The 72,089-nt window shown below is 45.7% G+C and overlaps 1 protein-coding gene across 6 annotated transcripts; it reads right to left on the reverse strand.

Annotated features, from left to right (window-relative positions):
- Positions 1-3,810: 3,810 nt before the first annotated feature.
- Positions 3,811-43,687, reverse strand: WDR4 (WD repeat domain 4). 6 transcript variants are annotated; one of them, XR_008998599.1, is made up of 12 exons: positions 43,523-43,687; positions 40,109-40,174; positions 39,283-39,426; positions 30,825-30,981; positions 30,144-30,256; positions 27,842-27,902; positions 9,403-9,501; positions 8,532-8,596; positions 7,663-7,846; positions 6,708-6,875; positions 5,568-6,119; positions 4,662-4,798 (listed from the first exon to the last, which is right to left on the reverse strand). XR_008998599.1 is itself a non-coding variant. In XM_036876863.2 (11 exons), exons 1-11 carry the CDS (start codon positions 43,609-43,611, stop codon positions 4,614-4,616), a joined length of 1,233 nt encoding a protein of 410 aa, XP_036732758.2. In that variant the 5' UTR covers positions 43,612-43,687; the 3' UTR covers positions 3,811-4,613. The 6 variants fall into 6 exon arrangements, 5 of the variants coding, with proteins under 5 accessions (XP_036732758.2, XP_036732759.2, XP_036732761.2 ...); XM_036876863.2 differs by lacking the exon at positions 5,568-6,119 and having other exon boundaries at positions 3,811-4,798; positions 6,806-6,875; XM_036876864.2 differs by lacking the exon at positions 5,568-6,119 and having other exon boundaries at positions 3,811-4,798.
- Positions 43,688-72,089: the final 28,402 nt, after the last annotated feature.

A 72,089-nucleotide genomic window follows, 5' to 3' on the forward strand; every position in this document is an offset into this window, starting at 1 on the left:
GCCACCTCCGTGCGGTGGCATTTCTGTCGGTCTAGGCAGCTGCCTGCCAGTTCAGCTGCCAAATGGGCCACTCCAGCCAGCAGGCCCTTCCAAGGCTGGCAGCCTCAGGCTCCCCTCCCACCAGCACAACTCCAACAGCATGAACAAAGGAACAGGAGGGCACAAAGGAGGGGGATGGAGGGCGGGTCGGCTCATGTGTGGTACGGGAGGCGCTGTGACATCAAAGGCAGCGATGAGTTAAAGTCGTGAAATCAAAAAAAAGAAAGAAAAAGACACTACTGAATAAGTAGAATATTAAAAACCTATCAATTCACCCAAAGCAAGTTGGGAAAGAGGGGAGAAGGATTAAGTATCATGGGACAAAGTGAGAAACGGATTACAAGGTGACAGCCGAGCCACAGGACGGAGGGCGACACTACACGCAAGCGACCCTGACACACCAGTGTGAGTACCATTTGTCTCGTGTGGCTGCGGAGCACAAAACGCGGGGAATCGAATCAGAGAAGTGCGAGGGTCTAACTTACACGCCAGATTCCTAAAGTCAGGATTAAAAACAGAATGCAGAATGGTTCAAGAATAACTTTTATATGGACTTTCTGCTGAAATACTCTTTGCAGTATTGGGTTAAATGAACTACATTCTCAAAATTAATTCCACGTTTTAAAAACGTCAAACTGACTACTGGAAATTGTTGAATTACATTATGTGGCTCAGGTTCTATTTCTATTGAAATCCAAAATCTGGGGGATAAAAAAGAAGCCTTGTCTACAACAACCCATTTTAAATATAAATATAGATTTAAATATTTAAATAAATATTTAAATATAAATATAAATATAGTTAAAGGGATGAAAAAAATGCCATGCTGGCACTAATCAAAAGGAAGTTGGAGGGGCTAATTAACATCAGATAATCTATTTCAAAACAAAGGAAAAAGAGACAGTTCATGATGAAGAGGTCAGTCACGAAGACCGCACTTCCAAATCCACAAATCAAAGAAAGCCCAAGAGAAATAAATTAGAAAGAAAAGCTCATGTCAACACATCTGGGATTCAGGTCACGGTGATGCAGGGCTGTGCACGGCGCTGTTTGCTCCGGAAAGCAGCTCTTCCAAGACAGCTCCCCCTGGCGGGGAGTCGAGCTGGGGAGTCAAGGCTGGCTGTTGGCAGGAGGCCTCAGTTCCTTGCCACACTGACCTCTTTGCAGGCTGGCTGAGGGCCCTCATGACCTTATGGCTGGCAGACCCCAGAGTCGGTGACCCAAGTTTTTTTAAAGCTGACTTTGCCAAGAACAAGTTTAACTCTGAACACTAGGTGGGCAGCTTCACTGTCTCCCACACAGAGGCTGGAAACTCCAAGTTTGTGCCTTTGCAGTTAAACACTAACAACCTAAATGCTGAGTGTTGAGAATGCACAGAATTTTTGGTTCTGCTGAATTAACAAGGATAGGCAGTATGTTGTAAACACAAGACAACGAGCAAGTCCAGTGGACCCAACAGGAACCTTTACATTGTTCCAAACGGGGCCAGAATGTTCATCACAGCTGAAATTTGTAAACTATTCATATGCCCATAGACAGAATGGATACACTGGTATTTTCACAGGGGACCACTGTGTAGCAATGGGAATGAACAATCTATAATCACAGGCAACAATGTAGATGAATCCCACCAAAGAGGTTGAAGGAAAGGAACCACAAACAAAGAGAACAAATGAACAAATGTGCTAGGGGCTCGGCCCTTGGGGGTCAGTCGGCTTGGCCTTGGGGGGACAGGGTGTATGACCACAAGGAGCCCTCAACTGCTGACAGTGTCCTGCTTCTGGGGGATGCTCCCACCTTCAGTTGGTGAACCTCCCATCGGGGCAGTCCCAGCTGTACACCACACTGGAACCAGAACGAACAAGGAAGTGCTCAGTCAAGAAATACGATGACCAGTTTTAAGACAATAAATGAGCTGGAACTAAGCCCAAGGACCTCCCCCAAAGTAAATCATATAGAACTAAACAAGAATGAAAAATAAGAGATAAATAACACTGAAGAGCTGTGTGGCGAGGCTCCAGCAGTGGGTCAGCAGACAGAACTGGACGGAGAAGGTGGGGAGTAGGGATGGCAGGGGGCCGGGCTTCTCACCGGGGCAGTGTCGGAAGGCAACAGGGCGTGCTGCCATTTCAGCTGAGGCGTAACGCCCTTTAAACACAGCAGGTGGGGTGCCACCGGTCTGAGGCCCAATCAACCAACTGTGAAAGAAGGTCCCGCCAGAATATGGCTCACATTGACCTGGGATTGCTAAGGGCCTTTAATGGAGGAACTAATTCTAGAAACCTGGACAAGGTCTTGGGACCGAAGAGGAAGCCATTCTGCCCTGGGGAGCAGGGAGGGGTGCAGCCGCTCAGGAAGGACGCTGGGGAAGAAAGGGGTGCTGTACACCCTCACCTCCCCCACACCTGCTGCTGGGACTCCCACCGGCCAAAGCCAAGGTCAGTGTTTCCTCAGGCGTTAGGGGAGCAGACACACCAGCGGAGCACGAGCCCTCCCACCACACCCGCACAGCCATGGTCACAGGAGGGTTAGACACAGGGAGGTGAATCCAAGGGAGGAGGGACCAGCACAGCCCCGGGAGGAGGAACGGGGAACGCCAGCCACCATCAGCCCCTCAGTGCACTCGGTCTGTTGTGCGCGCCGGAGGCCTCGGGAAGAGTGAAAAGCAACCACTCACAAGACAGGCAGTCGGTCACCATGGTCCCTCCCGAGGCTGCTCTGCCCCAACAGCTGGCTCAGCACCACTGTACTCGGGCAGGTCTGAGTCTCCCGCCCCGGGGCAGGAGGACCCACCCGCCTTACAAACGCTCAGCTCCTGCCGGGGCTCCTCGTTCCCACCCTGGGCCATGGAGGACCCTGACCAACACCCACCCCAGGAGCACAATGAATGTGCGGTGACAAAGGTCAATTGAACACAGAGAACAGGGTTTTGTTCTGTTTTCCAAAGAAATGTATAGCCAGTTCATTTTAAAACCACATGGGACAGGTCACCTTTCCTAGATGCACCAGAAAATGACTACTTTAGTCCTGCAGGCCCTGCGGCCCAGTGGGAGCCACCCCACTGTCTGTAGCAGAGAGCAGACACCAGGCCTCAATGAACAGGCGTGGCCTGTGTCCACTACTCTAGGATTGAAATTGCATGTGGTTTTCACATGCAGTACTATTTTTTTCCAACCATTTAAAAATATGAAAACCATTCTTAGCCCATAAGCCAGAGGGGCAGTGGGCAGGACCTGATCTGCAGGCGAGTCTGCTGACCCTTCTTAAGCCAAGACACCAACAAGCTTCTCCAAAATCTGAGAATTTCACAGCAGATTATTGGCAACACTCCCTGTGCCCAGTGCAACGCTAATGAGGTCAGGCTCCTCACGCGCTGAACGCACAAGCACGAGGACTCCGGCCAGGCACTGTTTCCATCCCAGGCACACCCCCTCTGCTCTTGAACTATGTATGCCCAGCCCCATGCCTGGCCCGGGCTGTGGTCCTGAGCAGCCTGCAAACAGCACTGTCTTCAGATCAATGTTCAGGCAGTTGGGGAAAATCTGAAGCATTTTGGCTTTTTATACACAAATCATCTGGTTTCTAAGCACCCCATGAAATCCATCAAGGTCAACACGGACACACTCGGTTTTCCTGATCTGAGAGCAATCATGGGAAGTGGGAAGGGCAGGACTGAGCAACCAGCAGACATCCCTCAGAGCCTAACCATCAAAACGTTTCTTAAACCAAGAAGTAAATAAATCGTCCAGGCATAAACTACAACTCATCAAAAACAGTTTTGCTCAATATATTTTGTAGTTAGCTCCACATGTTGCTGAACATTTCCAGAAGCTGCCGAAGTTCTTTATTGATCAGTGATTAGAATTCATCTGGTACCCCTGCACTCTGCAGCATGTGCAAGGAGTTCATATCAAAATAATACATGTACACAATGTCTTCAGTCATTTCTGTGAGCAAGGCCCAGGCTCCTACATTCCCAAGCACCCTGAACAAGTCCACTGCTCGGCCAGCGCCATCCAACCGAGCACTCTGCTGCCGCTGCGCTTCCAACAGGCGCCACCTGCCACGCGGGGACGGAGCTCAGGGCAGCAACTCTGCTCTTCAATTAGGGATGCCTAGCGTTCCACTTAGGTTTCCGTAGCCCACGTGGTGAGTGGCCACCATGTTGGGGAGCGCGGTGTACCATCCAGGGGATGACAGACAAAATGAACACATGTTCTTGCTGCTGTGATAACGTCTCTTCATAGATTTCCCCTCGAGGAAGACGCAGCTGGCACGGGTGGCCCAGAGGAGCGGTACCTACACAATCCACGGCTGAAACAGCACTGCCCAAAGTACAAAGATGAGGCCTTCAGGCACCGAGCTGCACACCTGAGCAGCTCTAGCCAAGCCAGCGCTGCCCGGCGTCCCTCAGCAAGGGTGCTCAAACACCAGGCAGGACAGACTCTGCCCAGCGACAGGAAGTTCCAGAGCCCAAGATACCAACATAATCTGGCCGCCTGGCTGGCCGCTGGGCTGGTGGGGACCTAACAGGGGGAGCCAGGGACGAGCGGGCTGGGAGAGCCACCATCGCGCTAGGACGAGCCCCTCAAGGGCGCCCCCTCCTTCTTCATCCTCTTGGTCCGTGTGTTGGGCCCGGGCGGCGGGCTCTTCCGGCGCTGCTGTGTCAGCCGCTGCTCCTTCCTCTGCAGGTAGGGGGTCACGTTGTCAAAGCTGGCCTTGTACAGACCACTGAAGCCATCGTCTGTGCCAGCACAGCCTGTACGGGAGAGACAAAAACAGGTGCCAGTGGGCAAGTGACTGGGACCCTGCCTCCAATGGTGGGACGCAGTGGGCCTGCAATGCAAGGCCCTCCGACAGCAGGGAACTAACTCGGTGGCCACCTGGTGTGTGCAGTGGACCTGTGGTGCCTTCTCCAAGATGGCCCCTGCTGGGCCCGCCTCCTGGCAGCCACGCTGACTGGACCTGGGACTCACTTCCAACCAACACACACATCAGCTGTCATGGGGAGATGAGGTCCCGAGGCCACAGCCTGTTCCCTGTGGGCACTTGCTCCCTTGTGCACTTGAGCTGGTGAAGCCCCGGCCACACTGTGCACTTCCCAACGGAGAGGCCCTTGTGCAAGGCACAGGACAGCATCCAGCATCAGCCAGTCAGGCAGCAAGGTCCTGTCACCAGTCTGTGGGGACCTGCGTCCTGCCAACAACTTCTGTGTGGGAAGCAGACCCTGCCTTGCTGACCCTGAGAGAACTGCAGCCTGGGAGAAGCTGAGCTGCAGGACCTGCAGAAGCAGTGGGTGTCGTTTTAAGCCACCAAGGCCGAGACAGCATGCTAGGCAGCAAGGTAACTGGTACAGGCCACTGCAAGCATCACAGGCTGGAGGGCACGATGAGCCACAGACCAGCCCTACCGAGACCACGTCACCCTGGCAGTCAAGTGCATGCCGTGGCCCCTGCACGACCCCACCTGCCCTGCACCCCGTGTGACCTCCTAGCTCCTCTGTGACTTTCACCCTTCTGTCAGCTCACCTTCCTCCCCTGTGCTCCCTGCTGCAGCGCTTCCCCCACATCCACACTGTGAAAGGCTGCTTTACCACAGGACCTCATAGGAGAACCAAGCACGGCTTGGGCCTGGCCCAGCATGAGGTGATCTGCAGCAGGATATGCTGACCCCGGGGGCTGGCTGAGGATAGCAGGCGCCAGGCCCAGGCCAGACGCACCAGTGCTGCTTCCCCTGAACCCCGCAGGGAGCCCTGCTGCCCATCCACTTAGACAGTGCTGCTGGGGCAAACGCAAGCAGTGCCGAGAGCACATGGCCCTGCCGCTGCCCCGCCTCCAGCCCCAGAGGGAGGAGGCCACTCCGGGACACAGGCCCCACAAGTCACCAGGAGCAGTTCCCGCTGCTGCCAGCGAGAACGGAACTGATTCACATCTGACTAGAGCTCCACAGAACCGACTTCCACTGGAGGGAAGTTTGTCCTTACAAGATGTCTTGTGGGCAACAACTTCTTGATTCCAACGAAGGCACCTGAATTCCAATGCTGTTCATAAATTGCCCTCAGACACTGTCACTTCAAGTCTCTGCCCAAGAGAAGCGTGACGTAAGGACCAGAAGCTGTGTAAGTAAGGGCTGCCGCCTTCTACCGATCCCAATGGGGCGGCCCCTCGTTCGAACACCCCGACGGGACTGTCACAGAGGCTGCACTCGGCACTCACCGCCGCCACCCACTAGGCAGGACTGTGCCTCGCCGCCCTCTTCGCTGAATGCATCCCCACAAGGACAGCCCCCCTGCTTACCACTGGCCCCAACCCCTCCCCCAGCCGGGTGCTCCCACCAGGACCTGCCCTGAAGACCCTCGGCCTCTGCTGACTGCCCTCAAGTCTGACCTCAGAACTGCTCACACCTGTGGAGTCAACACCAACAGCCGGGGACTGTGAGCCAGGCCAGCACTCCGGCTGCAAGCACCACCAGGTACCACCCTCCCCCACCCCAGGGACTTGCTACGACAGCCTGGAGGTGGGCGGCGGGACACTGCTGCACTGTCCCCCACTCACAGGCAACTCATCCCTAGCTTCCCTGCCTGGGTGGGGGTTACCTCCTGGCCCCCAAGCAGCTGCCTGACTTCTAGATGGGGACACGTGCCCCGCCCAGCCCGGATCTTCACTCACAAAACGCCTCCCGACTGTGGATGGCATTCCGTGCCCTGCTCCTGTCCATAGCCAGCCTGGACACCCTCTGGGAAAGCCAGCCACGCGCGCGCTCTCACCCTCCAGCATGGCCCAGTGCCCACGGAGCTCGGTGGAGACTCTCTTCACAGCGGCGCTTTCCCCGACACGCTGAGAAGACAGGGGGCCTTTATCAGAGAGGCGGGACTGCATCGCGGGCAGAGCGGCCAGGTGTGGGCAGGGCCGCCGGCTGGGGGAGAGGCCTGCTGCCCACCTAGCACATGGAGAGGCCAGGGAAGCTGGCAGTCACGACATCTCATCATGGAAAAGCCCGTGATGCCAGGGCTGCCAGCATTTTACGAGCTGGCTCCCCACAACTAACCTCACCTACAGAGCTGGCAGACCTCATGGGCATCCTGTTCACTGCTACCTGGTAATAATACCTGAAGGGTTCAGGGCATCGCTAAGGCGCTCAGGCACATGAGCGTCTCTGAGCCATGGTAAAGGGCTTGGTGTGCTTCGCCGAGCCTCCCCACAGCAGTCCTGTGGGACGCGGGGCAGCCCTTTGCAGATGGGAAGTCAACCCACAGGAGGCCCACGGCACAAAGCCTCCCCCTCACCGGGTGCTCTCAAGTCCAGTGGGACCACGGCCCCAAGCGCAGACCGTGCCTGCAGACTAGGGACACACCAAGCCACACCAATGGCGGCTTCTCTGCTGAAAAGATGTGACCAACATGCTGACAGGGAGCACCTGGTGATGGTAATTGTGTCCCCACCAAAAACCACTGCAAGCAGGACACCAACAAGTTGGCCAGGCCCCCAGCCCCTTCATGTCTCCCTCCAGCCACTGCCCCCCAGGACACAGCCCCTGGCACCAGGACCTGGTCAAGCTGGAAGGGTCACGGCTGTCACCCACCCCACCCAGGTGCAGGGGCAGCAAGGGCCCAGCTGGTCTCACCTGCCACTGGCCGTCCACAGGTCTGCAGAGCACCAGGGGGGCTTCCCGGCAGTCTTGCAGGACCCATAGCCCCTGGCCCTCCTCGAAAGCAACATCCCACACTCTGTGCTGGAAAGACAGCTGCTGTGTGTACACCAGCTGCCGTCTAGGGGCATCAAGCCGGAAGATGCAGACCACAGGAACACTTCCCAAGAAGAGAGAGAGGAAAATCACCACGACCCCTACGCTGGGCACAAAGCAGCTCAGCACCCAGCCCCGGGCCTGCCCTGCAGACACAGCCTCGCCAACAGCTTGGCTGCAGCCCCACAAGACAGCCTGAAGCACCTCCCTGAGCCACTTCTGAGTCCAAGAGCCACAGAACCCATGAGCTAATTCAAGTTTAAGTCACTAACATCTGGGGGAAACTTGTTATACAGCAATAGAGAACACAGGACAAAAGGGAACAGCAGAGAGAACAGAGCCATTCCACGACATGACGTTTCTAAGAGCATGTGATCTAATACCAGAATTTTAACTATACGGAGCAAAAACCAGCTCCCAGTGGGCTCTCAGAGGGTGCTGTTGTGACCAGCTCCCCTGTGGGGCTGACTGAGGGGGGTTCTCCCACTTTCATCTCTTACGCGCGAGGCTACCACGCACAGAAGACCAGTCAGAGGCCCTGCCACCCTCTGTGCTAGTGGATGAAAAGTAAATGCCATGGTAACGAGGAACCCACACCCTCACATGGCAGCAACCCCCACAGAGAGACTCGGGAGCTGTACCAATCAACCGCGGGCTAAGGAGGCAGCCCGTGGGGCCAGGGGCCAGGCGTTCATTCCCTCGCTTACGCGCCTGTAGGACCAGAAGCAGCAGTCACCGCATGAGCTCACCAGTCACACAGAAGCGCCACGCAGTTCTCCTGGCTCCAGTAAGCGATCCTGGACGCAGCAAACCTCTGAAAGGAAGGCAGCAACTTATGCACATGAGCTTGTCAGGAACCCAACGGGGCTATTCTGTCCTGACCGAGAGCTCACATGCAGTCAGGGAAGGATAGAGGCAGCACTGGGGGCTTCTGGAGATCAGTGAGGAGGAAGGAAGATGATGACTGACTCCATTTCACACATAGCTCCAACACGCCAGGGCAGAGGGCAGAAGGGCATCCTGGTCATCGAGCAACCCACCTGCAGGCCACTCTGCAGGCCTACACAGTTGTAACAGACCGCCCCTCCTCACCAGGCCCGGGCCGGCCTCTGGGAAGCTGGTGGGGCCATCCACATGTGACTGACCAGGACCCAAGCCACACAGGGCACCAGCCCGGGCACATCGGAGCCAGGTGCCCATTAGCAGAGAAGCCCAGGCACCCCAAAGGCAGCCCACACCTTCACACCTGTCAATCTCCTCCACAACTCAAGGCCCAGGTGACCTGGCCTGGGGACACAGTGTGTCACTGGGGGCGGGGGTCTAGGACGGACAAAGGGAGAGAAGGCTGGCTGGGCACTTGGCCCCCACCCTGCTGAGAAACCCTAGGTGAGGAACTTGCTCAAGCACCGCTACTTTTTCTGTTTCCAAGTAGGCATAGAGGCCATTCTGGAAATTGCTGTTCAAAGGCAAACATGGAAAGATAAAATTATTTCCCACTTACATGATTAGGCACCTTCCGAATTTGAAGCATGATTTCTCCCAAGCTAAAATAAGTCCCCACTGAGAGCAAAGATGATTCCCACAGGGTCCCAGCAAACCTGAGACAAAGTGAGACATTACCTGGTTGCCCCACGGCTCCACAGGCCCCTGCAGGCTGGTCAGGTGACAGCAGTGCAACTCCCGGCCATGTGGGAACTCCCAGAGCCTGAGGGTGCGGTCCTGCAGGGACAGGAAGGGACAGGGCAGTGAGCATGCCAGGGCCACACACCCAGGGGAGCTGGGCTCTGACGCGTGCTTTGCCCAGCTGGGGGTTGCGGTTAAGGACTGGATGGAGTCATACAAATCCTTAAGAAAACATGGGCAGTCCCGTCACGGCCAAAGGGGCAGAAGACACAAGACGACCTGTTACCTGCAGGAAGTCAAAGGCCACACGTGCTGTACACAAGCACACACGAACACACAAGTGATCACACGCACACAAGGGACACACGTGGACTACAAGCTTGCGACCCCCCCACTTCCCTCTTAGAAAATGGATGAAAAGGGGACGTTTGTTTGTTGCCGGTGAGGGTGGCAACTGGTCAGCCTTTTAGGAAACTGACAGGTGTACCAACAGCCTTAGTGCTCCAAGATAAACAAAGGCAAAAGGGGGGCCTATCAACAAGTACTCCCTAGAGTGCTCATTAAAACAGGAAAACAGAAATGAGCACACATCTCAGGGGCATGACTAGCCAGCACGTGTCGGAGCCTCGGGTGCCCCAGCACCACCCCAGAAGCCCTCGGTGCAGTACAGCCCCATGGCTGAGGACCGGAGGCCCGCACCCTCGTGACCCTGCAGGCCACAAGCTAATGAGAGCACCCAGGTGGGACCTATGGGGATTTTGAAATGACCAGAAGAAAACAGTGGAGAGTAAATTCCCTCAGTCAGTTCTAGCAAGTACCTCGGGGTGCTGGTATGTGGATATAAACATCTTGCCGTCAGGATGGCAGATAAACATGGAGAGAAACACATCCACAGGTGTCCCCCTTGAATCCCCTCGTGGCAGGAGAACTTGTAAAAGCACAACCCTCAAAGATAAAGACAAGCTACAAGGAGAAGACGACAATCAGGAGAGGCTGTCCAGGAACAGATGATGGGAAGGGCCAGCTGCAGGGGGAAGCCAGTGATGCACCAGCCGTACCAGCGAGTGCAGTGGGTTCAGCAGGGCAGCAACAAGGGGCATATGTCGGAGCAATGTGAGTCCCCGGCCCTACCCACACTCAGAGCAGGGGGCTCCTTCTGCCAGCCTCCAAACCCAAGGCCAGCAGAAGCCAGAAGTTCACTGTCTGGGGACAGAGGAGAAGAATGGTCTCTGGGACTCCAGATACCTGCTGGGGAGCGACACTGGGCCCTCCCCCCAGGAAACAGTGAAGACTGGGGAGAATCAGCACCCAGGACAGAGTGGGGTCCCACAAAAACAGATGGGGAGCCCAAACCCAATGCCAGACTCACAGACCACCCTCCAAGGTGCTGCCGGCACCCTGTCCCCATTAGTGCGCAGATGGGGACAGACATCCCAGGGGAACCTCCAAGATGGAAAGCAAAAACACAAACAGGGCAGAAAAGAGCCTAAGGGCCCATGCCCAGCACGTGGTGGGACCAGGACCCTCAAACAGGGGCCACAGAGAGGACGAGAGAGCACTGAACACTAAACAGCAGAAACCGAAGCTCACGCAAAAGGTTGATAAGTGAAGTCCCAGGGAATCTCCACAAAGGAGAACAAGAGCAGGAAGAAGACAAACAGAAAGGAATCAGAGTCAAACAACATGGGCCAATGTCCAGGAACATGAGCACCAGGAAGGGGGCGCAGGCAATTGCCGGAAGCTCCCGGGACCAATGGTCTGAAAGTCCGGGAAGGAAGGAGCCACCAGTCCGCAGCTTCTCAGAGCCCCCACCTGTCTCCCTCCATCTGCACAGCACAGACATGAGAAGGCCCCCAAACACCCAGAGAGAAGGGGGAGAGACCCCCCTACAAGGGACCCAAACTCAGAATGGCCCAGACTGCTCAAGTGAAAAAATGAGGAGAGATAGAGAGCTGGGGATCAAGGATGGTGGCAAGTGAGGTGAGACAGAGACTTCCTCCTAAAACCACATATAATACGAAAATATGATTAATACAACGAATCCTGAAAGAGCAACAGAAAAGAGGACTGCGCCAGACTGTATACACCTGGAGAAAAGAGCAGACCTCACGGAACAGGGTAACATACCAAAGCTGTGCCCGGTGGGACTCAAGCCCCTCCCCCACCCCTGCTCACCAGCTGGAGGAAGAGAAACGGAGCAGGGAGGGAGTGGAGGCCTGGGACTGCTGAATACCTAGCTCCAGAGCTCTGCTCTGGGAGCACAAACCTACATTTCATGGTGCTTCCACGATACTCTCGAGATTAGGGGCTTGGAAAGCTAAGACAGGCAGAATTCCTGGAGAGACTGAGATTCCAGCTACTTCTGGAAAGCAGGGATCCATATCCAGCTGCTCTGGGACAAAAGAAAGGAGGGCAGTCTGAGAGACTTCCTAACAAGGAAGCCCTTAGCAAGAGGGCTGCTAAAGGGCCAAGGATTGCAGAGCCTACTGCTCAGGAGAAAGGACAGGCAGACAAAATTGTCTGGGTGCACTCTGCCCAGCAGGTTGGGAGCTTTCACGATCTTCAGGTGCTCCAGCTCCCTGGCTGGCTACACAGCTCCAAGGACCCCCTCCATGATACACAGCCTACTATACCTTTCTCCCAGCCAGCCCCACCTGGCTCACAAACCGGCAAACCCTACCCTGGTGTTAGGACAGCCAGAGGGAAGATCTGTCTACAGCAAGTACAAACGCAAAGCATAGAGGCTTCTACCTGTGTGCTCGGCCCACTGGCTCAGGCAATGGAGACAGGCACAGCAGCCAGGAAGCAGGAAACAGCTCTTTCCTCCCCCCAGGCACCAAAACGACTCCCCTACGACCCCCAACATTGCTTCAGGGGCTGAGCAGCTCCAGAGAAGAGCTTCTGGGCACTAGAGGGCGCCATATACAAATATGAAACACCAAAGAAAATTGGTTCACAGTAAAATTATTAATACAAGTTCTGAGAAAGATTTAAGTGACATCAACCTCATGAATCTTCCTGAAAGGGAGTTCAAAATAAAAGTCACTAACATGCTCGTGGAGATACAGAAAGATATTCAAGAACTCAGGAATGACTTCCAGTTGGAGATCCAATCATTAAAGATCACAATGGAGGGTATTAAAAGCAGATTGGATACAGTGGAAGAGAGATAAACGAAAGAGAAACTAGAGAAGAGGAATACAAAGAAGTTGAGGCACAGAGAGAAAGAAGAATCTCTAAGAATTAAAGAATATTGAGAGAACTGTATGACCAATCGAAACGGAACACTATTCGCATTATAGGGGTACAAGAAGAAGAAGAGAGAAAGGGATAGAAAGTGTCTTTGAGGTAGTTGCTGAAAACTTCCCCCAAGGGACCCAAGGAAGATAACACCAAGACATATAGTAATTAAAATGGCAAAGATCAAGGATACATATGTGAAACAAATACTAACAGAATTAAAGGAGGAAACAGACTTTTAAAAGCAGCCAGAGAGAGAAATAAGATCATATACAAAGGAAAGCCCATCAGGCTAACACCAGACTTCTCAGCAGAAACCTTACAGGCCAGAACGGAGCAGTATGATGTATTTAATGCCATGAAGCAGAAGGGCCTGGAACCAAGATTACTTTATCCAGCAAGATTATCATTTAAATTTTAAGGACGGATTAAACAATTTCCAGATAAGCAAAAGCACAGAGAATTTACCTCCCACAAACCATCTCTACAGTGTATTTTGGAGGGACTGCTATAGAAGGAAGTGTTCCTAAGGTTTAATAGCTGTCACCAGAGGTACTGAAACAACAGTAATGAAAGTAGAACAGCTAATTACTAAGCAAACGGAAAATTTAATTAACTATTCCCAAGTCAATCAACGGATACACAAAGAGTACAGAATATGATACCTAATATATAAAGAATGGAGGAGGAAGAAAAAGGAGGAGAAAAAGAAAAGAACTTTTAGATTGTGTTTGTAATAGCATATTAAGTGAGTTAAGTTAGACTTAGATAATATGGAAGTTGACTTTGAACCTTTGAAAACCACGAATCTAAAGCCTGCAATGGCAATAAGTACATACCTATCGATAATCACCCTAAATGTAAATGGACAGAATGCACCAATCAAAAGACACAGAGTCACTGAATGGATAAAAAAACAAGACCCAACTATATGCTGCCTACAAGAGACTCACTTTAAACCCATATACATACACAGACTAAAAGTGAAGGGATAGAAAAAGGTATTTCATGCAACTAAGAGAGAAAAAAGCAGGTATTGCAGTACTAGTATCAGACAAAATAGACTTCAAAACAAAGTAAGTCACAAGAGACAAAGAAGGACATTACATAATGATAAAGCGGTCAATCCAACAAGAAGATATAACCATTATAAATATCTGCGTCCACCACAGGAGCACCTTATATGTGAAACAAATACTAACAGAATTAAAGGAGGAAATAGAATGCAATGCATTCATTCTAGGAGACGTCAACACTCCACTCACTCTGAAGGACAGATCAACCAGACAGAAAATAAGGAGACAGACGCACTGAACAACACACTAGAACAGATGGACCTAACAGACATCTACAGAACTCTACACACAAACGCAGCAGAATACACATTCTTCTCAAGGGCACATGGAACATTTTCAAGAATAGATCATATACTAGGCCACAAAAAGAGCCTCAGTAAATTCAAAAAGACTGAAATTGAACCAACCAGTTGTTCAGACCACAGAGGAATGAAACTAGAAATAAACTATGTAAAGAAAATGAAGGGAAGGGCGGAAGATGGCAGCGTGAGCAGAGCAGCGGAAATCTCCTCCCAAAACAACATATATCTGTGAAAATATAACAAAGACAACCCTTCCTAGAATAAAGACCAGAGGACACAGGACAATATCCAGACCACATCCGCACCTGAGAGAACCCAGCGCCTCGCGAAGGGGGTAAGATACAAATCCCGGCCCGGCGGGAGCCGAGCGCCCCTCCCCCCAGCTCCCGGCGGGAGAAGAGTAGGCAGAGCGGGAGGGAGACGGAGCACAGGGCTGCCGAACACCCAGCCCCAGCCATCCGGGCCAGAGTGCAGACACAGTACGTGCCCAGGGGGCCCTGGATACTAGGGAAACAGGGCAGCAAGAACAGTGAGCGGGCACTGGAGACCGGGTGCCGGAGGACATAAGAAAAGCGCGCGACCATTTTTTTTTTTCTTTTTTGCTGTTTTGTTTTGGCGAGCGCTTTTTGGAAGACTTAAAGGGATAGGGACCCCAATACTAGGGAAACAGGGCAGCAAGACCGGTGAGCAGAGGCCTGAGGCTGGCACCGGAGAATAAAGAAAAACGAGCGACCACCTTTTTTTTTAATTAAAAAAAATTTCTTTTTTTTTTACTTAAAAAAAAATTTTTTTTTTTTTGTGGTCGTTGTTTTGTTTTGGCGAGTGCTTTTTGGAAGTCTTAAAGGGGCAGGGCGGGACACTTAATCCAGAGGTAGGGAATCCGGGATCTCTGGGCACCCTAACCCCTGGGCTGCAGGGAGCAGGGAGGCCCCTTATGGAGATATACAGCCTCCCAGCAGCTCCTGCTCCAACGCGACTCCACCACTTTGGAGTAGCTGCCCGAGCCAGGCCACGCCCACAGCAACAGCGGAGATAAACTCCCTAGCAGCCGGGCAGGAAGCAGAAACCCTGTCTGCGCGCAGCTGCCCAGCACAAGCCACTAGAGGTCGCTGTTCTCCCAGGAGAGGAGGGCCACAAACCAACAAGAAAGGAAGTCCTTCCAGCCGTCACTCGTCCCAGCTCTGCAAACTATTCCTATCACCATGAAAAGGCAAAGCTACAGGCAGACAAAGATCACAGAGACAACACCAGAGAAGGAGACAGACCTAACCAGTCTTCCTGACAAAGAATTCAAAATAAGAATCATAAACATGCTGACAGAGATGCAGAGAAATACGCAAGAGAAATGGGATGCAGTCCGGAGGGAGATCACAGATGCCAGAAAGGAGATCGCAGAAATGAAACAAACTCTGGAAGGGTTTATAAGCAGAATGGATAGAATGCAAGAGGCCATTGATGGAATTGAAATCAGAGAACAGGAACGCATAGAAGCTGACATAGAGAGAGAGACAAAAGGATCTACAGGAATGAAACAATATTAAGAGAACTGTGTGACCAATCCAAAAGGAACAATATACGTATTATAGGGGTCCCAGAAGAAGAGAGAGGAAAAGAGATGGAAAGTATCTTAGAAGAAATAATTGCTGAAAACTTCCCCAAACTGGGGGAGGAAATAATCAAACAGACCACGGAAATACACAGAACCCCCAACAGAAAGGATCCAAGAACGACAACACCAAGACACAAAATAATTAAAATGGCAAAGATCAAGGACAAGGAAAGAGGGTTAAAGGCAGCTAGAGAGAAAAAGGTCACCTATAAAGGGAAACCCATCAGGCTAACGTCAGATTTCTCAACAGAAACCCTACAGGCCAGAAGAGAATGGCATGATATATTTAATACAATGAAACAGAAGGGCCTTGAACCAAGGATACTGTATCCAGCACGACTATCATTCAAATATGACGGTGGGATTAAACAATTCCCAGACAAACAAAAGCTGAGGGAATTTGCTTTCCACAAACCACCTCTACAGAACATCTTACAGGGACTGCTCTAGATATGAGCACTCCTAGAAAGAGCACACCACAAAACACCCAACATATGAAGAATCGAGGAGGAGGAACAAGAAGGGAGAGAAGAAAAGAATCTCCAGACAGTGTATATAACAGCTCAATAAGCGAGCTAAGTTAGGCAGTAAGATACTAAAGAGGCTAACCTTGAACCTTTGGTAACCACGAATTTAAAGCCTGCAATGGCAATAAGTACATATCTTTCAAAAGTCACCCTAAATGTTAATGGACTGAATGCACCAATCAAAAGACACAGAGTAACAGAATGGATAAAAAAGCAAGACCCATCTATATGCTGCTTACAAGAAACTCACCTCAAACCCAAAGACATGTACAGACTAAAAGTCAAGGGATGGAAAAATATATTTCAAGCAAACAACAGCGAGAAGAAAGCAGGGGTTGCAGTACTAATATCAGACAAAACAGACTTCAAAACAAAGAAAATAACAAGAGATAAAGAAGGACACTACATAATGATAAAGGGCTCAGTCAAACAAGAGGATATAACCATTCTAAATATATATGCACCCAACACAGCAGCACCAGCATATGGGAAACAAATACTAACAGAACTAAAGGGGGATATAGACTGCAATGCATTCATTCTAGGAGACTTCAACACACCACTCACCCCAAAGGATAGATCCACCGGGCAGAAAATAAGTAAGGACACGGAAGCACTGAACAACACAGTAGAGCAGATGGACCTAATAGACATCTATAGAACTCTACATCCAACAGCAACAGGGTATACATTCTTCTCAAGTGCACATGGAACATTCTCCAGAATAGACCACATACTAGGCCACAAAAAGAGCCTCAGAAAATTCGAAAAGACTGAAATCCTACCAAACAACTTTTCAGACCACAAAGGCATAAAACTAGAAATAAACTGTACAAAGAAAGCAAAGAGGCTCACAAACACATGGAGGCTTAACAACACGCTCCTAAATAATCAATGGATCAATGACCAAATCAAAATGGAGATCCAGCAATATATGGAAAACAAATGACAACAACAACACTAAGCCCCAACTTCTGTGGGACGCAGCAAAAGCAGTCTTAAGAGGAAAGTATATAGCAATCCAAGCATATTTAAAAAAGGAAGAGCAATCCCAAATGAATGGTCTAATGTCACAATTATCAAAATTGGAAAAAGAAGAACAGATGAGGCCTAAGGTCAGCAGAAGGAGGGACATAATAAAGATCAGAGAAGAAATAAAATTGAGAAGAATAAAACAATAGAAAATATCAATGAAACCAAGAGCTGGTTCTTCGAGAAAATAAACAAAATAGATAAGCCTCTAGCCAGACTTATTAAGAAGAAAAGAGAGTCAACACAAATCAACAGTATCAGAAACGAGAAAGGAAAAAGCACGACGGACCCCACAGAAATACAAAGAATTATTAGAGAATACTATGAAAACCTATACGCTAACAAGCTGGGAAACCTAGGAGAAATGGACAACTTCCTAGAAAAATACAACCTTCCAAGATTGACCCAGAAAGAAACAGAAAATCTAAACAGACCAATTACCAGCAACGAAATTGAAGTGGTAATCAAAAACCTACCAAAGAACAAAACCCCCGGGCCAGATGGATTTACCTCGGAATTTTATCAGACATACAGGGAAGACATAATACCCATTCTCCTTAAAGTTTTCCAAAAAATAGAGGAGGAGGGGATACTCCCAAACTCATTCTATGAAGCTAACATCACCCTAATACCAAAACCAGGCAAAGACACCACCAAAAAAGAAAACTACAGACCAATATCCCTGATGAACGTAGATGCAAAAATACTCAACAAAATATTAGCAAACGGAATTCAAAAATATATCAAAAGGATCATACACCATGACCAAGTGGGATTCATCCCAGGGATGCAAGGATGGTACAACATTCGAAAGTCCATCAACATCATCCACCACATCAACAAAAAGAAAGACAAAAACCACATGATCATCTCCACAGATGCTGAAAACATTTGACAAAGTTCAACATCCATTCATGATAAAAACTCTCAGCAAAATGGGAATAGAGGGCAAGTACCTCAACATAATAAAGGCCATCTATGATAAACCCACAGCCAGCATTATATTGAACAGCGAGAAGCTGAAAGCATTTCCTCTGAGATCGGGAACTAGACAGGGATGCCCACTCTCCCCACTGTTATTTAACATAGTACTGGAGGTCCTAGCCACGGCAATCAGACAAAACAAAAACATACAAGGAATCCAGATTGGTAAAGAAGAAGTTAAACTGTCACTATTTGCAGATGACATGATACTGTACATAAAAAACCCTAAAGACTCCACCCCAAAACTACTAGAACTGATACCGGAATACAGCAAAGTTGCAGGACACAAAATCAACACACAGAAATCTGTGGCTTTCCTATATACTAACAATGAACCAACAGAAAGAGAAATCAGGAAAACAACTCCATTCACAATTGCATCAAAAAAAATAAAATACCTAGGAATAAACCTAACCAAAGAAGTGAAAGACTTATACTCTGAAAACTACAACTCACTCTTAAGAGAAATTAAAGAGGACACTAACAGATGGAAACTCATCCCATGCTCGTGGCTAGGAAGAATTAATATCCTCAAATGGCCATCCTGCCGAAAGCAATATACAGATTTGATGCAATCCCTATGAAACTACCAGCAACATTCTTCAATGAACTGGAACAAATAATTCAAAAATTCATATGGAAACACCAAAGACCCCGAATAGCCAAAGCAATCCTGAGAAAGAAGAATAAAGTAGGGGGGATCTCACTCCCCAACTTCAAGCTCTACTATAAAGCCATAGTAATGAAGACAATTTGGTACTGGCACAAGAGCAGAGCCACAGACCAATGGAACAGACTAGAGAATCCAGACATTAACCCGGACATATATGGTCAATTAATATTTGATAAAGGAGCCATGGACATACAATGGCGAAATGACAGTCTCTTCAACAGATGGTGCTGGAAAAACTGGACAGCTACATGTAGGAGAATGAAACTGGACCATTGTCTAACCCTATATACAAAAGTAAATTCAAAATGGATCAAAGACCTAAATGTAAGTCATGAAACCATTAAACTCTTGGAAAAAAACATAGGGAAAAACCTCTTAGACATAAACATGAGTGACCTCTTCTTGAACATATCTCCCTGGGCAAGGAAAACAATAGCAAAAATGAACAAGTGGGACTATATTAAGCTGAAAAGCTTCTGTACAGCAAAAGACACCATCAATAGAACAAAAAGGAACCCTATAGTATGGGAGAATATATTTGTAAATGACAGATCCAATAAAGGCTTGACGTCCAAAATATATAAAGAGCTCACATGCCTCAACAAACAAACAACAAATAATCCAATTAAAAAATGGGCAGAGGAACTAAACAGACAGTTCTGAAAAAAAGAAATACAGATGGCCAACAGACACATGAAAAGTTGCTCCACATCACTAATTATCAGAGAAATGCAAATTAAAACTACAATGAGGTATCACCTCACACCAGTAAGGATGGCTGCCATCCAAAAGACAAACAACAACAAATGTTGGCGAGGCTGTGGAGAAAAGGGAACCCTCCTACACTACTGGTGGGAATGTAACTTAGTTCAACCATTGTGGAAAGCAGTATGGAGGTACATCAAAATGCTCAAAACAGACTTACCATTTGTCCCAGGAATTGCACTCCTAGGAATTTACCCTAAGAATGCAGCAATCAAGTATGAGAAAGATCAGTGCACCCCTATGTTTATCGCAGCACTATTTACAATAGCCAAGAATTGGAAGCAACCTAAATGTCCATCAATAGATGAATGGATAAAGAAGATGTGGTACATATACACAATGGAATACTACTCAGCCACAAGAAAAGGGCAAATCCAACCATTTGCAGAAACATGGATGGAGCTGGAGGGTATTATGCTCAGTGAAACAAGCCAAGCGGAGAAAGAGAAATACCAAATGATTTCATTTATCTGTGGAATATAAGAACAAAGGAAAAACTGAAGGAACAAAACAGCAGCAGAATCACAGAACTCAAGAATGGACTAATAGGTACCAAAGGGAAAGGGACTGGGGAGGATGGGTGGGTAGGGAGGGATAAGTGGGGGGAGAAGTGAGGGGGTATTAAGATTAGCATGCATGGGGGGGTAGGAGAAAAGGGAGGGCTGTACAACACAGAGAAGGCAAGTAGTGATTCTACAACATTTTGCTATGTTGATGGACAGTGACTGTAAGGGGGTTTATAGGGGAGACCTGGTATAGGGGAGAGCCTAGTAAACATAATATTCGTCATGTAAGTGTAGATTAGTGATACCAAAAACAAAACAAAACAAAACAAAAAAAAAAAAAAAAAGGGCAGTTCCTGTGTGGTAACCTCCAATGAGTTCTACACAAGGGCATAAAGGGCATATAAAAGTGTAGGCAAAGGGTCTGTTTGTGTTTATACAGAAGATCAAAGCCTAATTGGGCTACCCCGAAAATGAACTAAGATACGATATGAAAATGAACTTCCAGCATCAGCACTCTCTGGAAGACTCATGCCAGAAGATGATCATCAAAAAACCCCAACAAAGATCCACGCACTGCTACAGCTGTAGATGCACTCATCCCACCAGTTCCTGGACTTGCCATGGGAATGAAGGAGATATCTAAGCTGGCCTGTGCATACAGTAAAACAACAAATTTGACTGGATCTATACTGTTGGAACTCAACCAAGAATTAGGAGAAGTGCAAATTGTAGCGCTCCAAAATCTTACAACTACAGACTATTTACTGTTAAAAGAACATAAGGGATGTGAACATTCCCCAGGAATGGGTTGTTTTAATTTGTCTGATTTCTCTCAGACTGTTCAAGTTCAGTTGGACAATATCCACCATATCATAGATAAGTTTTCACAAATGCCTAAGGTGCCTAACTGGTTTTCTTGGTTTCACTGGAGATGGCTGGTTATTACAGGTATGCTTTGGTTATGTAACTATACTCCTATTATGTTAATGTGTGTGCGCAATTTAAGTAGTAGCTTAAAACCTATACATGCTGAAGTTACTCTACAAGAAGATATGTCAAAGAAATAATCAATCTTCCCATGTTTTCTGCCGCCTGCTACTTCTATAGCTTTTCTTCTTCCTTCCTAATTACAACCCTTAAATAGAATTCGTGCCTCATATCTAATTTACCGAGTATCATAATTCTTCCAAGTGGTAAAGATACCTCAAGACAAATGCTGGGCATAGAAGCCACAGGGCATAAATATGCAAAGAAATAAAAAGCTAACCATTTCAAACAGTAAGGCTTCTCTCTCACTTACCAACTTTACATTTCCCTGTATGGCCCCGGAAGATGACTGGTTAGCCAGAGACGGGTAAGATTCCTCAAGGGAGGAACAACCTAAGACAGGCACAGTCGCAGGGGGGTCATCAGGTGAGAAATTGGGGATCAACAGAGGTGAGGCTTAGAACCTCACCCCCCCATTCTGAGAGAAATCTTCTGCATACGTGGATGTTTTATTGCCCTTGTCTAGCTTGGATTAACACATAGTCTACAGGCACACACCTGATCATCTACATTTGCTCTCTTACAACGCTAAACTATGTTTTCTACCTTTATCTTGTATCTACCTACCACTTCAGCATTTTATTAAAAATAATAATAATAAAGAGAGAAATGTGGTATCCACATATAAATCAAGTATAAAAACCAAATGAGTATTCATATTTGAACTGTTTATAGTTCATAATGCATGAGCAAAACCGAAGGTTTCTGTGATGACTGCCCTTGTACTGTTCACCATGTAACTTATTCATTATGTAAGAATTTGTTCTCCATGTAAGAACTTGTTTGTTATGCCTCAGAAGATTGGAGACTGACGAAAATTAGGCTTGTGGTGGATTAATGATTGTGCATTGAGCATTGACTCCCCTATACAGAATTTTATTGTCGTTAACAACCATTTGATCAGTAAATATGAGAGATGCCCTCACAAAAAAAAAAAAAAAAAAAGGACAGACTTCCAATGGTAAAATAAATAAGTAACCGGGATGTAATGTATAGCATAAGGAATATAGTCAAGATATTGTAACAGCTTGGTAGGGTGATAGCTGGAACCTAGAATTATGTATATAAATGTTTTATCACTGTGTTGTACACTTGAAACTAATGTAATGTAATACTGTGCGTCAACTACCCTTCAATAAAAAATAATTATCAAAAAAAAAAAAAGAAAAAGAAAATGAAAAATCCCACAAACACATGGAGGTTTCACAACACTCTCCTAAATAACCAATGGATCAATGACCAAATAAAAACAGAGATCAAGCAATAAATGGAGACAAATAACAACAATAATTCAACACTGCAAAATCTGTGGGACGCACCCAAAGGCCACGCTAAGAGGAAAGTAATTGCAATACAGGCCTACCTCAGGAAAGAAGAACAATCCCACATGAGCAGTCTAAACTCACAATTAATGAAACTAGAAAAAGAAGAACAAATGAAGCCCAAAGTCAGTAGAAGGAGGGACATAATAAAGATTACAGCAGAAATAAATAAAATCGAAAAGAATAAAACAATAGAAAGAATCAATGAAAGGAAGAGCTGGTTCTTTGAGAAAATAAAGAAAATAGATAAACCCCTAGCCAGACTTACCAAGAAAAAAGGAGAGTCTATACACATAAACAGAATCCGAAATGAGAAAGGAAAAATCACTAAGGACACCACAGAAATACAAAGAATTATTACAGAATACTATGAAAAAGTATATGCTAACAAACTGGATAACCTAGAAGAAATGGACAACTTTCTAGAAAAATACAACCTACCAAGGCTGACCAAGGAACAAACAGATAATCTGAACAGACCAATTACCAGCAACAAAATTGAACTGGTAATCAAAAACCTACCCAAGAACAAAAGTCCTGGACCAGATGGCTTCACTGCTGAATTTTATCAAACATTTAGTGAAGACCTAATACCCATCCTCCTTAAAGTTTTCCAAAGAGTAGAAGAGGGAATACTTCCAAACTCATGCTATGAGCCCAGCATCACTCTAATACCAAAAATCAGGCTAAGACACCACAAAAAAAGAAAATTATAGACCAATATCCCTGATGAACATAGATGCAAAAATACTCAACAAAATATTAGCAAACCAAATTCAAAAACACATCAAAAAGATAATGCATCATGATCAAGTAGGATTTATGCCAGGGATGCAAGGATGGTACAACATTCAAAAATTCATCAACATCATCCACCACATAAACAAAAAGGACAAAAACCACTTGATCATCTCTATAGATGCTGAAAAAGCATTCGACAAAATTCAACATCCATTCATGATAAAACTCTCAACAAAATGGGTTTAGAAGGCAAGTACCTCAACATTACAAAGGCCATAAACCCACAGCTAACATCATACTGAACAGCGAGAGGCTGAAAGCTTTTCCTTTAAGATCGGGAACAAGACAAGGATGCCCACTTTCCCCACTTCTATTCAAAATAATACTGGAGGTCCTAGCCATGGCAATCAGACAAAACAAAGAAATAAAAGGCATCCAGATTGGAAAAGGAGTTAAACTGTCCGTTTGCAGACTACATGATATTGTACATAAAAAAACCCTAAAGAATCCACTCCAAAACTACTTGATCTAGTATCTGAATTCGGCAAAGTTGCAGGATACAAAATTAATACACAGAAATCTGTGGCTTTCCTATACACTAACAATGAACTAGCAGAGAGAGATATCAGGAAAACAATTCCATTCAGTTACATCAAAAAGAATAAAATACCTAGGAATAAACCTAACCAAGGAAATAAAAGACCTATACTCTGAAAACTACAAGACAGTCATGAGAGAAATTAAAGAAGAAAGACACCAACAAATGGAAACACATCCTGTGATCATGGCTAGGAAGAATTAATATTGACAAAATGGCAATCCTGCCTAAAGCAATCTAAAGATTCAAGGCAATCCCTATCAAAATACCTACAGCATTCTTCAATGAACTAGAGAAAATAGTTCTAAAATTCATATGGAACCATAAAAGACCCCGAAAAGCCAAAACGATCCTGAGAAGGAAGAATAAAGCTGGGGGAATTACACTCCCTGACTTCAAGCTCTACTACAAAGCCACAGTAATGAAGACAATTTGGTATTGGCACAAGAACAGACCCATAGACCAATGGAACAGAGTAGAGAGACCTGATATAAACCCAAGCATATACGGTCAATTAAAATATGATAAAGGAGCCATGGACATACAATGGGGAAAGGACAGCCTCTTCAACAGCTGGTGTTGGCAAAACTGGACAGCTACATGCAAGAGAATGAAACTGGATTATTGTCTAATCCCATACACAAAAGTAAACTTGAAATGGATCAATGACCAAATTTAAGTCATGAAACCATAAAACTTTTAGAAGACAACATAGGCAAACATCTCCTGAATATAAGCATGAGCAACTTCTTCTTGAATACATCTCCTAGAGAAAGGGAAACAAAAGCAAAAATGAACTCATGGGGCTACATCAAACTAAAAAGTTCCTGTACGGCAAGACACCATCCACAGAACAAAAAGGCATCCTACAGTATGGGAGAATATATTTGTAAATGACACATCTAACACGGGGTTTACATCCAAAATACATAAAGAACTTACACGCCTCAACACCCAAAAAGCAAATAACCTGGTTAACAAATGGGTAGAGGATATGAAGAGACAGTTCTCCAAAGAAGAAATTCAGATGGTCAACAGGCACATGAAAAGATGCTGCACATCACTAATCATCAGGGAAATGCAAATTAAAACCACAATGAGATATCACCTCACACCAGTAAGGAAGGCCAGCATCGAAAAGACTAAGAACAACAAATGCTGGTGAGGATGTGGAGAAAGGGGAACCCTCCTACACTGTTGGTGGGAATGTAAGCTAGTTCAACCATTGTGGGAAGTAACATGGAGGTTCCTCAAAAAACTAAAACAACAGAAAACAGATCCTACCATTCGCAACAACATGGATGGAGCTAGAGGGTATTATGCTCAGTGAAATAAGCCAGGCGGAGAAAGACAAGTACCAAATGATTTCACTCATATGTGGAGTATAAGAACAAAGAAAAACTGAAGGAACAAAACAGCAGCAGAATCACAGAACCCAAGAATGGACTAACAGTTACCAAAGGGAAAGGGACTGGGGAGGATGGGTGGGAAGGGAGAGATAAGGGCGGGGCAAAAGAAAGGGGGCCTTACGATTAGCATGTATAATGTGGGGGGGTGGCATGGGGAGGGCTGTGCAACACAGAGAAGACAAGTAGTGAATCTACAGCATTGTATTATGCTGATGGACGGTGACTGTAATGGGGAGTGTGAGGGGGACCTGGTGAAGGGGGGAGCCTAGTAAACATAAGGTTCTGCATGTAATTGTAGATTAATGATAACAAAATTTAAAAAAATAAAACAGAAGTACCATTTGACCCAGGAATCCCACTCCTTGTAATTTACCCAAAGGATACAACTTATCAGTTTCAAAAAGACATACACACCCCTATGTTTATTGCAGCACTTTTTACAATAGCCAAGATATGGAAGCAACCTAAGTGTCCATCAGTAGATGAATGGGTAAAGAAGAGGTGGTACATATACACAATGGAATACTATTCAGCCATAAGAAAGAAACAAATCCTACCATTTGCAACAACATGGATGGAGCTGGAGGATATTATGCTCAGTGAAATAAGCCAGGTGGAGAAAGACAAGTACCAAATGATCTCCCTCATCTGTGGAGTATAAGAACAAAGAAAAACTGAAGGAACAAAATAGCAGCAGACTCAAGAGACCTCAAGAATGAACTAGTGGTTACCAAAGGGCAGGGGTGCAGGAGGGCAGGTGGGGAAGGAGGGAGAAGGGGATTGAGGGGTATTATGTTTAGTACACATGGTGTAGGGGGTTACAGGGAAAACAGTGCAGCACAGAGAAGGCAAATAGTGAATCTGTTGCATCCTACTACACTGATGGACAGTGATTCCATTGGGGTATGGGTGGGGACTAGGGATTATGGGTAAATGTAGTAATCACATTTTTTTTTCATGTGAAACCTTCATAAGAGTGTATATCTATAATACCTTAATAAAAAAGAAAAAAAAGTCAGGAGAAAATCAAGCAAATTAAACCCTATTAGAGAAAATTTTGGAGCAATGCCTTCTCATATCCAGGGAGACAATTATACCCTGGAAATCCACACCCACAGATCCATCAGGGTCATTTCCAGAAAGGCAGGCTCGTAACACACTCCCTGAACCTTCCAGAAGCTGCTGCTGGAGGTGCCCACCAAAGGAAAGCAACTGATCGGGGGGGGGGGGGGGGGGGGGGGGGGGGCCGACAGAGACAGAGGGGAGTGGGGGAGGGACAGCTACAGGAGGTAAGGCGCCCACCAGGAGAATGACGGGACAAAGGGCAAGAAGCCATAACTGCCCACAGAGGACAGGAGGCGGCATGGAAAACTGCTGCCCTTTGGCTTCCCAACCACTAATGGTATCTGGGAACGGACTGAGAGGACAGAGCAGGGCCCCAGCTGCCAGGGGTAAGTGGTGGGGGGGACGACACCCTGTTTCTTCCTTATAAGCTTAATGCGGGATCTGATTTTCTAAGGACGTGCTTTTAACACAAACACTGCCCTTTACAATGTGCAGGGGCACCCAGCACTAAACCCAGGTTGGGGCCCACAATGAGGCAGGGGACAGAGACAGCAGGGCTGCACAGGGACACCATCTCACTGGCCCCACAGCACCTCATTAAAAAGGATCAGAAGCAAAATGCTGGATTTGACAAAGCTGAGTGGAAGATGTCAGGTGCTGGTTTAGTTTTCTGAAAGTCAAGTAAAGGTGCCCTAGTATCTTTCATAATGAAAAGCCTAGAAGGTGTGCATACAGCAAAGTTCACAAAAACTGGCTCTCCAGGAACTCCAGCCACATTCATCTTCCTCTGCTTGCTTTCGTATGAGTACACATGGCTTTGAAGAGAAGGACGAGAAAAAAGAAAATTAAAAATCAATGAGAAAACAAACATGGTGAAGCAATGAAGAGCAGATGCCCAGTAAGTCCTGCTCCACCAGGGAGCCCTCCCAGCAGCCACCAGGCCACCATCACACAAAAAGCTAAAAGGCAGGAAAGAGTGTGGGCAGAGCTTCTGGGAGCAGGGAGGGGCCAGACCTTCACGTGGGCACGTTACTGCTTCATCATCCTTTTAAGGAGTGTTCCTTAGAGCGGTGCCCCTGATCACGGAACTCTTAAGGCCGCAAGCCCCCACTCACAGGACACAGAAGTCTTACTCATCAAAGTCCCAGCAAAGCCTGGTGCTGTGACCCTGCTGCACACCTGGGGGCCCCAGGGGACAGGGTGAGGAGGTGAGCACCACAGTAGCGGTGACAGAAGCCAGGTCCCTCTAGGACTCAGAAAGGGTCTGTCAACTGTTCTGAGATCACACTGCGTTAGAGGTAAGGACAGCCCTCAGTGCAGACTCCTTGCATGCCTGTTCTGGTACCCCCCCCCAACACACACACAGCCCTGAACACATAGCAGGCCGCTCAAAAACTCAGAAAACAAGCGCCACCTAGTGGATGAACACAGGGAAACCAAGGACGGGCCTGCGCCTAGGGCACCGTCCCAGGCGGGCTCCGGCCCCTCAGTGCTGGCAGGCACGCAGAGCTGCACACAGCTGCCTGAATGAAGTCCTTACCCCAGAGGAGGAAAGGAGCAGCTCGGCGTGGTCAGGCACCACCAGGATGCGGCTCACGAACCTGCAGTATGAAGAGAAGCAGAGGGTGAGCCAGAGGTTGGGGCGCTGCTGTGACATCCACGTGGCTCACCTGTAGCCTCGGGGAAAAGCCTTCTTCCCAAGATGCCGACTCCACCACAACCCGAGAGGAGTGACAGGGTGTGACCAAGAGGCAGTGAGGAAGCTAAGGGAGCCTGCCGCACCGTTCTTGGGGCCCCAGCAACACAACCTCCCAGCACGGGCAGGCCCAGGCCGCCCTGGGAGCTGCCTGGCTCGCAGCACTCCAACCACTGCCCAGACGCCTTCTGTGGATCCCTGGTGATGGGCCGCAGGGCAAGACTAGAGGACTGAGCAGATATAGAGGAAGAGCAGCCACAGTGACCAGCAGTCAGAGCAGACCCACCATCCCTCAGCCTCGGCAGCCAGTGCCCCCCAAAGCCCACCTCAGCCTGTCAGTCATAACCAGCTCTGGCCTCTGCGACAGGACAGCTTCCCGGCTCCCAGGCCATCACCACCATGTGGCTCCCAGGGACCCCTGAGAAAGGGGGCCCAGCATGGCCCCAACGCAGCAGCCTCAGACTCCTGGCATCACCTGGCCTGGCCTGGTCCTGGCCATAGTGGGCCTCTCACCAGGACTGCCTTCAAGGAGGTACTAGATTCCAATCTCAGGAACCCAGTAAGGAGACATACACCTTGCAGGAAATACACACAGTGTCACCAGGACAGCACAATGCAGCCAGGACAGAGGGCAAGTCACCTCATCATCCCAACAGCAATGGGGCAAAAACCACAGGTGCCAGTTTTAGACAAGTTTCTTAAAATCCAGTGGGTATTCATTACTCACTCGGAATGTCTGCTGAGCACCTATACCTGCCAGGTGCTGTGCTGAGGGCTAGAGACAGGATAAACACAACCCACAGAGACCCTCCGCCCAGGACGTGCAGGCCCCAAGGAGACCTACGTGTCAGCAAAGCTGCAGGGGAACGCTGTCGATAGAAACACAGCCAGAGCCACACGTGAGCCAAAGAAGTTCTTTTAAATTTGCGAGTGACCAGGTTAAGAAGCAGACCCAAGTAAAGCTCATTTTAATACTATGCCTTCACTTAACTCACCACATCCAAAACACGACCATTTCAACCTGCAATCAATATAGTAACAAGCTATTTTGATTCTGAAAGTGGGTGTTTTACACTGACAGCACCATCTCACTCAGACCGCATGGCTGTGGCTTCTGCCCTGGATGGCGCAGGCTCAGAGGAAAAGCACAGTGTGGGGAGACAAGGGCGGGGTTTCCTCAGTGGGGTGGGGGTGCTGGCAGCTTCCTGAGCAGGCAGGTGGCCTCGAGCAGGAAGCTGGGAAGGGAGGGAAAGTATGTACATCAGCAGAAAAAGCAGGTGCAAAGGCCCCGGGACAGCAGTGTGCCACACAGGAGAAGCGAAGACCTTGGTGACACAGTGGGGAGGGGGCCGGCGGGCTGGCAGGTCTTAAGAACTCCAGAAGCAACTGGAGAACTGAACAAAAACCAAAATAAACCGTCAGGAGGAACAAGCTGAGTAGCCATCTACCTTCTTAAAGGTCCATCTTTACATTTCACCAAAACCAAGCAAATGGGCGCAATCTTGGAGCTGAATTAAGGCCCTCCAATGTCTTCCGCTGCCGCAAAGGACGTAGTTTAAACATTTCTGCCAAGTAAACTCAGGGCCTTTCCTCTGCACACGGGACTAGCCTTCTTCTGCCTGAGAAGTGCAGTGTCCTTCAGAATGACTCCCTGGCACAATGTCAAACCAGACTCACCTACCAGGTGACAACTCACAAGGTAAGTGACAGCAGCCAGCAGGGAGGCCACTCAAATTTCTCAAGTACGTTCCTCGTCCCCAACACACCCACCTACTGACCGCCAACCACCACAGGGCACTCCCAGGTGCAGACACAGAGAGCAGCTCCCAGAACAAGCCTTGCCTGGGGCCCGGCACAGAAATGCCAGTGTGGGTGGCAGACAGGAAGCAGCAGGCTGCGAGTGAGCCTCCTGCCGCACCTCACCCCGGCTGTGCGCGGCAGGGACACCAGCAAGGAAACCCGCCCCAAAACACAGGCGCAGGGAAGGAGACACTGAAGTCCCGTGGCCGGCTGAGTGCTGCTTGAAAGGCAGCTCCCACATCCCGTGCGGCGTGGCAACCAGCAGGCGCCGCCAGCTCCAAGCTGAGCAGCCCCTCTCTGGGCCATGAAGCCACACTGCTTCTGCGGGCACGGTGTGGAGACTCACTCGGTGTGCCCCAGGCAGAAGGACTCGATGCTGTGCGGCGCCGCGGCCCAGCTGACCCGGATCTTCTCGTCCCTGTCAGCAGTGAGGATGTAGCGGTCATCGGGACTCACAGCCTGCATGCCAGGGGAGAGAAAGGGCAGGCCCACTGGTCAGGACAGCAGACCTGGCTGCCCCGCTCCTGCCTCCCCGGCCCTGGTCAACTGCCTTCCCGTGTCCCCGTGTCCAGCCAGTCACCAAGTCCTGGTGGGTTCTCCCTCATGACCCCTCCCCCGCTGTTCCTGTGTATCCCCGAGGGTCCCACCCCAGCCCTGGCACCCAGCCCTCACTGGCCCCTTAGGGCCCCCGGGTGGGACAGCTCCAGACTCAGGTTGAAGGACACAGAGACAATGTCCGTACAGTACAGGAGATGCACTCAGATCTCACAACTGCACCCGCCCTTCCCACAGCCCTCCACCTGTCACCCCGATCCAGCTGCCCCTCACGTCTAGAACTACCCCACTTCCCACTTCTGCGTGTTGTCCACTCCACCTTCCTCAACTCAGTGTCTGTAGCCCCCCTGCTCACAAACCTGCAGAGCTGTCCCTGCTCCAGGAGAACCCAACCCCTGCCCTGGTCAGACCCTCCACCTCTGCACCCCAAGCCTGGCTGCAGCAGAGTTAACGAAGCTCACAGCCCACATACCACATCTAACAACATCGACAGGTGCCCAAGTTCCAGCCGGCCGCATCCGTGTGGCTCCAGCACCGAAAAGGAATAAACATCCCCTGACTTGTCGGCCACCAAAACCTTGTCCTCAGAGGCTGTGAACGTCAGGGCCATGCACCTCCTCAACACGGGCCTGGAAAGCCAGAGACGCCCACGGTTGGCTCCCACCAGTCAGCCCAGGACCCTCCGACAAACCCGCGAGCCACATGTTGCACTGACACGGCAGCTGCTTGCCGTGTCTCCTTCTCCTGTTACCACAGGGCCAGAAAACAAAGTGAGCAGGAGGCAGAAACAGAGCCAATGCCTTAGACAAACTTCACCCTCATAATCTGAGGGGTGGAGAGCTCGGTGTCTGACATGATATCCCCTCAACTTTGCTGTGTCTGAAGACTGTCATGGACATCGGGGAGACTGCTCCTGGACCCCAGCCCCTCTGTGATGCACTTAGGGAAAGACAATGGTCAGACCTGCTCTGGGCCACTGTCAAAACCACAGGCACGCCCACTCAGAGGAGCCCACTGCCCTCGGAGCTTCTCACCTGGGAGCCCCGCAGCCATGCGCCAGCCCCACCACCCTTGCTCCGTAGCACTAGACCTGGAGCCCCAGGCACGCTGCTCATGCACCAGGCCCTGGAAGACGGGACAGGACACATCACAGCAGCGGCACCAGCCGGCCTACCCCCACTAGGGGGTTACAAAGAAAACCATAGGCCTTACATGGCGTCACTTCAGCTAGGCCAAGTCACCAAACTGGGGCTACATACCTAACTTGATTAGTTCCAACCTGCCATTAGTCAGGGATCTTCTGGTCAGCATCAGTAAAATAAATCTATCCGTCAAGGACATAAAATGAGCAAGAACGTCTGCCCCTCCCCTTCCTTCCCTCCGGTGCCGAGAGGTACTGGCCTCCAGCGGTTCTGAGCAGTGCCTCTCTTATGGGCGGAACACACTCCTTTGGGGTCCTGTCTCTCTTGCCTGCCTGCAGGGCACGAAACCTCACAGGGCTCCAGACCCCCGAGCTCCCTCTGTTAGAAGCTATGTCTCTCAGGCTCCTCCTAAGTTTGGTTCAAATAAAACTGCCTTCACTGCATGGTGACTTGAGGGATCTCTTCGTGGACGGGCAACACTGGGGAGGCTGGACACTGTCAGGGGGCATAAACTGCCCGGGGTCTGTGTTCCAGCTCAGGCTGTGTTAAAGTCAGCACGCTCACAAAACTCAAATGCTGGATCCGCAAAACCTGTCACTTTCAAGCTGGTTCAATAACAGTGTCAGTAGTTCAGAAACAAAGCCACAGGTCACACCTCATTTGTACTATGTTAAAAAAAAAAAAGCAGCCCCAAACAGCCCCACCAAGATTCGATATCCCACCTAATGCAGTCAGCCTTTCCCAGGAGTATAATCTTCCGCCAATCTGTCTGGAATTTCCTGATCAGCCCTTACAGAGGTGACCTGCATGCTAAGACCCCTGCCTTCCCCCAGGGGAGGAGACCAGGCCTGGGACAATACCTTTTATTTCCCTAATCATGTCTCCCCACCATCCTCCTCCCTATGAAAACCTCCCATTTTGAACAACTCCTCAGAGCATCTCTCTGCTTGCTAGATGGGACACTGCCTGGTTCATGAGTCACTTCATAAAGCCAGTTAGACCAGTGCTGATACGGGCCACATGGCGACATCTACGCATCCAGGGATTGGGTTCTATGCTTCCTCCTGTTATCATTTCCCATTTCGTCCCTAGCAAAACAATCTCCACAAAGCAAGGTATCTGCACTTTTTATCCTGTATTAGACACAAGTTGTACCACTGCTTTCCACTCAAATGTTACATTTACCTACATCACCTGCATTCCCGGCTCTTTGCAAAGAGCAGCAGTCCCTGCTCTCCTGTCGCCGAGGGGGTGAAGTGGACCCTCTCTCCCAGGGAGAGCTTGTCCACGCAGGCAGCATGCAGCCACCCCACGTCAGCCTGAGGTGGAAACTGAAGCCTAGAGAAATTAGGTCCCCAACACACGGATCTTCTCAGTAGCAGAGGAACAAAAGGACAGAAAATGCAGGAGGAAAAGCCTCGGTTGAGCTCCTGGGCGCCCCACCAGGCCTCGGGCAGCAGAAAGGAGATTGAGAGTGAGGTTGAGAGTGAGCAGGAAGCCGGACAAGGGTCAGGCCCGTGTAAGATCTAGTGAGCCTGTGAAGAAGGCCCAGCTTATTCTTTAACTTAATCTGCTGGCTGTTCTTCCTCTTCTTCCCGCCCCTTCAACAATTAAGTAACTTTGTAACTAGCATGAAAGACAGACATCAAAGTGTAAATAAACCTGTGTGGATAAAGAATTCCAGGATCCCCGTCAACACCGTCACCTAAATAACCCTATTCTGAAGAGAGAACTTCAAAGGAATTACTAATCGCCTGTATGCATCATGCCTTAAGCTGACCCCTCCCCAAAAGGCCCTATAAAACCCCAGACCCTAAAGCCTCAAGGGCACCTGCTCCCTGAGGTCACCTGTACTCCCGTCATGCACTGCCTGCTATCAGATACACCTTGCTGCATAAACCAACTGCTCTCCTCTCTAAACTCTTTCTCAGGATTAAAACAAGAACTCAGTGACCTCCACCTCAGGTGGAATGTGTCTTTGTCACTGTAAATCTGGGGAGAAGAAATCCCGGGGCAAAATACCTCTAAAAACCAAAATCAGTCAAAGGGAGAAATAGAGTTTAAAATCCATTTATTGCTCACAAACTGCAGTCCAGGGCCGTCTTTTTCCTCTTTCCTGCTCCAGCAGAAAACCAGCCCTCCCCTCCCCTCCCAGGTAGTAAGCCCTAGGTTGCCCAGGTAATCACCCACTGATATGGAGATGAACTTCTCTCCACTCCTGAGGAATGAAGCAAATGCTCTAAAGCCATACTTCTTTCCACCACTGAATGCCTACTGATATGCAGATGTACTAAAGCCAGGTGAGATATTCTAGAAATGTTACAATTTTACCCACAGTCACTTTGCTACTTCGTTCAGCTTTCTAGTCTTAACGCAATCCTTTTTCTCTGTTTTATTTCAGACAAGTATGGAAATGAAGTTCTCAAAACATAATCTCATTCTATCCAGTGCCCCACAGCTCCCCTAAATCCTGGGGTACTAGGGATATAACTCACACACCATGCAGATTCAAGCAGACACTGGACACCAGGTGACCCAGGCTTAATTTAGGAGCTGGCGAGGGATCTGCCCCACACTGAGTTCAGTGGGTGTCCCTTCCCTCCCTCTGCTCTTCTCTGCGCTCTGCCACCTGCACAGCTGCTGCCCTTCGCTGTCATGCTTGCTTTAATGAACTCCTTTCTTGTGGGCACTTGTTCGACCTGTGAATTCTTTCCTGTCTAGGTGGAGGATTCACCCAGCGTGCAGGGAGAGACCTCTCTAGATGTGGCTGCCCAGCAACCATACGATAAATATGGAGAAAACAATGACAAGATAATTGGCTCCCCAGCAAGATTAATCTGAATTCTGAGTCCACCGCATTAAACTGAAGTCCCACACTGTGCCAGCAACGCAGCTGGGTGTTCCCTGGGCTGATGACATGCCGAGCACGTCCACCCAGGCAGGTCCTCTGGGAGTAACCAGCTTGGGTTCAAGTGGGCTCACCCACCAGAGGAAGCGAGCCCCTCCCCACCGCCAAGCCAACACAGAATGGCACTCCCCCTCTCATCCTTTGTCTCTTGGCAGCCGGGGGCTTCCAGCTGCTCAGGTTATTTCATCATGGCAAGACGCCAGGATGCAGTTCAGCCGTACAGTTTGGGAGTTAGGGTCTGAGGGAGTCAGGCTGTGGATGGTGAGGGGGAGGTCATGGGGCAGGACAGCAGGTGGGCTGGCCACCATTACCCTGGGGATAGAGGCAGTGGCCTCACCATTCTTTGGCTCTTGGAGGTGTCCCCTTACCCCTCCCTCTCGGAGTCACTGGGTTCACAGCCTAGCACTCGTGTCCTCACGCCCCCCAGGGCTGGCCTAGCCTCCTGACCTCTGCCAGTGAGCAGATTCTGGTTGAGCAACTAGGCCTTGAAACACCCCCACCCCTAACACTGAACTGTGGGGCTGCAATGGTCTCACTGGCCTAAATGCACCATATATGTTTTTTTCTTTTTGAGATCACACCACCTCCCACTGACAGACCACAATGAAGAGAGAACCAGGCACACCCACCCACATGTATGTTTTAACACCCACTCAGGCCATGCACTCAGGGGGTCTCACCCTCAGTTCCCTATTTGACAATTGACAGCCACAGGGACCCACTTGAGCAGGAGAATTCGAGCTTCCTCCCTTCAGACTTGCCTGCTGCCAGACCCCTTCTAGAACCACAGCCACTCAGAAGCTTTCCACAGAGGAACAGACTCCACTACAGGACCCAGGGGAGTGCCAGCAGGCTATGTGGACGTGCCATTCCCAGGGTGGAAGCGAAGCCCAAACTATGAGCTGAGTGCACAGGTCCACCTGCCAGCAGCTCAGCAGCTCAGGACTTTCACCTGCAAAACGAGTGCAGGCTCACTGCTGACTCACCAGGCCCCCTGCCACCCAGCATCCACTCCCACGCACCCCCAGATGCCACCATTCAGATGGGGTGACCTCTCTGGGTACAGCCCTAACAGTGGGCACACCTGGGCAGCGAAGACTTCTGCTCTGGCCTCGCACCCTGGGAGGTCATCTCTAGGAGTACCTTCATGTACCTGGATTCTGGGCCCCACCAGGCGGTCTAACATGAGTCACGATGGGGGCTCCTGGGGGCTCCGGACTGATGAGCAGTCAAGCTCACACCTGACCAGGACCCCAAGAGTCTGCACACTGAGGCTCGGGAAAGCCTCCCTGGCTGGGAGACCCACTGCATGCCACCACCAGACACTGGCAGGCAATGTGCCAAGTCCACGTGGAGAGGACACCCAGATGCCCAGCCCCCCGGCTGACTTCAACCTGCACCCCTTCACCGGAACCTGTGGTCACCGTGAGCACAGTGGCTTTCAGGGAGTTCTGGGTCCTTCTCCTGAACAGCAACCCTGACGCTGGTCTTGGGGTCCCTAAACTTGCAGCTGGTGACAAAGGTGAGGGTTGTCCCTCAACATCAGCCCAACTCCCAGTTCCAGAGGCAGAAGCGGACGGCGAGGAAACTGGACAGGGAGCCACCGCGTAAGGACACAGCATGTCCCTGTGGAAGCGGGCTACAAAGCGGCAGGCACTACAGCTGCTGCATGTGCGGACGAGCCCAGGGGGGTGAGCACCGGGGTCCACTCGCAAGGGCCACGTCTGGATGGCCCAATTCGGGGTGATTGTTGTTCCCACTTTATACTTCTCCGCGGTTTCCGGTTTTTTGTGTGAACGAAAAAATTAAAGGAGAAAATTAGGGAAAATAACCATGGCAGGTAAACGTCTGCACTCCGGGGGGCCAGACTAAGAACCTGCCCTCGGCTTCCCTGCCAACCTACCATCCCTCAGAAGGGGCACCAGCAAGCTCCCACCAAGAGCCCTACCTGCACCATTTCCCATCTGCCAGCACATAAACCACACACACCCTGGTTGTGGACTGCAGGCCTTTGAGAAGCTGGCCAGCTGAGCAGGTGCGCTGGGAACTGCTGATCTAAACCCGGAGCCCCAAGGGGCCTTCACCTCCCACGCGTGCTGCTGAGGCTGCAGAACAAACAGGAGAAGCCTCCTTTCTCCAACACAGGACCCAGCTGGAAAGGAGCCCCACCCAGCAGGAGAGCAGAGGGCAGGAGGCGGCTCACGAGTCCATAAGGATGAAGAGCTGCTCCCCCTTCAGGACACGTGCCCCAGAGGCTGTGACCCCACCACACTCGGCAGCTGTACGGCCTGACGCCAGCCTGTGCTGTCCAGCTGGGAGGAAGAGGACCCCTGATGCTCTGGGAGGTAGAGACAGAAGCCCCTGGGAAAGCAATCTGGCATTATCCGCCTAAATGACAAAAGCACATATTTTTGACCCAGTGATTCATTTCTGGAATGTCTTCAGATACATGTGAATTACTACATCTGTGGATAATTCACTCAAGTGCTTTCAAATAGAAAAAAAACGTAAAACACAAGCAAAAACGTCCATCAACGGGGATGGTAGGACGGCTACTGTCCAGCCACCACACAGTTGGGCCGAGACACGGCCTCCAGCATCTCTTCTTCTGTCTCCACCTGCCGGCTGTGCCTCCAGGAGCCACATGGCCTCCACCACCACCCAGGTCTCCTGACCCAGGTTCTCTGGTCATCACCAAACCCCTCCCAGACGCAGGGGTCAGCTACAGATCACGATGTCCCTGGAGGGCAATCTGAGCGCCAACCACACTGCGCTGCAGCCTGCAACCAGCTGCGGGGAACCACTGGGAGCTGTCAACGTCGCAGACCCTCAGCCCCAGTGGCTCCTGGGCACATGCACAGTTTAGTGAGGCCAGACAGTCGTTACTTTAGCAAAAGAATTACCACCAAATTCCCTTAGATCATTTGATTTTCATTTTGGGGAGCGAAAGCCCCCTTTAAGAAACTGATAAGCTACAGAAGGTCCACAGATAAGCTCAGCAGTGTCAGGACAGTGAAATTAACTCCCGTTATGGGCCGAACTATGTCCCCCAAAATTCATGTGCTGGAATCCAAAGCCCCTATTCCTCCAAATGTGGCTGTATTTGGAGAGCCTTTACTAGGGTAACTAAGCTTAAATGAGGCTGTCAGGATGGGCCCTAATCTGATAAGATGGGTACCCTTGTAAGAAGAAATCTGGGCACACAGAGGGACAACCACATAAAGAGGCTACAAAGGGACAGCCGTCCACATGCTAAGAAGCCAACCCTGGTATTGGGCTTCCCGCCTCCAGACTGTGATCAACGAGCACCTGTTGTTTGAGGCGTGGTATTCTCTGCAGTGGCCCCAGCAGGCTCCTCTGTCATCACACACTGGCTTGCCTCCCTCCCCTGCCTCCTCTCCGAGGCTGTGGAAGCAACTCCAGACCTCTGGCTCCTGTGGGAGAAACTTGGTCCATGACCTCCAGGCCCTCCTGTAGTATTTACCCTGAATCCTGGAACACCTCCACAGTCTAAATGACTTGTTACGGCTCAGGCTGTTTTGGCAAAATGCTGCTGCCCACCAAGTCTTTCCACCTAAGGATGCTGTGAACTCACAGTCAGCTGGAACAAACAACTCACCAGCTGCAACACACCTACGACACATGTCTTTACACAGACTGTCTGCTGTGGGAGGAAATTGAGTCACACTTCACCCTACAGCCTTTAATTTTTTGTTTTAGGTTTTTAAATCATGGGCATCTATTGCCTCTATGATATACAAAAACACACACAAAATAAAAGTATAGTAATGCGACAGGACTTTACTTCTAACACAACTGAAATCAAGGGCAGTGTGAGCTTTCCTTGTTTTGCTACCACCGGGAAATTGCCTTTTTACTCTTCATGAAATAAAAATCTAAAAACTACTGCTGTCCCAATATGGGGGTGAAGCAGCTACAAAAGGGAATTCCTTAACCTTGGGTGCTTAGCAGTCCAAACTATCAAAGGTCAGTTACACCACACAGCCTCAGAAGGCAAGAACGAGAGGACAGGGCTGACCCTGCTCCACACGGGTGTTTCTGTGAATATCAAGGACAATCAATAATCCCAGTCTTCCCAGCTACAGACAACATGCACAGTAGGTGCACAGTAGGAGACCGCAGAGCCAACAGAAATTTACGTCTGCCAGGCACACGCCTCCTCGTCCTGGCACCTCCTCTCCTCAGAATGTGGCAGCGGTGAAGCGAGGGGACCCTTGGGAAGCCAGGGCTCACAACCCTGCAGTGTTCTGCCCCTTAGGAAGTGACCCACAGACACTCAGAAGAACAATAAATAAGGTCGATGAAGGTTTCAGGACCCTTCTGCCTGGGACATCTATGTTCCAGCCAAGTTCCGTCATCCTCCCCCAGCAGCACTGAGCTCCCACCCATGCTTCAGACATTGAAAAGTGCACTAACTTACAACCTGCCTATTAACACTGCAGCACAGATGCTTTAACTTACTCTGAACCCCGACCCTCTCAGAGTGTGTGCCGATGCTCTTTATTTCTGCCACCACGAGGCTGGAGGCCCACTGGAAAGCAGGAAGGTATCGCAGATAGGGGCACTGCCTCTGGAGCCAGAGTGCCCAGGTTCAGGGCCCAGCTCTGCCATCTGGGCTGCCTGACTGGAATCAGCTTCCAGACTCCTGGCCAATGAAGGTGAAAACAACACCCCCACCCCACCAAGGGTTGCTCCAAGGATTAAATCAGTTAATGCACACGAAGCACTGAAAACAGTGCCTGGCACAGAAGCAGTGCTGTTAGTTGCTTATTACTATTGTTACTGTCACTACTACTATTTGCATGCAAGTATAAGCGGTGCATTCGACATCATAATTACTCAACATTAGCATTTCATACCTGACACTCAGACATTGCCACGGTTTTGTACGGAAAAGAATCAGACGCTTACTGTCATCCGTTAAGGCAAAATAGCTGCCAGACTTGGAGAAGGCGGATGCCAGAATCGTGTCACTCCCCTTATCCATGGGCTGTCCGTGCTCCCTGAGAGAGAGAGGGGACAGTGGTCAGAGCAAGGCTGAGTTCCTCCAGCAACACCTGTGCATTTACAATGCAAGGAGGGAGAAAACGGTCTGAGGTTCGTGTAGCCAAATCATGCAGGTATATTAACGGGACACAGAAAGGTTGAAAACAGCTCTAATTTTTAAGGAGTAAATCTAATTAAACAGAAAAATATCTCAGCATACATGCAAAGCTGAGCTGGAAGGACCCTCAGAGATCACCTGGCCCACTCCCTCATGGACATGAACTAATCCAAGGCTAGAGGCAAAAATGAAATTGTACTAAAAAAAATTAACTGAGCCACAAAGCCAGTTCTACTAAAGAAAGCCTGCACACAAAATCATCACAGTCTGCACTTACTTTTCAATCAGCCAGAGTTAATCCTGTACACCTGCCTTCAGCACAGTTAAGAGTTGTACTGCATTATTTCAAGGTACTAATAAAAGAGTTAATTACTGACAAATTAAGTACTGAGAAAAGTCCCAATATTTTATTGCCCAATTTGAAAGTCACACGTTTCTTTCTGGGGTGGAACCTGCTTTACCCACACAGCAGGGTAAGTGGAAATGAAGAATTCAGCAAGGAAGACCATCCACTTTTAGCTACCTGGTCCTATGATGCAAACCATGAGTCAGGCCCTGAAGATGCCTCCCCATCACCTCACCCTTTGTTTTCTTGCGACTTCTTTTCTGCAGTTCTGCAATCATATGTGAAGAGGCTGTCATCCTCACTAAGGAAAAATAACAAGGATTTTTAAAGGGGTACTTAGCGAATAAAATTTTTTTCCCAGACACAAATACTTGCATACTCATTAATTAAAGATCTTATCACAAGAAATTGTCTAGGTACAATATTTCAGGGAACACCTAAAGAGCTTTATCTGCTTAATCTCCTATTTAGATCTGCTATATACAATGACACAGTACTATGCCAAATAATCAGTTAAGTAAAATAAGAAGAAAACTCAACAGAAAGTAATAAACTAGTCTTTCATGCCCTAGAAAATCAACACAAAATGGTCATGTTAGAAGTTATGTTCTGATACTGTCTCCAGTGGTTTTCCTGCACCCAAATTTAAACTGTCACAATTAATAAATGTGAAAAAAAGAAGTCCCCATGGCTGACAAGTACTTACCAACACAGGAGCCCCATCTTCCCTGTCGGACCTCAAATTACCTGGGTTTATCCCACCCTCCGTCCTCACCCAGTTCTCACCTCACCTCCAGTGCCTGGCAAAGAGAAGGCAACTTGTACAAATTTACAGCCTTTTAAGTTCTCACACTCAAACTCTTCTCACATGGAACACCGCTGTGTATAAAAATAAGTCCTACATAAAATATCTAGGAATAAACCTAACCAAGGAAGTGAAAGTCCTATACCCTGAAATCTACAAGACACTCTTAAGAGAAATTAGGAAGAATTAATATTGTCAAAATGGCCTGCCTAAAGCAATCTAAAGATTCACTGCAATCCCTACCAAAATACCGACAGCATTTTTCAACGAACTGGAACAAATAGTGCTAAAATTAATATGGAAACACAAAAGACCCCGAATAGCCAAAGCAATCCTGAAAAGGAACAATAATGCAGGAGGGATCTCGCTTCCCAACTTCAAGCTCTACTACAAAGCCACAGTAATCAAGACAATTTGGTACTGGCAAAAAGAACAGACCCATAGACCGGTGGAACAGAACAGAGAGTCCAGATATTAACCCAAGCACATATGGTCAATTAATATACAATAAAGGAGCCATGGACATACAATGGGGAAATGACAGCCTCTTCAACAAGCTGGTGTTGGCAAAAATGGACAGCTACATGTAAGAGAATGAAATTGAATTACTGTCTAACCCCACACACAAAAGTAAACCCGAAATGGATCAAAAACCTGAATCTAAGTCATGAAACCATAAAACTCTTAGAAAAAAACATAGGCAAAACCCTCTTCAACATAAACATGAGCAACTTCTTCATGGACATATCTCCCCAGGCAAGGGAAACAAAAGCAAAAATGAACAAGTAGAACTATATCAAACTAAAAAGCTTCTGTACAGCAAAGAACACCATCAATAGAACAAAAAGGCATCTTACAGTATGGGAGAATATATTCATAAATGACAGATCCAATAAAGGCTTGACATCCAAAATATATAAAGAGCTCATGCACCTCAACAAACAAAAAGCAAATAATCCAATTAAAAAATGGGCAGAGGAAGCTGAACAGACACTTCTCCAAAGAAGAAATTCTGATGGCCAACAGGCACATGAAAAGATGCTCCACATCACTAATTATCAGGGAAATGCAAATTAAAACCACAGTGAGATATCACCTCACACCAGTAAGGATGGCCAACATCCAAAAGACAAACAATAACAAATGCTGGCAAGGATGTGGAGAAAGGGGAACCCTCCTACACTGCTGGTGGGAATGCAAATTAGTTCAACCATTGTGGAAAGCAGTAGGGAGGTTCCTCAAAAAACTCAAAATAGAAATACCATTTGACCCAGGAATTCCACTCCAAGGAATTTACCCTAAGAATGCAGAAGCCCAGTTGGAAAAAGACATATGCACCCCTATGTTTATCACAGCACTATTTACAATAGCCAAGAAATGGAAACAACTTAAGTGTCCATCAGTAGATGAATGGATAAAGAAGAGGTGGTACATATACACAATGGAATATTATTCAGCCATAAGAAGAAAACAAATCCTACCATTTGCAACAACATGGATGGAACTAGATATTATGCTCAGTGAAATAGGCCAGGCAGAGAAAGACAAATGATTTCACTCATCTGTGGAGTATAAGAACAAAGAAAAAACTGAAGGAACAAAACAGCAGCAGACTCACAGAACCCAGGAATGGACTAACAGTTACCAAAGGGAAAGGGACTGGGGAGGAAGGGTGGAAAGGGAGGGATAAGGGGAATAAGGGGCATTGCGATTAGCACACATAATGTAGTGGGGGTGGGGGGTGGGGGGTGGGCACGGGGAAGACTGTACAGCACAAAGACAAGCAGTGACTCTATAGCACCTTACTATGCTGATGGACAGTGACTATAATGGGGTATGTGGTGGGGGCTTGATAATGGGGGGAATCTACTAACCACAATGTTGCTCATGTAATTGTATATTAATGATACCAAAAAAAAAAAACTCTTACAAATCAGAAACTTCACCAGCCACTGAATTTCCTTAAAAGGCATAGACGGATGCAAGCAGGTGGGGTCTAATATACCCATATCTCACTGTGGCACACGTTAGATACCTCAAGTATCTAAAACAAAATAATCGAGGATATACAACAGGTTTGTGAGTAAACTTTTTGTGAAATCTGAATTTAACACGGAACTGGACTTCTGAAAACAAATGTTTTAACAAAGCGCACAGTGAGTATATGTACATTTGATAGATAAGACGTTAGTTTCAAGTATGAATCAAACTACCCTAGGATAGGAAAACAAGGGCAGAAACAAACCACTAATACCCATGAGGCTCTGGGTCAAAACTATTCAACCAACGAACATTTACTGATTTAAAACTCCCAGGCGTTGTGTAAGCTCTAGGGAACGATAAGGAAGGAGCGTGAAATCAGGGAAACAGAGCCGTGGGAAGGGCCATCGGAAGCGCGCGGCGGGCGCAGGTGCACCCTCGAGCCCGGAAGAGCAAAAAGAGCGGAGTTGACGGATGAGGGGACAAGGATGAGGGAGCAGGGCCACCACAGAGAGCGCGCCCGGGCTCGGGCATCTGAACGTGCTCCCCGAGAGTAAACTCCTCTCACCAAGGAGGCGGGGTCCGCCCTCCTCCCCAGCCTCAGGGCGGGTGTGGCCAGTGTCCACGAGACCCCTCGCCCCCCCGCAGAGTCCTCAAGTGTCCCTCGCTGACCAGGCCGTAAATGTCGGGTCCTGGACAGGCGGCGAGGGGCGCGCTGGGGGCGAACCTTGGGAGTAGGGCACGCGGTTGGGCTCCCCGTGGTCGCCCCAGAGGGGCGCAGCCCCGGCGGCGCGGGGGAAACGGCTCCCCAGGCCCCGCCGCGTCCCGCAGCTGGGCTCTCCGCTCCAGGCCCAGACCTCTCACCTGCTCGCAGTAGACGTGGCCAGGAACCGGCTGCCGCCCCTCACTACAAGCGTCTGGCCACACAGAGCCAGCCCCACAGAACTCCCCATGAGCCCACCCGCCGCTGCCGCCCACGTGCGCCGTCCAGCCCTCTTTCTGCGGGCGCCGGGAAGTGACGTCACACGCAGGCGCCGCGAGAGGACGCGGGACGACCTCGGCGGGAGCAGCGCGCTTGGGCATGCGTAGAAAGGTATCTCTCCGTTGTCCTCTGGGCGGGTTTCCGGCTCTGCGGTCCTGGGCCTGCAGCGCACCTACTGTGCCCGAACGACACGCACCTTACGCTGACAGCGTTCGCTCGCTCAGTGTTCGCCTTTTCCATCGGGCGGAGCGGGGCCTGCGTCCTCCCTGGCGGGTGCCCCTCTGTCGGTCAGGGCGCTGGACGGGCAGCGCGCTGGGCCGAGGCCGAGGCGCGGAAGAGGTCCCAGCCGACCTCCGCCAAGATAAGCCGCGGCGCCCTGTAGGCTGCTTTTCAATCCACAATAACGGCTTTTCCAGGGTTGTTTGTACCTGCAGTGGCGTCGCCAATCCCCAGTTCTCAAGATTGTTTCTCAGGATTCGCCAGCCCCGTGGTTCGCAGTGTTCATCTAGTAACTGAAACCTTTCCTCGTCTCTCCACCTCCACGGCCTCCGCACAACCCAAACCACCAGGGCCCCCTTCTGCTGGTCTCCACAGTTGCCCCTGACCCCCAGAGATGTCGTTTCCACACTGGAGCCAGAGATCCTTGAAGAATACCTCGGATCCTTCCCCCATGCTTAAAGCCTACAGGTAGCTTCTCGTTGCTCTCACGACAAAGACCGAATCTCAATGCATGAAATTACGAAACTGGCTTGGCTGACTGCAGGCCCCGTTCATTCTCTGCTGTAGCAGTGGCTGCCTTCCAGTTCACGGACTCAGTGCTCTAACCGTAGGGTCTTAGCACATGCTATTCTTTCGTCCAGAAATGTTCTCCCCACCACCCCGTCTATTTACTGTACTTGGTTAATTCCACTCACCCAGTTTCATTTCAGCGGAGTTATCAGAGAAGCCTTCTCTGCCTTTCCATTATTTGCATTCACAGCGCAGTGACTAATACCGTCTCCAGACTGCAAATACCATGAAGGCAGGGGCTGATGCCTAATTTAGCAGGTTCCTGTTGTTAAGCAGGAAAATAGATATGAGCGGGGTGGAAAGAGAAAAAGGCCAGAAAGTGCACTAAAAAGACCCAAAACTAACAATTAAAGCTCAAAAAGCCAGGAGCAACTTGGCCTGGAATGTCTGAATATTCCCCAGATAAAGGAGGGTACCTCAGCATAGGCCATGTCTTTATTGTATTAATCATGTAGGCCCAGCCATAAACAACATAGTAAAAGGTAGGAAGGATTCCATCTTAAATATTGTATTTTAATACCCAGGAAGTTAAAAATACAAGATTCTTAACTTACTCTTTAGCAAACAGACAAGAACTCAGCCCATTTTGGGGGCTTGGCAGGCAGTCTGATATGCTCCCAGACCAAGACCCCGGTATCCCAGGGAGAAATCAGGCCAGGAACTTCCTTGTGTTAAACTAATTCTAAGTATTCAAAGACCACTTAATAGGTCTGCACCCCCAGGCCTTAGTCACATTCCTAAAGAATCCTTAAAAGGGGGAACCCCCAGCCTTTTGGGGCATGCCTCTCCCTGAGGCCGCCCAAACGTTTTAAGTGTGTAATGTTTTAACTTTAAACTCTCTTTTCAGTCTTCAAGGGGGTGGTCCTCTCTGAGGTCACCCACACTTTCTAAGTGTGTATCCTTTTAAACTTTCTCTAACCTTTCAGTGCACCTCTGCTTGCTGAGGTGGCTTGTACTTCTCTCTTTAAGTAACCTTAAATAAAACTTTTAGTCTCCTTCACTACTGTGTCTCTGCCCTTCAGTTCTTTGTCATGGCGGGGACAAGGACCGAGGAAATACACAACACTTCACCAACACTGTTACCCCAGCTTGCATCTGGTAACTGAGAAAACAGTGCTCAATCAGTATTGCTAAATGAATGAATGGAGCAACTAAATGACTGCCTTAAAGGAGCAGCTATCTGTACCTGACAGTGAAGGAATTACGGGCATGGGAAATTAGGAGGACGATGACCCTGTTAGGCAGGAAAATACATATGAGCAGGGTGGAAAGAGAAAAATGCCAGTAAGTCCCCTAAAAAGACCCAAAACTAATCAATCAAAGTTCAGAAAGCCAGGAGCAACTTGGCCTGGAATGTTTGATATTCCCCAGATAAAGAAGGGTACCTCAACATAGCCCATGTCTTTATTGTGTTAATCATGCAGGCCCAGTTCATTTTTTTACCTTTACCTATATGCTGTTTTTTTTCTCCGTCTGACCCTAATTAAGTAGTTTGTAACCTAGGCAGCTAATTTAGCATGCAGGCCCAGTCGTAAACAACATAGTGAAAGGCAGGAAGGATTCCATCTTAAGGACTGTATTTTAATATCCAGGAAGTTAAAAATGTAAGATTCTTAACTTAGGCTTTAGCAAATAGACCATAACTCAGCCCACTTTGGGGGCTAGGCAGGCAGTCTGATAGGCTCCCAGACCTAGACACCGGTATCCCAGGGAGAAATCAGAGCAGGAAGTTCCTTGTGTTAAGTCAATCCTAAATATTCAAAGACCACTTAACCAATCTGCACCCCCAGCCCTTAGTCACATTCCTAAAGAATCCTTAAAAGGGGGAACCCCCAACCTTTTGGGGCATGCCTCTCCCTGAGGTTGTCTGCACTTTCTAAGTGCATAAACTTCTACTTGAAACTCTTTTCAGCCTTTCAAGGGGCGCTCCTCTCAGGTCGCCCACACTTTCTAAGTGTGTAACCTTTTAATGTTAAACTTTCTCTCTCCAAGCCTTTCAGAGCACCTCTCCTTGCTGAGGTGGCCTGTACTTTTTCTCTCTTTAAGTTACATTAAATAAAACTTTTACTCTCCTTCACTACTGTGTCTCTGCCATTCAGCTCTTTGTCGCAGTGGGGTCAAGGATCGAGGAAAATACACAACGCTCCCCCAACAATCCTAACCCTACTTCCTGTAGGAATCCAGGATATATTTACACCCAAATGCAAAGGTTGATGCTGCTCGCGAAGCAGAACACTGGGGCAGAGACGGACTTCCTTAAAGGGGGTGAGGTAAAAACAGCTTTCATAGAAGCAGAAGATGGAGGAAAGTTTGTGTGTCGCTGGATGAAAGCACACTGGGATTTGGGGAGGGGTGGCGGCTGAAGAATCGCAAGGGAGTATCAGTGGATTCTTGTCACAGTAATAACACTAGAAGCTGGAGACATAAGTGGTTCTGAAAATGAATCTGCTGGGAATATCGTTTCTATGCAGCTAAACTCCCTGACACAGTGGAAGTCCATACTCATGGTGACACAGGGACCATGAGCTTAGACAAAACAGGATGAGGGCCTCTAGACAAAGCAAGGTAAGATATTTACAGTCAGAACAATGTAACTATATGCAAGGAAATCCCCCTACCAAATGTAAGCTCTAGAAGAGAGGATTAAAGATGGCAGCATGAGGGGTGAGACAGGTTTCCTCCTAAAACCGCATATAATACGAAAATATAATTAATACATCTAATCCTGAAAGAGCAACAGGAAAGAGGACTGCATCAGACTGCACACACCTGGAGAAAAGAGCAGACCTCATGGAACAGGGTAACGTACCAAAGCTGTGGCCCGGTGGGACCCAAGCCCTTCCTCCACCTCACCTCACCAGTGGGAGGAAGAGAAATGGAGCACAGAGGGAGTGGAGGCCTGGGACTGCTGAATACCTAACTCCGGAGATCTGCTCTGGGAGCACAAACCTACATTTCATGGTACTTCCATGACACTCTTGAGATTAGGGGCTTGGAAAGCTAAGACAGGCAGAATTCCTGGAGAGACTGAGATTCCAGCTACTTGTGGAAAGCAGGGATCCATATCTGGCTGCTCTGGGACAAAAGAAAGGTAGGCAGTCTGAGAGACTTCCAAACAAGGAAGTCCTTAGCAAGAGGGCTGCTAAAGGGGCAAGGATTGCACAGAGCTTACTGCTCAGGAGAAAGGACAGGTAGACAAAATTGTCTGGGTGCACTCTGCCCAGCAGGTTGGGAGCTTTCAAGACTTCCAGGTGCACTACCTCCCTGGCTGGGTACACAGCTCCAAGGACCCTCTCCATGATAAGCAGCCTACTGCGCCTTTCTCCAGCAAACCCCACGTGCTTCGCAAACTGGCAAACCATACCCTGGCATTAGGCCAGCCAGAGGGAAGATCTGTCTACAGCAACTACAAACACAAACCATACATGCTTATACCTGTGTGCTCAGCCCACTGGTTCAAGCAGTGGACGCAGGCATAGCAGCTGGTAGGCAGGAAACAGCTCTTTCCTCCCCTCAGGAACCAATACCGCTCCCCTGTGACCACCAACATTGCTTCAGGGACTGAGCAGCTCCAGAGAGTAGAGATTCTGGACACTAGAGGGCGCCATATACAAATATGAAATGCCAAAGGAACCTGGTTGAGAGTAAAATTAATATAACCCCTGAGAAAGATGACGTGGACCTCATGACCCTTCCTGAAAGGGATTTCAAAATAAAAATAATTAACATGCTTATGAAGGTATGGAAAGATATTCAAGAACTCAGGAATGATTTCGGGACAGAGATCCAATCTTTGAAGAGCACAATGGAGGATATTAAAAGCAGATTGCATATGGTGGAGGAGACGATAAATGAAATAGAAACTAGAGAAGAGGAATACAGAGAAGGTGAGGCACAGAGAGAAAAAAGAATCTCTAAGAATGAAAGAATATTGAGAAAACTGTGTGACCAATCCAAATGGAAAAATATTCACATTATAAGGGTACCAGAAAATAGAAGAGAGAGAGAAAGGGATAGAAAATGTCTTTGAGGAGGTAATTGCTGAAAACTTCCCTAATCTGGGGAAGGAGATGGTCTCCTAGGCCATGGAGATGCACAGATCTCCCAACACAAGGGACTCAAGGAGGACAACACCAAGAATATAATAATTAAAATGGCAAAGATCAAGGATAAGGACAGACTATTAAAAGCAGCCAGAGAAAGAAATAAGATCACATACAAAGGAAAGCCCATAAGGCTATCATCATATTTCTCAGCAGAAGTCTAACAGGCTAGAGGGTAGTGGTATGATGTATTTAATGCAACAAAACAGAAGGGCCTGGAACCAAGATTACTTTATCCAGCAAGATTATCATTTCAATTTGAAGGATGGAATAAACAATTTCCAGATAAGCAAAAGCTGAGAGAACTTACCCTCTACAAACCATCTCTACAGTGTATTTTGGAGGGACTGCTATAGATGGAAGTGTTCCTAAGGTTTAAAAGCTGTCAACAGAGGTAATAAAACCACAGAAAAGAAAGCTAATTGCTAAGCAAATGCAAAGTTAAATTAACTATCCCCAAAGTCAATCAACGGATACACAAAGAGTACAGAATATGATACCTAATATACAAACAATGGAGGAGGAAGAAAAAGGAGGAGAAAAAAAAAAGAACCTTTAGATTGTGTTTGTAATAGCATATTAAGTGAGTTAAGGTAGACTCTTAGAGAGTAAGGAAGTTAACCTTCAACCTTTGGTAACCATGAATCTAAAGTCTGCAATGGCAATAATTACATACCTATTGATAATCACCCTAGGTGTAAATGATCTGAATGCACCAATCAAAAGACATAGAGTCTCTGAATGGATTAAAAAAACAAGACCCATCTATATGCTGCCTACAGGAGACTCACTTTAAACTCAAAGACATACACAGACTAAAAGTGAAGTGACGGAAAAAGATATTTCATGCAACTAATAGAGAGAAAAAACAAGGAGTTGCAGTACTTGTACCAGACAAAATACACTTCAAAACAAAGAAAGTCACAAGAGACAAAGAAGAACATTACATAATGATAAAGGGGTCAATCCAACAAGAAGGTATAACCATTATAAATATCTGTGCTCCAACACAGGAGAACCTACATATGTGAAACAAATACTAACAGAATTAAAAGGGGAAATAGAATGCAATGCATTCATTCTAGGAGACTTCAACACACCACTCACTCTGAAGGACAGATCAACCAGACAGAAAATAAATAAGGACACAGAGGAACTGAACAATATATTAGAAAGATGGACCTAATGGATATCTACAGAACTCTACACCCAAACTCAGCAGAATACACATTCTTCTCAAGTGCAAATGGAACATTTTCAAGAATAGATCATATACTAGGCCACAAAAAGGTGTAAGTCAATTCAAAAACATTGAGACTCTACCAACCAGTTGCTCAGACCAAAAAGGTATGAAACTAGAAATAAATTACAAAAAGAAAATAAGAAATCCCACAAAAACATGGAGGCTTCACAAAATGCTCCTAAAGAACGAATGGATCAATGACCAAATAAAAACAGAGATCAAGCAATATATGGAGACAAATGGCAACAATAATTCAACACTGCAAAATCTGTGGAACACAGCCAAGGCCAAGCTAAGAGGAAAGTACATTGTAATACAGGCCTACCTCAGGAAAAAAGAACAATCTCATACAAGCAATCTAAACTCACAATTAATGAAACTAGTAAAAGAAGAACAAAAGAGGCTCAAAGTCAGTACAAGGAGGGACATAATAAAGATTAGAGCAGAAATAAATAAAATCGAGAAGAATAAAACAATAGAAAGAATCAATGAGAGGAAGAGCTGCTTCTTCAAGAAAATAAACAAAATAGATAAACCCCTAGCCAAACTTTTCAAAAAAACTGAGAGTCTACACACATAAACAGAATCAGAAATGAGAAAGGAAAAATCACTAAGTACACCATAGAAATACAAAGAATTATTAGAGAATACTATAAAAAAGTATACACTAACAAACTGGATAAACTAGAAGAAATGGACAACTTTCTAGAAAAATACAACCTTCCAAGGCTGACCAAAGAAGAAACGGAAAATCTGAACACACCCATTACCAGCAATGAAATTGAACTGGTAATAAAAATCTACCTAAGAACAAAACCCCTGGACCAGATGGCTTCACCATTGAATTTTATCAAACATTTAGTGAAGACATGATACCCATTCTCATTAAAGTTTTCCAAAAAAGAGAAGATGAGGGAATACTTCCAAACCCATTCTATGAGGCCAGCATCACTCTAATACCAAAACCAGGCAAAGACACCACAAAAAAAGAAAATTACAAACAAATACCCCTGATGAACATAGATGCAACAATACCCAACAAAATATTAGCAAACCAAATTCAAGAATACGTCAAAAAAGACCTGAATGTAAGTCATGAAACCATTAAACTCTTGGAAAAAAACATAGGCAAAAACCTCTTAGACATAAACATGAGTGACCTCTTCTTGAACATATCTCCCCGGGCAAGGAAAACAACAGCAAAAATGAACAAGTGGAACTACATTAAGCTGAAAAGCTTCTGTACAGCAAAAGACACCATCAATAGAACAAAAAGGAACCCTACAGTATGGGAGAATATATTTGAAAATGACACATCCGATAAAGGCTTGAAGTCCAGAATATATAAAGAGCTCACACGCCTCAACAAACAAAAAACAAATAACCCAATTAAAAAATGGGCAGAGGAACTGAACAGACACTTCTCCAAAAAAGAAATACAGATGGCCAACAGACACATGAAAAGACGCTCCACACCGCTAATTATCAGAGAAATGCAAATTAAAACTACAATGAGGTATCACCTCACACCAGTATGGATGGTTGCCATCCAAAAGACAAACAACAACAAATGTTGGCGAGGCTGTGGAGAAAGGGGAACCCTCCTACACTGCTGGTGGGAATGTAAATTAGTTCAACCATTGTGGAAAGCAGTATGGAGGTTCCTCAAAATGCTCAAAACAGACATATCATTTGACCCAGGAATTGCACTCCTAGGAATTTACCCTAAGAATGCAGCAATCAAGTATGAGAAAGACCAATGCACCCCTATGTTTATTGCAGCACTATTTACAATAGCCAAGAATTGGAAGCAACCTAAATGTCCATCGATAGATGAATGCATAAAGAAGATGTGGTACATATACACAATGAAATACTACTCAACCATAAGAAAAGGGCAAATCCTACCATTTGCAGCAACATGGATGGAGCTGGAGGGTATTATGCTCAGTGAAACAAGCCAAGCAGAGAAAGAGAAATACCAAATGATTTCACTAATCTGTGGAGTATAAGAACAAAGGAAAAACTGAAGGAACAAAACAGCAGCAGAATCACAGAACTCAAGAATGGACTAACAGGTACCAAAGGGAAAGGGACTGGAGAGGATGGGTGGGTAGGGAGGGATAAGGGGGGGAGAAAAAGGAGGGTATTAAGATTAGCATGCATGAGGGGGTGGGAGAAAGGGGAGGGCTGTACAACACAGAGAAGACAAGTAGTGATTCTACAACATTTTGCTATGCTGATAGACAGTGACTGTAAAGGGGTATATAGGGGGGACCTGGTATAGGGGCGAGCATAGTAAACAAAGTATTCGTCATATAAGTGTAGATTAATGATAAAAAAAAAGCATTTCCTGTGTGGTGACCTCCAATGAGTTCTACACAATGATATAAAGGGCATATAAAAGTGTAGGCAAAGGGTCTGTTTGTGTTTATACAGAGGATCAAAGCCTAATTTGGCTACACCAAAAATGAACTAAGATACGATATGAAAAAGAACTTCCAACTTCAGCACTCTTGGGAAGACTCATGCCAGAAGATGATCATCAAAAAACCCCAACAAACATCCACGCACTGCTACAGCTGTAGATGCACTCATCCCACCAGTTCCTGGACTTGATATGGGAATGAAGAAGGAGATATCTAAGCTGACCTGTGCATACAGTAAAACAACAAATTTGACTGGATCTATACTGTTGGAACTCAACCAAGAATTAGGAGAAATGCAAATTGTAGCACTCCAAAATCTTACAACTACAGACTATTTACTGTTAAAAGAATATATGGGATGTGAACAGTCCCCAGGAATGGGTTGTTTTAATTTGTCTGAATTCTCTCAGACTGTTCAAGTTCAGTTGGAAAATATCCACCATATCATAGATAAGTTTTCACAAATGCCTAAGGTGCCTAACTGGTTTTCTTGGTTTCACTGGAGATGGCTGGTAATTACAGGTATGCTTTGCTTACGTAACTGTACTCCTATTATGTTAATGTGTGTGCGCAATTTAATTAGTAGCTTAAAACCTATCCATGCTGAAGTTACTCTACAAGAAGTTATGGCAAAGAAATAATCAATATTCCCATGTTTTCCTCTGCCTGCTACTTCTATAGCTTTTCTTCTTCCTTTCTAATTACAACCCTTAAATAGAATTCATGCCACATATCGAATTTACCGAGTATCATAATTCTTCCAAGTGGTAAAGACACCTCAAGACAAATGCTGGGCATAGAAGCCACAGGGCATAAATATGCAAAGAAGTAAAAAGCTAACCTTTTCAAACAGTAAGGCTTCTCTCTCACTTACCAACTTTACATTTCCCTGTATGGCCCCGGAAGATGACTGGTTAGCCAGAGACAGGTAAGATTCCTCAAGGGAGGAACAACCTAAGACAGGCACAGTCGCAGGGGGGCCAGCAGGTAAGAAATTGGGGATCAACAGAGGTGAGGCTTAGAACCTCACCCCCCCTGTTCTGAGAGAAATCTTCTGCATCCATGGATGTTTTATTGCCCTTGTCTAGCTTGGATTAACACATAGTCTACAGGCACACACCTGATCATCTACATTTGCTCTCTTACAACACTAAACTTTGTTTTCTACCTTTATCCTGTATCTACCTACCACTTCAGCATTTTATTAAAAATAATAATAATAAAGAGAGAAATGTGGTATCCACATATAAATCAAGTATAAAAATCAAATGAATATTCATATTTGAACTGACTGTTTATAGTTCATAATGCATGAACAAAACCGAAAGCTTCTGTGATGACTGCCCTTGTAAGGTTCACCATGTAACTTATTCACTATGTAAGAATTTGTACTCCATGTAAGAACTTGTTCGTTATGCTTCAGAAGATTGGAGACTGATGAAAATTAGGCTTGGGGTGGATTAATGATTGTGCATTGAGCATAGAGCCCCCTATACAGAATTTTATTGTTGTTAACAACCATTTGATCAATAAATATGAGACAGGCCCTCACACACATGCAAAAAAAAGAATACGTCAAAAAGATAATCCATCATGATAAAGTAGGATTTATTCCAAGGATGCAAGGATGGTACAACATTCAAAAATCCATCAACATCATCCACCACATAAATAAAAAGAAGAACAAAAACCACATGATCATTTCCATGGATGCTGAAAAAGCATTTGACAAAACTCAACATCCATTCATGATAAGAATTCTCAACAAAATGGGTATAGAAGGCAAATACCTCAACATAATAAAGGCCATGAATGACAAACCCACAGCCAACATTATACTTAACAGCAAGAAGCTGAAAGCTTGTCCTTTAAGATCGGGAACAAGACAAGGATGCCCACTTTCCCCACTTCTATTCAACATAGTACTGGAGGTCCTAACCATGGCAATCAAACAACACAAAGAACTAAAAAGCATCCAGATTGGCAAGGAAGAAGTTAAACTGTCCCTGTTTGCAAATGACATATTGTACATAAAAAACCCTAAGGAATCCACTCCAAATCTACTAGATCTAATATCTGAATTCAGCAAAGTTGCAGGATACAAAATTAATCCACAGAAATCTGTTGCATCCCTATACACTAACAATGAACTAGCAGAAAGAGAAATCAGGAAAACAATTCCATTCACAATTGCATCGAAAAGAATAAAATAGCTAGGAATAAACCTAACCAAGGAAATGAAAGACCTATACTCTGAAAACTACAAGACACTTATGAGAGAAATTAAAGAAGATACCAATAAATGGAAATGCATCCCATGCTCATGGATAGGAAGAATTAATATTGTCAAAATGGCCATCCTGCCTAAAGCAATCTACAGATTCAATGCAATTCCTATCAAAATACCAACAGCATTCCTCAATGAACTAGAGAAAATTGACCTAAAATTCATATAGAACCACAAAAGACCTCAAACAGCCAAAGCAATCCTGGGAAGGAGAAAAAAGCAGGGGGAATTACACTCCCCGACTTCAAGCTCTACTACAAAGCCACAGTAATGAAGACAATTTGGTACTGGCACAAGAACAGACCCATAGACCAATGGAACAGACTAGAGAGCCCTGATACAAACCCAACCATATATGGTCAATTAATATAAGATAAAGGAGCCATGGACATACAATGGGAAAATGACAGCTCTTCAACAGCTGGTGTTCGCAAAACTGGACAGCTACATGCAAGAGAATGAAACTGGATTATTGTTTAATCCTATACACAAAAGTAAACTCGAAATGGATTAAATACTTGAATGTAAGTAATGAAACAATAAAACCCTTAGAAGACAACATAGGCAAACATCTCCTGAATATAAACATGAGCAACTTCTTCCTGAATGCATCTCCTTGACAAAGGGAAACAAAAGCAAAAATGAACTCATGGGACTACATCAAACTAAAAAGTTTCTGTACGGAAAGGACACCATCAACAAAACAAAAAGGCATCCTACAGTATGGGAGAATATATTTGTAAATGATATATCCAACAAGGGATTAACATCCAAAGTATATAAAGAACTTACACGCCTCAACACCCAGAAAGCAAATAACCCTATTAACAAATGGGCAGAGGATGTGAAGAGACAGTTCTCCAAAGAAGAAATTCAGATGGCCAACAGGCACATGAAAAGATGCACCATATCACTAATCATCAGGGAATGCAAATTAAATCCACAATGAGATATCTTCACACTCCAGTAAGAATGGCCAGCATCAAAAAGACTAAGAACAACAAATGCTGGTGAGGATGCAGAGAAAGAGGAATCCTCCTACACTGCTCGTGGGAATGTAAGCTAGTTCAACCACTGTGGAAAGCAATATGGACGTTCCTCAAAAACTAGAAATAGAAATACCATTTGACCTGGGAATCCCACTCCTTGAAATTTACACAAAGAATACAACTTCTCAGTTTCAAAAAGACATATGCTCCCCTATGTTTACTGCAGCACTTTTAACAGTAGCCATGATATGGAAGCAACCTAAGTGTCCATCACTAGATGAATGGATAAAGAACATGTGCTACATATACACAATGGAATACTATTCAGCCATAAGAAAGAAACAAATCCTACCATTTCCAACAACATGGATGGAGCTGGAGGACATTATACTCAGTGAAATAAGCCAGGAGGACAGAGAAAAATGCGAAGTGATTTCCCTCATTTGTGGAGTATAACAATGAAGCAAAATTGAAGGAACAAAATGGCAGGAGAATCACAAACTGCAAGAATGAACTAGTGGCTACCAAAGGGGAGGGGTGTGGGAGGGCGGGTGGGGAGGAAGGGATAAGGGCATTGAGGGATATTATGTTTAGTATACATGGTGTGGGGGATCACGGGGAGAACAGTGAAGCACAGAGAAAGCACAAAGTGAATCTGTGGCATCTTGCTGCACTGACAGACAGTGACTGCATTGGGGTATGGGTGGGGACTTGATAATATGGGTAAATGTAGTAACCACATTGTTTTTTCATGTGAAACCTTCACAAGAGTATATATCAATCATACCTTAATAAAAATTTTTTTAAAAAAACATTAAGCTCTAGAGTCATTCTTCAGTGAGATAAATTAATATTCCCCAGATAAAGAAGAGTAGCACATGTTTTTATTATGCTTATCATTTGTAATCATGTGTAAGATTCACTTTAGCATGCTAAAAGGCCCAGGTGGATGTGCTGTCTTTCCTCCTTCAGATCTGATGAGGTGACTGCAAATTGGGCAACCAACTTAGCATGTGGACCCAGCTGTAAACAAACATAGTAAAAAGCAGGAAGGATTCCACCTTAAAGATAAATTGCATTTAAACACCCAGGAAACGACAGCCTCTTCAACAGCTGGTGTTGGCAAAACTGGACAGCTACATGTAAGAGAATGAAACTGGATTACTGTCTAACTTCATACACAAAAGTAAACTCGAAATGGATCAAAGACATGAGTCTAAGTCATGAAACCATAAAACTCTTAGAAGAAATCAGGTAAAATCTATTGAATATAAACATGAGCTACTTTTTTCTGAACACATCTCCTCAGGCAAGGTAAACACAAGCAAAAATGAACAAATGGGGCTATATTAAACTAAAAAGCTTCTGTACAACACTAACAAATGGAAACTCATCCCATGCTCCTGGCTAGGAAGAATTAATATTGTCAAAATGGCCATCCTGCCCAAAGCAATCTACAGATTCAAAGCAATCCCTATTAAATTACCAACAGCATTCTTCAATGAACTGGAAAAAATAGGTCAAAAATTCATGTAGAACCACCTAAGACCCGGAGCAGCCAAATCAGTCCTGAGAAGGAAGAATAAAGTGGGGGGGGGGGGGGGAATCTCGCTTCCCAACTTCAAGCTCTACTACAAAGCCACAGTAATCAAGACAATTTGGTACTGGCACAAGAACAGAGCCAAAGACCAGTGGAACAGAATAGACTCCAGACATTAACCCAAACATATATAGTCAATAAATATACAATAAAGGAGCCATGGACATACAATGGAGAAATGACAGCCTCTTCAACAGTTGGTGTTGGCAAAACTGGACAGCCACATGGAAGAGAATGAAACTGGATCATTATCTAATCCCACACACAAAAGTAAATTCAAAATGGATCAAAGACATGAATGTAAGTCATGAAACCATAAAACTCTTACAAGAAAACATAGGCAAAAATCTCTTGGACATAAACATCAGCAACTTCTTCATGAACATATCTCTCCAGGCAAGGGAAACAAAACCAAAAATGAACAAGTGGGACTATATCAAGCTGAAAAGCTTCTATACAGCAAAGGACACCACCAATAGAACAAAAAGGCATCCTACAGTATGGGAGAATGTATTCATAAATGACAGATCTGATGAAGGGTTGACATCCAAAATATATAAAGAGCTCATGAACCTCAACAAACAAAAAGCAAATAATCCAATTAAAAATTGGGCAGAGGAGCTTAACAGACAGTTCTTCAAAGAAGAAATTCAGATGGCCAACAGGCACCTGAAAAGGTGCTCCACAATGCTAGTCATCAGAGAAATGCAAATTAAAACCACAATGAGATATCACTTCACACCAGTAAGGACTGCCACCATCCAAAAGACACACAACAAATGTTGGTGAGGTTGTAGAGAAAGGGGAGCCCTCCTACACTGCTGGTGGGAATGTAAATTAGTTCAACCATTGTGGAAAGCAGTATGGAGGTTTCTCAAAATGCCCAAAACAGAAATACCATTTGACCCCGGAATTCCACCTCTGGGAATTGACCCTAAGAATGCAAAAGCCCAGTTTGAAAAAGACAGATGCACCCCTATGTTTATCACAGCACTATTTACAATAGCCAAGAAATGGAAGCGAAGTAAGTGTCCATCAGTAGATGAATGGATAAAATAGAGGTGGTACATATACACAATGGAATATTATTCAGCCATAAGAGGAAAACAAATCCTACAATTTGCAACTACATGGATGGAGCTAGAGGGTATTATGCTCAGTGAAATAAGCCAAGCGGAGAAAGACAAATACCAAATGATTTCCCTCATCTGTGGAGTATAAGAACAAAGAAAAACTGAAGGAACAAAACAACAGCAGACTCACAGAACCCAAGAATGGACTAACAGTTACCAAAGGGAAAGGGACTGCGGAGGATGGGTGGGAAGGGAGGGATAAGGGTTGTGAAAAAGAAAGGGGGCATTACGACTAGCATGTATAATGTGGGGGGAGGTGCAGGGAGGGCTGTGCAAAACAGAGAAGTCAAGTAGTGACTCTACAGCATCTTACTACGCTGATGGGCAGTGACTCTAATGGGGTTTGGGGGGGTACCTGGTGAATGGGGGAACCTAGTAGACATAATGTTCCTCATGTAATTGTAGATTAATGATAACAAATATATATATATATATGTGTGTGTATGAAAAAAAAGCTTCTGTACAGCAAAGGACACCATCAGTAGAACAAAAAGGCATCCTATAGTATGGGAGAATATATTCATAAATGACATATCCAAGAAGGGATTAACATCCAAAATATATAAAGAACTCACATTCCTCAACAGTCAAAAAGCAAATAACCCAATTAAAAAATGGGCAGAGGATATGAACTGACACTTCTCCAAGGACAAAGTTCAGATGACCAACAGGCACATGGAAAGATACTCGACATCGCTAATTATCAGGGAAATGCAGATTAAAACCACAATGAGATATCACCTCATACCAGTTAAGGCGGCCAACATAAAAAAGACAAGGAACAACAAGTGCTGGCAGAGAAAAGGGAACCCTCCTACACTGTTGGTGGGAATGTAAATTAGTTCAACCATTGTGGGAAGCAATATGGAGGTTCCTCAAAAAACTAAAAATAGAAATACCATTTGACTCAGGAGTTTCACTCCTAGGAATTTACCCAAAGAAAATAAAATCCTAGATTCAAAAAGACATATGCACCCTTATTTTATCATAGCATGATTTACAATAGCCACGATATGGAAGCATCCTAAGTGTCCATTAGTAGATGAATGCATAAAGAAGAGGTGGTACATATACACAATGGAAAATTATTCAGCCATAAGAAGAAAACAAATCCTACCATTTGCAACAACATGGATGGAGCTAGAGGGTATTATGCTCAGTGAAATAAGCCAGGTGGAGAAATACAAGTACCAAATGATTTCCCTCAACTGTGGAGTATAAGAACAAAGCAAAATTGAAGGAACAAAACAGCAGCAGACTCACAGACTCCAAGAAGGGACTAACACTTACCAATGGGGAGGGGTTGGCGAGGGCAGGTGAGGAGGTAGGGAGAAAGGGATTGAGGTGTTTTATGATTGGCACACATGGTGTATGTTTTGGGGGGGTCATGTGGAAAGCACTATAGTCAGAGAAGACAAGTAGTAACTCTATGGCATGTTACTATGCTGATGGACAGTGACTGAAATGGGGTGTGGGGGGAACTTGATAATATGGGTGATGTAGTAACCAGAATGTTGATCATGTGAAACCTTCATAAAAGTGTATATCAATGATACCTTAATAAAAATAGAAAAGAAAAGAGAAAGGACCAGATTAGACTGGTGGTGGTTGTTAGGGGAAGGGGTGGGAATGGAAATGGGTGAAGTTGGTCAAAAGCCACAAACTTCCAGGTATAAGTTCTAGTATAAAGTGCATTATGGTGACCACAGTTGTAAGTTGTAAGCATTGTAAGTTTGAAAGTTGCTACAAAAGTAGAGTTTAATTAAGAGATCTCACCTCACACACAAAAATATTGCACCTATGTGAGGTGATGATGTCTTAGCTAACCTTATTGTGGTAATCATTTCACAATATATGCACACATCAAATTGTTACATTGTATACCTTAAACTGACATATTGTCATATGCCAATTATATATCAAAGCTGTAATGTGGGGAACGGATCAGTTCCTAAAAAATAGTAATAAAGCTACTTGTATTGTCTTATATAGTGTGGGTTTTTTTAATGTTTTTTTTTTAATTTTGGTATCATTAATATACAATTACATGAACAACATTGTGGTTACTAGATTCCCCCCATTATCAAGTCCCCACCACATACCCCATTACAGTCACTGTCCATCAGTTAAGTAAGATGCTATAGAATCACCACTTGTCTTCTCTGTGCTATGCTGCCTTCCCCGTGCCTCCCGCTACATTATGTCTGCTAATCGTAATGCCCCTTATTCTCCTTCTCCCTCCCTTCCCATACAACCCCTAATCCCTTTCCCTTTGGTAGCTGTTAGTCCATTCTTGGGTTCTGTGAGTCTGCTGCTGTTTTGTTCCTTCAGTTTTTGATTTGTTTTTATACTCCACAGATGAGTGAAATCATTTGGTACTTGTCTTTCTCTGCCTGGCTTACTTCACTGAGCATAATACCCTCTAGCTTCATCCATGTTGTTGCAAATGGTACAATTTGTTTTCTTCTTATGGATGAATAATATTCCATTATGCATATGTACCACCTCTTCTTTATCCATTCATCTACTGATGGACACTTAGGTTGTTTCCTTTTCTTGGCTATTGCAAATAATGCTGCAATAAACATAGAGGTGCATATATCTTTTTCCAACTGAGCTCCTTCCTGCATTCTTAGGGTAAATACCTAGGAGTGAAATTCCTGGGTCAAATGGTGTTTCTATTTTGAGCTTTTGGAAGAACCTCCATACTGCTTTCCACAATGGTTGAACTAGCTTACATTCCCACCAGCAGTGTAGGAAGGTTCCCCTTTCTCTGCATCCTCACCAGCATTCGTTGTTCCTAGTCTTTTCTGTGTTGGCCATCCTAACTGGCATGAGGTGATATCTCAGTGTGATTTCAATTTGAATTTCCCTGATAATTACAGTGCGGTTTTGACATGGTATGAGTTGAGTTGTGCTCCCCAAATAAGATAAATTATAATCCTAACCCCTACTACATCAAAATGCGACCTTATTTGGAGATAGGGTCTTTATAGAGGTAACCAAGTAAAAATTATGTCATTAAGATGTGCCCTAATCCAATATGACTGGTGTCCTTATAAGAAAGAGAAATTTAGACACAAAGCACACACAGAAGAAAGACTTTTTGAAGACACCCAAGGAGAATGGCTTGTGAAGGCAGTCGCAAAGGCTGGATGGCTGAAGCTATGAGCCCAGGAACACCAAGGATTGCTGGCCACCACCAGGAGCCAGAAAGATGCAAGGGAGATTCTAGAGTCTCAGAGGATATGTGGACATCTAAATCTATCATATAACTCTCAGGCACAAAATAAAGCAACACCTTTGTGGATTTTTAATCATGATAATGCATTAGGAAATATTTCTTACATATCAAAAATATACAAGATAGTCAACAATTCATGTATCCACAACACATCTTAAGAAATAAGCATTAGGAATAGAACTGAAGTCCCAAAACCCCCTTCCATGTGGACCCCTGCTCCTGTCCCCATCACCTCTGGAATCCACCACTCTCCAGTTCTTCTGGGTGGTTTGTCCCTCCTGTTAATGAGAAGGAAACAATGTATTCTCCATACTAATTCTTTATTTTTAGTGTTGTATAGACTAACTCTTTATGAGTTAAATGATTTCCCAGTTTGTGGCTTGGCTTTTTATTTTATTTTATTTTTTATTTTATTTTTATTTTGTTACCATTAATCTACAATTACATGAAGAACATTATGTTTACTAGGCTCGGCTCTTCCCTTCACCAAGTCCCCCACACAAACCCCATAATAGTCCTGTCCATCAGCGTAGTAAGATGTTGTAGAATCACTACTTGTCTTCTCAGTGTTGCACAGCCCTCCCCTTTCCCCCACCCCCTACATTATACATGCTAATCATAATACCCCCTTTCTTCTTCCCCGCCCTTATCCCTCCCTACCCTCCCATTCTCCCCAATCCCTTTCCCTTTGGCAACTGTTAGTCCATTCTTGGGTTCTGTGATTCTGCTGTTGTTTTGTTCCTTCAGTTTTTCTTTGTTTTTATACTCCACAGATGAGGGAAATCATTTGGTATTTGTCTTTCTCTGCTTGGCTTATTTCACTGAGCATAATACCCTCTAGCTCCATCCATGTAGTTGCAAATTGTAGGATTTGTTTTCCTCTTATGGCTGAATAATATTCCATTGTGTATATGTACCACCTCTTCTTTATCCATTCATCTACTGATGGACACTTAACGTCGCTTCCATTTCTTGGCTATTGTAAATAGTGCTGTGATAAACATAGGGGTGCATCTGCCTTTTTCAAACTGGGCTTTTGCATTCTTAGGGTCAATTCCCAGAGGTGGAATTATGGGGTCAAATGGTATTTCTATTTTGAGCATTTTGAGGAACCTCCATACTGCTTTCCACAATGGTTGAACTAATTTACATTCCCACCAGCTGTATAGGAGGGCTCCCCTTTCTCCACAACCTCGCCAACATTTGTTGCTCTTTGTCCTTTGCATGGTAGCCATCCTTACTGGTGTGAGGTGATATCTCATTGTTGTTTTAATTTGTATTTCTCTGATAACAAGCGATGTGGAGCATCTTTTCATGTGCCTGTTGGCCATCTGAATTTCTTCTTTGGAGAACTGTCTGTTCAGCTCCTCTGCCCATTTTTGAATTGGATTATTTGCTTTTTGTTTGTTGAGGTGCATGAGCTCTTTATATACTTTGGATGTAAACCCTTTATTGGATCTGTCATTTATGAATATATTCTCCCATACTGTAGGGTACCTTTTTGTTCTATTCGTGATGTTCTTTGCTGTACAGAAGCTTTTCAGCTTGATGTAGTCCCACTTGTTCATTTTTGCTTTTGTTTTCCTTGCCCAGGGAGATATGTTTGTGAAGAAGTCGCTAATGTTTATGTCCAAGAGATTTTTGCCTATGTATTTTTCTAAGAGTTTTATGGTTTCATGACTTACATTCAGGTCTTTGATCCATTTTGAATTTACTTTTGTGTATGGGGTTTAGGTTAATGTCTGGAGTCTCTAATCTGTTCCACTGGTCTGTGGCTCTGTTTTTGTGCCAGTACCAAATTGTCTTGATTACTATGGCTTTGTAGTAGAGCTTGAAGTTGGGGAGTAAGATCCTCGCCACTTTATTCTTCTTTCTCACGATTGCTTCGGCTATTCGGGGTCTTTGGTGTTTCCATATGAATTTTTGAACTATTTGTTCCAGTTCGTTGAAGAATGTTGTTGGTAATTTGATAGGGATTGCATCAAATCTGTATATTGCTTTGGGCAGGATGGCTATTTTGACGATATTAATTCTTCCTAGCCAAGAGCATGGGATGAGTTTCCATTTGTTAGTGTCCTCTTTAATTTCTCTTAAGAGTGTCTTATACTTTTCAGGGTATAGGTCTTTCACTTCTTTGGTTAGGTTTATTCCTAGGTATTTTATTCTTTTTGATGCAATTGTGAATGGAATTGTTTTCCTGATTTCTCTTTCTATTGGCTCATTGTTAGTGTATAGGAAAGCCACAGATTTCTGTGTGTGAATTTTGTATCCTGCAACTTTACTGTATTCCTATATCAGTTCTAGTAGTTTTGGAGTGGAGTCTTTAGGGTTTTTTTATGTACAATATCATGTCATCTGCAAATAGCGACAGTTGAACTTCTTTACCAATCTGGATTCCTTATTCCTTTGTTTTGTCTGATTGCCGTGGCTAGGACCTCCAGTACTATGTTAAATAACAGTGGGGAGAGTGGGCATCCCTGTCTTGTTCCCGATCTCAGAGGAAAAGCTTTCAGCTTCTCGCTGTTCAGTATGATGTTAGCTGTCGGTTTATGATATATGGCCTTTATTATGTTGAGGTACTTGCCCTCTATACTCATTTTGCTGAGAGTTTTTATCATGAATGGATGTTGAATTTTGTCAAATGCTTTTTCAGCATCTATGGAGATGATCATGTGGTTTTTGTCCTTCTTTTTGTTGATGCGGTGGATGATGTTGATGGATTTTCAAATGTCGTACCATCCTTGCATCCCTGAGATGAATCCCACTTGGTCATGGTGTATGATCCTTTTGATATATTTTTTAATTCAGTTTGTTAATATTTTGTTGAGTATTTTTACATCTACGTTCATCAGGGATATTGGTCTGTAATTTTTTTGTGGGGTCTTTGCCTGGTTTTGGTATTAGGGTGGTGGTGGCTTCATAGAATGAATTTGGGAGTATTCCCTCCTCTTCTATTTTTTGGAAAACTTTAAGGAGAATGGGTATTATGTCTTCTCTGTATGTCTGATAAAATTCCGAGGTAAATCCATCTGGCCTAGGGGTTTTGTTCTTGGGTAGTTTTTTGATTACTGCTTCAATTTCTTTGCTCATAATTGCTTTGTTTAACTTTTGTGTTTCTTCCATGGTCAGTCTTGGAAGGTTGTATTTTTCTAGGAAGTTGTCCATTTCTTCTAGGTTTTCCATCTTGTTAGCATATAGGTTTTCATAGTAGTCTTTAATAATTCTTTGTATTTCTGTGGAGTCTGTCGTGATTTCTCCATTCTCATTTCTGATTCTGTTGGTGTGTGTTGATTCTCTTTTTCCCTTAATAAGTCTGGCTAGAGGCTTATCTATTTTGTTTATTTTCTCAAAGAACCAGCTCTTGGTTTCATTGATATTTTCTATTGTTTTATTCTTCTCAATTTTGTTTATTTCTTCTCTGATCTTTATTATGTCCCTCCTTTTGCTGACTTTAGGCCTCATTTGTTCTTCTTTTTCCAGTTTCAATAATAGTGATGTTAGACTATTCATTTGGAATTGTTCTTCCTTCTTTAAGTATGCCTGGATTGCTATATACTTTCCTCTTAAGACTGCTTTCTCTGCATCCCACAGAAGTTGGGGCTTTGTGTTGTTGTTGTCATTTGTTTCCATATATTCCTTGATCTCTATTTTAATTTGTTCATTGTTCCATTGATTATTTAGGAGCATGTTGTTAAGCCTCCATGTGTTTGTGAGCCTTTTTGCTTGCTTTGTACAATTTATTCTAGTTTTATACCTTTGTGGTCTGAAACGTTGGTGGTAGAATTTCAATCTTTTGGAATTTACTGAGACTCTTTTTGTGGGCTAGTATGTGGTCTATTCTGGAGAATGTTCCATGTGCACTTGAGAAGAATGTGTATCCGGTTGCTTTTGGATGTAGAGTTCTATAGATGTCTATTAGGTCCATCTGTTCTATTGTGTTGTTCAGTGCCTCTGTGTCCTTATTTATTTTCTGTCTGGTAGGTCTGTCCTCTGGAGTGAGAGGCATGTTGAAGTCTCCTAAAATGAATGCATTGCATTCTGTTTCCTCCTTTAATTCTGTTAGTATTTGTTTCACATATGCTGGTGCTCCTGTGTTGGGTGCATATATATTTAGAATGGTTATATCCTCTTGTTGGACTGAGCTCTTTATGTAATTACATAATTACATAAATTACATAATTACATAAAAATCATTATGTAATATCCTTCTTTATCTCTTGTTACTTTCTTTGTTTTGATGTCTATTTTGTCTTATACTAGTATTGCAACACCTGCTTTTTTTCCCCTGTTGTTTGCATGAAATATCTTTTTCCATCCCTTGACTTTTAATCTGTGCATGTCTTTGGGTTTGAGGTGAGTTTCTTGTAAGCAGCATATAGATGGGTCTTGCTTTTTTATCCATTCTGTTACTCTGTGTCTTTTCATTGGTGCATTCAGTCCATTTACATTTAGGGTGACTATTGAAAGATATGTACTTATTGCCATTGCAGGCTTTAGATTCATGGCTACCAAAGGTTCAAGGTTAGCTTCTTTAGTATCTTACTGCCTAACTTAACTCGCTTATTGAGCTGTTATATACACTGTCTGGAGATTGTTTTCTTCTCTCCCTTCTTATTCCTCCTCCTCCATTCTTTATATGTTGGTAGTTTTATTCTTGCTCTTTTGTGTTTCTTTTAACTGCTTTTATGGGTAGTTGATTTTATTTTTTGCCTTTAATTAGTATTTGGTTGGTCTCCTTTCTTTGCTGTGATTTTGTTTTCTCTGGTGACATCTATTTAGTCTTAGGTGTGCTCCCATCTAAAATAGTCCCTCTAAAATACCCTGTATAGGTGGTTTGTAGGAGGCAAATTCCCTCAACTTTTGCTTGTCTGGGAATTGTTTAATCCCTCCTTCATATTTAAATGATAATCATGCTGGATACAGTATTCTTGGTTCAAGGCCCTTCTGTTTCATTGCATAAATATGTCATGCCATTCTCTTCTGGCCTGTAAGGTTTCTGTTGAGAAGTCTGATGATAGCCTGATGGGTTTTCCTTTGTAGGTGACCTTTTTCCTCTCTGTAGCTACCTTTAAAACTCTGTCTTTGTCCTTGATCTTTGCCATTTTAATTTTTATGTGTCTTGGTGTTGTCCTCCTTGGGTCCTTTCTGTTGGGAGTTCTGTGTACCTCTGTGGTCTGATCGATTATTTCCTCCCCCAATTTGGGGAAGTTTCAGCAATTATTTCTTCAAAGACACTTTCTATCCCTTTTTCTCTCTCTTCTTCTGGTACCCTTATAATGCAGATATTATTCCTTTTTGATTGGTCACACAGTTCTCTTAATATTGTTTCATTCCTGGAGATCCTTTTATCTCTCTCTGCATCAGCTTCTATGTGTTCCTGTTCTCTGGTTTCTATTCCATCAATGGCCTCTTGCATCTTATCCATTCTGCTTATAAATCCTTCCAGAGATTGTTTCATTTCTGTAATCTCCTTCCAGACATCATCCCTTAGCTCTTGTATATTTCTCTGCAGCTCCGTCAGCATGGTTATGACCTTTATTTTGAATTCTTTTTCAGGAAGACTGGTTAGGTCTATCTCCTTCATGGGTGTTGACTCTGTGATCTTTGTCTGTATCACATTCTTTTGCCTTTCATGGTGATAAAAATAGTTTGTGAAACTGGCGTATGTGACAACTGGGAGAATGTCCCTTCTTGCTGGTTTGTGGCCTTCCTCTCCTGGGAGAACAGTGACCTTTAGCAGCTTTTGCTGGGCAGCTGCATGCAGATGGGGCTTCTGATTCTTGCCTGGCAGCTATGGAGTTAAGCTCTGTGGTTGCTGTGGGTGTGGCCTGCCTCAGGCTGCTGCTACGATATGGCAGAGCCGCGTTGGAGGGGAAATGGCCAGGAGGCTGTTTATCTCCGTGAGGGGCCTCCGAGCTGCGCTGCCTCCCAGGGGGTCAGGGTGCCTGGAATTCCCAGCATTGGGCTAAGTGTCCTGGGACACTCCCGTCCAGCCGTGGGGTCCCTGTCCCTTTAAGACTTTCTAAAAGCACTCGCTTTTCTTTGTCCCAGGGGCACCGGCTGCGGGGACCCAATCACAGGTCTTACTGTCCCATTTCTCTAGTATCCAGCACCCCATGCACTGTGTGTCTGCGCTCCCACTGCGGATGCCTAGGGCTGGGTGTTCAGCAGTCCTGGGCTCCCTCTCCCTCCCCGCTCCAGCCCCTCTCCTCCTGCCGGGAGCTCGGGTGTGGGATGCTCGGGTCCCGCCGGGCCAGGGCTTGTATCTTACCCCCTTCGTGAGGCGCTGGGTTCTCGCAGGTGTGGATGTAGTCTGGCTGTTGTCCTGTGTCTTCTGGTCTCTCTTTTAGGAAGAGTTGTATTTGTTGTATTTTCAAAAATATATATGGATTTGAGAGGAGATTTCCGCTGCTCTACTCACGCCGCCATCTTGGCTCCACCTCCTTGCTTTTTACTTTTTATATTGCCTTTTACTAAACAGAAATTTCAATTTTAATGTAGTTAAATAGCTTGGAATGTCCTGGACCACGGGAAGTGTGTGTGTGTTTTAACACTACACTCAAGAGAGTAGGCTTTGAGATTTATTTTTTTTCCCCACCTAGTGCCCAGGCTGATATAGACATATCTCCTGTGGCTTTTCTTTGCTAGCAGGTGGCTTTGCACAAGTTCATCCTGTCACTGAGTAGCATCTCTGATAGGGCTTCCTCTGGTCCTTCCCAGCCCATTCCCAAGTGTTCACGGGCCCAAAGTCCTGTCTCCTCTTCTCCAGATGTCAGGTAAACCAGACTTTGGCTTCAGAGATTGGTAAATGCTCCCAGGACAGTGGTGGCTACTTGAGATGTTCTGCTTCGTTGTTTTTGGCCTTGGAGGACACACAGTTCCTGTGAGCCAGGACAGTCCCAACTATGAAGAAAATGATCACATTAAACCAAGATAGGTAGCATTCAGAAGAGCCTGGTGGATACAAAAACCAAATCCACTCAGGAGGAATGTGTACTCAACCCAGGGCTTGAGAATCCCCACAGATAAGAGCCCAGAAATATGTGGGCTTCAAGCACACTGCTGCACAGCAATCATGAACATGAGCCGGCAAAGACAAGAGCAAACAGAACTGGATGTGTGAAAACAAGTGGTCATTTGAAACTGTGCTTGTAATATATTATGCAGCACTGCTAAATATTCTGTAATCCATGGGTTTTTCATATATCCAGTGGCCAAATATTTCCAGAAAAATAAGTTATCACCTGTGTTTTAAAATAGTTTTAGGTACATCAAATTTCATTTTAACTTTCCTTATTTCCTTGTTTTTACAAAAAAAAAACACTTTTACTTTACTTTTCCTGTTTTCTAAGCTACCTGTTTTTATTCTTAAACATCCATTCATGATAAACTCTCTCAACAAAGTGGGTATAGAGAGAACATATCTCAACATAATAAAGGTCACATATGACAAACTGACAGGTAATATCAGACTCTGGTGAAAGGTGAAAGCTTCTCCTCTAAGATCAAGAACAAAAGAAGGATGTTCATCCCCAACACTTTGATTCAACATAGTACTGGAAGCCTTAGCCACAGCAATAAGATGAAAAAGAAAGAAAAGGCATCTGTAAGTCTGGGGAAAGGAAATCCCGGGGCAAAATACCTCTAAAAACAGAAATCAGTCAAAGGGAGAAATAAAGTTTAAAATCCATTTATTGCTTACAAAACTGCAGTCTGGCCCATCTCTCTCTCCTGCTCAAGCAGCAGCAAAACTGGCCCTCCCCTTACCTCTCAGGTACAGATAAGCTCTCTGTTGCCCAGGTAATTACCCACTGATATGGAGATGAACTTGTCCACCCCTGAGGAAAGAAGCAAATGCACTAAAGCCATACTTCTCTCCACCTCTGAATGCCTGTTGATATACAGATGTACCAAGGTCAGGCAAGATATTCTGAAAAAGTTACAATTTTACCCACAGCATCAAACTGATAAGGAAGTAAAATTGTCACAGTTTGCACATGACATGATACTATATATAGAAAACTCTGTAAAGACTCTACCAAAAAACTATTTGAATTAATAAATGAATTCAGCAAAGTAACAGGATACAAAACCAATATACAGAAGTCTGTTTTGTTTCTATATACAAATAGCAAAATAGAGAAAGAGAAATTAAGAAAACAATACCATTTACAATTGTACCAAGAATAAAACACCTAGGAATTAATCTAACCAAGGAGGTGAAAGATCTGTACTATGAAAATTATAAGACATTGATAAAAAAATTGAAGCTGACAAATAAATGGAACTCTATCCCATGCTCATGGATAGGAAGAATATTGTTAAAATGGCCATATTACCCAAAGCAAAGCAATCCCTACCAAAATACCAATGGTATTCTTCAAAGAACTAGAGCAAATAATCCTAAAATTTGTATGGAGCCACAAAAGAACCCAAACACCCAAAGCAATCTTGAGAAAAAAGAGCAAAGGTGGAGCACAAAGAACAAAGAAGCTCACACTCCCTGATTTCAAACTATACTACAAAGCAACACTAATCAAAACAATTTAGCACTGGCACAAAAACAGACACGGATCAATAGTACCGAATAGACAGCCCAGAAGTAAACCCTTGCTTATGTTATCAATTAGTATATGGCAAAGGAGGCAAGAGTATGCAGTGGAGAAAAGACAGTCTCTTCAATAGATGGTATTGGTAAAATTGGACAGCTACATGCAAGAGAATGAAACTGGATCACTGTCTAACACCACACACAAAAATAAACTCAAAATGGATTAAAGAACTAAATGTAAGACCTGAAATCATAGACTCCTAACATAAAACATAGGCAGTAAACTTTTGAATATCAGTGAGAGCCACTGAAATTGGCTGAAACCAATATGATATTGTACATCCACTATACTTCAATTTTTAAAGAAGTATCTTACTTAGTGAACCATAGTACCTATGGTCATCCTAAACAAAACTTTAAAGTTATATTATTGAAAGTTTTGTAAACAAAGCTTACTTTAAAACATACGACTAAATTGTACTAATTTACAGAGAATAATGGCATAATACATTTCCGTTGGAGCTTAAAAACAATGTATGTATTAGACAAGAATGCTGAGCCAGAGCATCACACAGATGCTGTAATGTCTGAGTATTTTTATTTTCCTTTTTGGGCTAAACACCATCAAGTCAAGATTTATGTCCAAATGATGCTCCGTGATCTACTCATCTTAAATTTAATTCACCCTTGACACATAAAAAGGGATTTCTAATAGTTTGGACAGAACTTTATGTGACTAATAAAAGATTATGGACAAACATTAGTTTTGGTTTTGTCTATAAATGTTGGGTCAGTACTTGCTGGAGCTCCAGGCAGAGGTAATGGGTGCCTGCAGGAAGACTCTGGGCAGAGAATTAACCATTGGACAAACAACCTCTGTTGTCCAGTTTTCCAGCTGATTGGGTATCATCCCCTCTCCACAAATTCTCATGGAAGCACCGCCCTCTCGCCAGCCTCTGCTCCTTTGATTCTTCTGCAGCACCTTCTATTTCTTTCTTGCACTTTACATGTTATTTTTCCCTTTGGTTACAGCAGTTCTGCACTAACCTCCCCGCGTGAGAACAGTGGCCTCCTGATGGTCCCTCTCCCTCCAGGCTTCGGCCTGGTCTTACTGCTGCCATAGTTACCTCCCTGCAACTCACCCAGCATCTTTGAAACCATGGCTCCCCCTTGCTCACTGTAACTCTGCCTCCCCAGAGCTCCCCTCAGGCATATGTGCCCTCTCTCCAAAACCTCTCTGGCTGGTGGCCACACCCCATCCCACTGCGGGGTGGGGTCATTTTGTTCTTGTCTTACAACTTAAGCCTCCTCTAGCTGATTGTACCCTGCTCCTGCTGGGAAGGAACTGGGGGCTCCCGACCCCCTGAGCGTGATGTGGACTTGCCAATTCCAGACAGGTTCCCCAAGGGGCAGCGTTGGCTCATCACCTTCAGTTCTCTTAATCACCTATAAAGTGTGCACACTTCACAAAGAGAGAACTTTCCCCTGGAGACAACAGAGTTAAATTGGTCTCAGCAAAGGATAATTCTTGCTAGCCTATTTTCCTTTTCTCCCTGTAGGGACAAAGGACTCCTTTCTCATTATTACCGAGACCGAAAGTCGTCTTTGCCTCCCTGTGTGCATGGTAGCCGACTTCGCTGCATCCACTTGATCCCAGCCCCCTTTAACAAGCGCCTTGGGGGCACCTGTTCCTGCCCAAGTAGCTTGCTGGCTGAAGGACTGCAGCTGCTGGTCAAGGTTGGGGTCCTCTTCCGGGTGGAGGTCAGGTGTTACGCCCCAGGCAAGGCAGGAGTGGGGCAGGGAGGTATCAGCCGACGGCTGCCCCTACTCACAATTGTGCCCCCCTTGGGAGGAAATCTGCACTCCAGCTTAAACACTCAGAAAACAAAGCCTGCGTTTCTGATCGGCCTAGCGCGGGCTGGCGTGAGTCCGGGCCCACCCACGGTCGCCTGCAGGATGGCAGTCAACAAGGAGGGGACCACAGGTGACCAAGCCATCCGAGGCTGGGCCGAGCTGCAGAGGGAGGGCGGATGCGATGTGCCAAGGGGAGTCGCGACAGGACTGGAGGTCAGGACCGGAAC

This window comes from Manis pentadactyla, chromosome 1, assembly GCF_030020395.1.
Source record: "Manis pentadactyla isolate mManPen7 chromosome 1, mManPen7.hap1, whole genome shotgun sequence".
Lineage (NCBI taxonomy): Eukaryota > Metazoa > Chordata > Mammalia > Pholidota > Manidae > Manis > Manis pentadactyla.

What these genes read in the sequence shown, in the direction of transcription:
- WDR4 (XM_036876863.2), bottom strand. Translation starts at nt 43,611, where the DNA reads ATGGGGAGTTCTGTGGGGCTGGCTCTGTGTGGCCAGACGCTTGTAGTG. An exon ending in TGGAGCCGTGGGGCAACCAG is followed by an intron (nt 8,597 to 9,402) that starts GTAATGTCTCAC and finishes CCTTCCTTTCAG; the next exon opens with AGGTTTGCTGCGTCCAGGAT. An exon ending in GCACTGGGCCATGCTGGAGG is followed by an intron (nt 4,799 to 6,805) that starts GTGAGAGCGCGC and finishes TCTCCCGTACAG; the next exon opens with GCTGTGCTGGCACAGACGAT.